Source organism: Jaculus jaculus, chromosome 21 (assembly GCF_020740685.1).
Source record: "Jaculus jaculus isolate mJacJac1 chromosome 21, mJacJac1.mat.Y.cur, whole genome shotgun sequence".
Classification (NCBI taxonomy): domain Eukaryota; kingdom Metazoa; phylum Chordata; class Mammalia; order Rodentia; family Dipodidae; genus Jaculus; species Jaculus jaculus.
Window position 1 is genome coordinate 2,454,339 of NC_059122.1, and position 72,089 is coordinate 2,526,427.

At 43.3% G+C, this 72,089-nt stretch overlaps 1 protein-coding gene and 1 pseudogene across 4 annotated transcripts in view; one reads left to right on the plus strand and one right to left on the minus strand.

The window, feature by feature from the left end:
• Positions 1-2,194: 2,194 nt before the first annotated feature.
• On the plus strand, positions 2,195-49,216 carry LOC101602667 (annotated as a pseudogene).
• A 15,537-nt stretch (positions 49,217-64,753) lies between these two features.
• Sema5a (semaphorin 5A) overlaps positions 64,754-72,089 on the minus strand; it is a 567,085-nt gene continuing 559,749 nt past the window's right edge. For all 4 annotated transcript variants that reach the window (XM_045139346.1, XM_045139343.1, XM_045139344.1 and 1 more), the window contains 2 exons: positions 67,393-67,604; positions 64,754-66,753 (listed from right to left, as the gene is read on the minus strand). In XM_045139346.1, the coding sequence (XP_044995281.1) occupies positions 66,634-66,753; positions 67,393-67,604 (332 nt within the window). In that variant the 3' untranslated portion in view covers positions 64,754-66,633. The remainder of the gene's footprint in view (positions 66,754-67,392; positions 67,605-72,089) is intronic.

Here is a 72,089-nt window from a genome sequence, read left to right on the forward strand (position 1 = left end):
AGTAATTAGGTGGAGTAAAAGTGACTTCTCATCACGACTCTGCCTTGCACTTCCTGGGTGGTTATTAATTGGGAACAGTTTCAAGGCACTTGTTGAGCCCGGACCTGCCTTCTTTGGAAGCCTGTCTTTTGGCCTGTTTTCAGCCAGTTGATGATGACTTTCTGTTTTAGGTATGGAGTTTGAGTTCCTCACGTAACCACTTACCAGGTTACAATTTGTAAACATTTTCTCTCATTTCTCTGTTTGGTCTTTTCACTCTATGATTGCTTCCTACTTTGCTTCTTATTTTGCCTATTTTTTTTTTTCTGGGGATGGGAGGGGGTGGTGTCTTACTTAAAAAAAAAAAACAACAACTCCTTAGGCTGGAGAGATGGCTTAGTGGTTAAGCACTTGCCTGTGAAGCCTAAGGACCCCTGTTCGAGGCTGGATTCCCCAAGACCCACGTTAGCCAGATGCATAAGGGGGCACATGCATCTGGAGTTCATTTGCAGTTGCTGGAAGCCCTGGAGCACCCATTCTCTCCCTCTCTCTCTCTCTCTCTCTCTCTCTCTCTCTCTCTCTCCCCCTCTTTCTCTGTCACTTTCAAATAAATAAATAAAAATAAAAAAATATTTAAAAAAAACTCCTTGCCCATGCCAATGTCCTATAGGATTTTTCATGATTTCTTTTAGTTCATAGTTTTACATTTTTCATTAAAGTCTTTAATCTAGTTTTTTTGTTTGTTTGTTTGTTTTCGAGGTAGGGTCTCACTCTAGCCCAGGCTGACCTGGAATTCACTATAGAGTCTCAGGGTGGCATCGAACTCACGGATTCCTCTTACCTCTGCCTCCCGAGGGCTGGGATTAAAGGCGTGCACCACCACGCCCAAATCCATTTTGTGTTCATTTTTTTTTAATTTATTTATTTGAGAGCGACAGACACAGAGAGAAAGACAGGTAGAGGGAGAGAGAGAGAAAATGGGAGCGCCAGGGCTTCCAGCCACTGCAAACGAACTCCAGACGCGTGTGCCCCCTTGTGCATCTGGCTAACGTGGGACCTGGGGAACCGAGCCTCGAACCGGGGTCCTTAGGCTTCACAGGCAAGCGCTTAACCGCTAAGCCATCTCTCCAGCCCTGTGTTCATTTTTATATGATGGGAATTTGCCTCTAACTTTCTCCTCCCACGCGTGGCTGTCCAGCTCTCCCAGCCCCACTCAATGCACGGTCTTGGAACCCTGTAAGAACTCACGTGACTCTGGGGACATGGCTCACTAGCCCGTCTTTAAGTATGTCAGTGACCTACTTAAAGTTTTGCCGACCGTCACTACGTAATCTTAAAGTCGGGTGACGTGATGTCTCCAACTTTGTTCTTTCTTTGCTCAAGATTGATTATTTGAGGTCTTGTGAATGCATACCCATTTAGATGTTTATTATAGGTATTATAAATAGTATTGTCATTTTCTTTTCAGGTAGTTTATGATTAGAAAGTAGAAATACCTCTGATTTTTGCATGTAACTAGAAATTCATTTGTTATATCTAATAGTTTTTTTAAAAAAAAACTTTATTTCTTTTATTAGAGAGAGAGACAGGGAGAGAATGGGCATGCCAGGGCCTCCGGCCACTGCAAACAAACTCCAGGTGCATGCGCCCCCTTGTGCATCTGGCTTACGTGGGTCCTGGAAAGTCGAACCGGCATCCTTTGGCTTTGTAGGCAAATACCTTAACTGCTAAGCCATCTCTCCAGCCCCCTCTATTAGCTTTTTTTGGTGGAGCTTTTGGGTTTTCTTTGTGTAATATGTCATCTGCCAGCAGTCAGAATCCTTTAACATGTAGATGGCCTTTAGTTATTTCTCATCTGGCTGCTCTAGCAAGAACTTTAAAATTGTCATGGTGAGGGGCTGGAGAGATGGCTTAGCGGTTAAGTGCTTGCCTGTGAAGCCTAAGAACTCTGGTTCGAGGCTCGATTCCCCAAGACCCACGTCAGCCAGATGCACAAGGGGGCGCACGCATCTGGAGTTCGTTTGCTGTGGCTGGAGGCCCTGGCACGCCCATTCTCTCTCTGTCTCTCTCTCTGCCTCTTTCTCCCTCTGTCTGTTGCTCTCAAATAAATAAATAAACAATAAACAAAATTTTTAAAAATTGTCATGGTGAAAATAGGTATCTTTGCCAGGCTCTAGATCACAGAGAGAACAAGTTTAGCTCTTCCTTATCGAATATGGTGTTAGCTAAGGTAACGTCATCTTGTTCTATGTATTGCCTTTATTTTGTTGAGGTACAAGTCTCATATACTTGATTTGGTGGAAGTTTTCTTTTTAATTATAAACAGATGTTAAATTTTATCAAATATTTTCTTTCTTGCTACTTTGAAAAATCCTCTTTTTGTCTTTAACTTTTGAAAATCTAATTACAATATGTCTTACAGTGGACTGATTAGTTGTATCTGCTTGATGGTATTTGGACTTCCCATAACTGTTCTCAACCTTTTTTTTTTTTTTAATCCATCTGGCATTCTGAAGACCCTCATAAGCATCAATAACATGAAAAATCGCTATTTTTCTCCTGTCCCAATATTTCATAAGCTTTCTTCATTTTTTTTTTTTATATTCTTTTTTCTGTCTCCAGCTGTATGCCACCTGCAATGGCTTCAGTCTCACTAGCTCTGTATTTCCATCTATTTGAATACTAATGTTTGGCCATGTTCACACTCCATTTAGCACATCTCAGATGAAGATTTGTTTGATCACTTTAAAATTACATCAGGCCTTCCAAGTTTCTTCGAAAAAGTCCCCGGTTGTTTCTCTGCATTTTCCTTTAAGTTTATTGAGTTTCCTTAAAAGTTATTTAAAATCCTGTGGGAGGGGCTGGAGAGATGGCTTAGCGGTTAAGCGCTCGCCTGTGAAGCCTATGGACCTCGGTTCGAGGCTCGGTTCCCCGGGTCCCACGTTAGCCAGATGCACAAGGGGGCGTAGGCATCTGGAGTTCGTTTGCAGTGGCTGGAAGCCCTGGCGCGCCCATTCTCTCTCTCTTCCTCTATCTGTCTTTCTCTCTGTGTCTGTTGCTCTCAAATAAATAAATAAATAAATAAATACTAAAAAATATATATATAAAATCCTGTGGGAGTTTATGCATATCATATGCCACAGAGGCGGTTGTTGGCACTTTATTTTTTATTTTTTCTACTACTCAGGTGTGAGGCTTCTTTTCCTGTTTAGTTTCTTATATGTTGGGGGAATTGTTGAGGCTCACCCACACAAGATCAGCACACTGGGTGGGGGCGGGGGGGGTGAGGTCGAGATGTGGTGCTGACTCCAGCATTCATAACTGACTTTGTTTATGCATCCTTTCCAGAAGTCCTAAGCAGGCTGATGATTATTTTCCCCAAATGGTGGTAAATTTCAGCAGTCCATGCAACACTACATCTAGGTCTGTTTAGGCACCCATAGGTGGCACACCGACGGTCTCACCGGTAGTGGGCTCCCCCAACCTAAATTAATTTCACATATTGTGCTGGCATTTCAGAAGCCTACAGATGCTTCTAGTGTCCCATGTGGGGCCTGGGGATCAAACTGTGGTACTCAGGCTTCAAAGGCAAGTGCTTTATCTGCTGAGTCATTCCTGCCCCACTCTTTTCTGTTTTTTTTTTTTTTTTTTTTTTTTTTTTTTTTAAGGTAGGGTCTCAACTCTAGCCCAGGCTGACCTGGAATTCACTATGGAGTCTCAGGCTGGCCTCGAACTCACAGCAATCCTCCTACCTCTGCCTCCCCAGTGCTGGGATTAAAGGCGTGCGCCTTCACACCCGGCTTGATATAAAATTTCTATAGGAAGCTTGCATAGTGATTTATTTCTGGAATCAAAACCACACAGTTTCATAACACAGATATCTACAGCACAAAACCTGATGCGGTGCATAAATAAAGAATAAAAGAAAGCCTGGCGTGGTGACGCCTGTCTTTTATCCCAGCACTGGGGAGGCAAAGGTAGGAGGATTGCTGTGAGTTCGAGGCCAGCCTGAGACGACATCGTGAATCCCAGGTCAGCCTGGGCTACAGTGAGACCCTACCTTAAAAAAAAAAAAAAGAAAAGAAAAGAAAAGAAAAGAAAAGCAATGCTACATGGTGGGAAACATAACCAGTTCACTATAGCTGACAATTGGAATGTAAGTTCTATCTTCATTAAAACCTTAAAGTACCCTTAAATTCATTTTCAAACATATTTTATCATAAAGAGAGCAAATGAATAAAAGACTTATTTACATGAAAATTCCCCCCCCCCCAAAAGGAATGAGAGTTATTCCATTCCAAATCATTTGGGCCTCTGCGCAGCAATCATTTACTTTCCTATTTCTTATAGATTATTACAGATATTTCCTGGGTCTGGAGAGATGGCTAAATGGTTAGGTTACTTCTTAACCTGCAAAATCTAATGACCTTGGTTTGATTCCCCAGCCCCCACATAAAGCCAGATGCACAGAGTGTTGCATGCTTCTGAAGTTCATTTGCAGCAGCTGGAAGCCCTGGAGCGCGCGCGCGCTCTCTCTCTCTCCCATCTCTCTACACTTGTAAATAAATAAATAAGAAACAAATATTTGGGCTGGAGAGATGGCTTAGCGGTTAAGTGCTTGCCTGTGAAGCCTAAGGACCCCGGTTCGAGGCTCGGTTCCCCAGGTCCCACGTTAGCCAGATGCACAAGGGGGCGCACGTGTCTGGAGTTCGTTTGCAGAGGCTGGAAGCCCTGGCGCGCCCATTCTCTCTCTCTCCCTCTATCTGTCTTTCTCTCTGTGTCTGTCGCTCTCAAATAAACAAATAAAAAATTTAAAAAAAAATATTTACCATGCTTTTAAAACTCCATCTCCATATCTACAGAGATTCTTATTTCTACCATTTTGGGGAGGCTAACCATTAGCAGATCGAGCTCAGATTTTGCACCACGGGCAAACACTAACATTCACTTGCACTTTTCATGTCTTTCTTCCTTCCTGCCTGTTGGAAGAAGGTGTCACAGATTTAAGCTCAACTCTTCCCCGGGCTCTTGGACTCATCCGCCCCACCACCTCCTCAAGTTCCTTAAACAGCAACATGGTATGCTATTATCCATTATCTTCAAAAATGAAATTTGAATCTCTTAGGATCTATGCCACATGTCCCATCAGAAACTTCCCCACTCACATTTGTCATTCCCTCCCTATCACTCCTCCACTCACGTCTGCCCCTTCCGTCACCAGCACCCCCCAACCCACTCACGTCTGCCCACACAAAGTTCAACTGCTCTATGTGTAAGGCAGCCATGAGTCAATACACTCTCCGTTGCTTTGTCAGAGTACTTCAGACAATCAACTTACAAGGAGCCAATGTTTACTTTAGCTTATAGGGTCAGAGGTTTGGGCCCACGTCTAATTGGCTCTGTGGCTTTACAGGGACCAGGCATCATGTCGTGGTGGGAAATACTTGAAGTACGAAGCAGCCTCATCTCATGCCGGTAGGTCTCCATATGCCCTTCAATGGCAAACCCAATCCACCTACATCGTGTTGAAAGATCTACCAGCCTGGGGAACCAGCCTCCAGCGACTGGGTTTGCAGGGAACATTCCTGATGTAAACTGCGGAATAGGTCAGCACAGTGTTGTGGTGGTTTGATTCAGGTGTCTCCCATAAACTCAGGTGTCCTGAATGCTAGGTTCCCAACTGATGGAGATTTGGCAATTAACACCCCCTGGAGGCGGTGTATTGTTGGGGGCGGGCTTATGGGTGTTCTATAAAGCCAGTTTCCCCTTGCCAGTGTTTGGCACACTCTCCTGTTGCTATGGTCCACCTGATGTGGGCCAGAGGGTATTATCCATTCTCTGCTCATGCCATCGTTTTCCCTGCCATCATGGAGCTTCCCCTTGAGTCTGTAAGCCAAAATTAACCTGTTTTTCCCAGAAGCTGCTCTTGATTGCGTGGTTTCTACCAGCAATGCGAACCTGACTGTAGCACAATGAATGCTTTCTTTTCTTCTCCTCCTCAAGATGACTCCCTTCTCAGTGGCAACCTGTGCTCCCCATTATAGGGAACAGAAACAAAACAGGGGCACTATTCAAATGGGAGTAAGCAATGTCTTTCTGTTTCTCCCGCTACCCTTCATGATATTCAGCTTTTATACAGGTGGGCTAAATGCAAATCAATTTTTTTTTAACTTTTAAGTATTTTGCCAGTTTCCCCTGAAAAATCTCTGTTCATTCATAATGGTACCATAGCTTTACAGAAGGTCTGGGTGAGTGGATTGGGCACTGGGATATTTTTGTTCTCTTTTGCCTGGTTCAATAGGTGACAGAGGAAAACTGGCATTTTGGATTTTGGAATTGTAATGCTTGATTCTTTTCTCATGTTAAGTATTGACTTTTTGCTGATCTACATTTTATTATTTTTGTATTATGTTAGGCTCTGGTTTGACCACTAAACTAAAAAAAAAAAAACAAAAACGATGGAATTCTTTTGAGAAAATTTTATTGACCAACTGAGCCAGGAACGGTGGCAAACAGAGGTAACCCCAAGACTCTGAAAGCACGGGTAGAAACATCATGAATTGGGGGCCAATTGAAGCTTCATAATGAAACCTGATCTCAACAAACAGAATCAACAGAATAAAATCAAGTAAATGCCATTATAAATCAGCATGCACACAAAAATGCGAGGAGAATAAAATCAGTTAAATCTCATTATCAATCAGCATACACACAACAATGCGACGAGACAAGATAACTCAGGTCATGAGAACATATTTCAAGACTATCACAGATATAGCATCAGCATCATTGTTAGCCTATCTTTTGGTGCTAGGTAGACATTGATGACAGCCAATGAGACATGACCCTATGCAGGCCACAGAGTAACCCTTGGTAATTCATTAGTTTGTCTACACAGACACTATTTTGCTCAGGGCTACTGGCTTTAGTTGATCGAGACAAGGTGATTGTCATCTTACTTTAGAGTTAAACAGGGGCTGATCCCAATCTCTCCAATTGGGGTTCTGGGACAGCGCAGGGGAGAGGTATACAGACATAATAAGCATTAGAGCCCTCTCTTCAGTCCTCCATGTAAATAAACCTACAAAATGGGCTCTTTCTTTGCATCTATGTCAGTAGGTGCCTTAAACGAAGGATGACTAGACATCTACGCTGATGAACAGGTTATTTGCTTCACCAGCTGGACTCTGGGTGGCTTGTTGGCACCCATCAACAACAACCTGGGTGGCCAGGTCTACTCATGGGCTGGAAGATAGAGAGCTCCTCTCATCCTGACCCTGTCCCTCCTCTCCAGCTTCTCCTTCTCCAGCAGCTCCCCCCATCCCTAGTTACATAGCTGCCTGATGTTTCCTAAACACTAATTCCACCTCCATCCTTCTCTTTACGCCAACCTGGAATGAGAAGAGGCCTGATTTAATGTCTAATAGTTACAACATGGAAAATTCTAGCTTCTTTGCCAACTTGAAAAAGATATTTTATTTATTTATTTATCTAGAGAGAGAGAGAGAGTATGGGAGTGCTAGAGCCTCCTGAATCTGCAAATGAACTCCACACACATGTGCCCCTATGTATGTCTGTATGTCTGGCTTTATGTGGGTGTTGGGGAATTGAAACCTGATCATCAGGCTTTGCAAGCACGTGCCTTTAACTGCTGAGCCATCTCTCCAGACCCCTTGTCAAGCCTTTAAAAACAAACCAGTAAAATTAAGCACCTTCCTTTTATTTTTTCTTTGAGGTAGGGTCTCCCTCTAGCCCAGGCTGCCCTGGAATTTGGAATTCATTATGTAGCCTCAGGCTGGCCTCGAACTCACGGCGATTCTCCTACTCTGCCTTCTGCAGTGCGCCACCACGCCTATTGACATTAGTTATTTATTATTATTATTATTATTAGTTATTATTATTAGTTATTATTGACATTAGTTAACCTCCAACTGAAGGCCTCCTTTCCAGACGTACTGAGGCACCGCCTGCAGGCTCTATTCTCTTTTCCAAACCCGTAACTCTGTACAGCTCACCTGTCCACAGATCTACATTTCCTCAGGGTCCTGGCTGTTTGCTGGACCCCTTCGGCCCAGGCTGGGACATCCCTCCATGTCCCTCACCTCACATTTCAGTCACCTCCACCTCGCCCTCCAGTGCAATTTTGCCCAGGACTCATGTTCAGGGTTTAGGGGGTATGAGATGCTCAGCTCAGCTTCTCTGGGCAGAGGTAGGGTTCTGGTCTTGCTGGTTTCCATGCTCCTCGAATTCTGAATAAGGTGCATGTTACTCTCTTCCTTAGCACTGAGTTGTTGAAAAGTGTCTGCGATCTCCCCGTCGTCCCCCACCCCAACCTTGTCTGTTTGCTAGACAGTTCTCTAGACAGCAGGCCTGACGTTGGTGGGGTGCTCCACCCACCAGCCCTGGATGGATAGATGGCTTAGCGGTTAAGGCGTATGCCTGTGAAGCCTAAGGACCCCGGTTCGATTCTCCAGATCCCACATAAGCCAGATGCACATGGTGGTGCAAGCATCTGGAGTTCGTTTGCAGTGGCTAGAGGTTCTGGCACACCCATTCTCATTCTCTCTGTCTCTGTTTCTGTCTCTAATAATTAAATAAAAATAAAATCTTAAAAAATAAAAGAGTTACCGCAGCCCTGTGAGAACCAAAAACCATGGAGACAATAGTTTTGATATGGCCTCTGATATGCTCTCTGATCAGCTGTTTCTTCTTACCCCTGGAAGCTGCCAATGCCATCAGCCATGGAGAGAAAGTCTGACAGCTGTCAATCAAACAGCCAAATAATGTCCACCAAATAACTTCAATCATTTGAAAGGAAAAAAGAAATTAAGGCGAGCTTGCAACAAAAATCCAACATGAGGGCTTAGTGGTTAAGCAGTTCAAGGCTCGATTCCCCAGGACCCACGTGAGCCAGATGCACAAGGGGGTGCACATGTCTGGAGTTTGTTTGTAGTGGCTGGAGGCCCTGGCGCGCCCATTCTCTCTTCTCTTTCTCTCTCTCTCTCTATCTGCCTCTTCCTCTCTCTGTCTGTTGCTCTCAATAAACAAATAAAGATAAACAAAAAAATTAGAAAAAAAAATACAAGATGAAATTGGCATTCTTCTCAACGAACTTCATTTAACCAAACCTCAAACTCTAACCCAGTTCCCTTGAGTTGAGTTCAATCATCCTCACCTGTCTCAATTTGCTCCTGGGTTCTCCTAGAACTGGCCGTGATCTTAGGACCCAAACGGGCTCCCGCAGCCCCTCAGTCCACACCACTGACAGTTCTAGTAACTGTGGGTTGTTTTATTTTTTTGTTTTTTTTTTTTGTTTTTGCACACCTGGAAAACTGATAGCAGCTCACCTGATCTCCCTCACCTGGCCCATGAGGCTCCACGTCCCTGGGGACAGTGCCCTGGGAAGGTTTGCCTGTCTCTAGGTGATCACTGAAGGTGGATTTCACCGTCATTCCCTCCTGCCCTAGGAGCTTATTTGCAGGGGCTCTAAGTCTCCAGGTTGGGGAAAGGCTTGTGTGAACACCCGTCTTCCCTGGGAATGGTGTGTCCAAGAGAAGCCGGCAGAAATCCCAGTCGCACAATCTTTACACCCTTCTTCTACCAGGCATTGCAAATGAGAAAAAAAAAAAGAAAAAAACAACTTTCGAGCAGTAGGGCCCTCTAAGCTTTTATTATGAATTATCGGGAGTGTAAGTATATATAACTGCAGAGAAATGTAGGTATTTTAATTCCACTGACCAGTAGGAGGGTTACTGGTCCACATTCTAGAAAAGTGACCGAGCACATGGAAGAGTCCCTTCATGAAACCCTGGTGGCTCCATTTGGCCATGATTTGAGTGTCAGACTATTTCAGATCTGTACTAGAGAGATGGCTCATTGTTATTACAGAGATAAATGTTATCCACCCCTAGAAGAAAAAAATAATAATTTTGTTAATACAGGGGGAAGTGAGGAAATCAAGGGAAAAACTTCAGGTAGGTAGCAGGTAGTGATTTTAATCACAATGGTTTTACTTTCTCCCTCCCCCCCCCCGCCCCTCCTGCCACTGGAGAAAAACAGAGTTCATGCTGTGAAAGTTTATATTGCCCATGATACCATTTAAAACAATACAAATACTGGGCTGGAGGAGTGGCTTAGCGGTTAAGGCGCTTGCCCACAAAGCCAAAGAACTTGGGTTCGATTCTCCAGGACCCACATAAGCCAGATGCACAAGGTGGTGCATGTGTCTGGAGTTCATTTGTAGTGCCCAGAGGCCCTGGTGTGCCCATTCTCTGTCTGTCTGTCTCTCTTTCTCTCTGAGTCTCTCAAATAAAGAAAGAAAGAAAATACAAATACTGGGCTGGAGGAGTGGCTTAGTGGTTAAGGCTCTTGCTTGCAAAGCCAAAGGACCCAGGTTCTGTTCCCCTGGACCCACGTAAGCCAGATGCACAAGGTTGTGCATGTGTTGGGAGTTCATTGGCAGTGGCTGGAGGTCCTGGCATGCCCATATTCATTCATTCATATTCTCTCTCCCTTTTTTTTTCTATCTCAAACAAATAAATAAATAAAAATAAGTTTTTAATTAACAAGTCATAATTTAAAAAATACAAATACTATACGATTGCTTGTATTCCAACATATATTCCAGGTAAGTTGTCAAACTTCCAAGCTTTCTCTTTAATCAGTGGAAAACATGTATGATACATGTTTTCTCCTGTTTTTAGATACTCCGAATATGTAACATTTACCATGCGAAGCAAACATCTTCCTCATTCTCCTTGCCCTGCGACAGCTCGCCTACTTCACCCACTAAAATTCTGGCTTTGTGCACCTTTTCTGTGTACAAGGTTTGTGTTTTGTGTTTCGTATCTCCTGGGATACAAACTTTCCTTGGCCATTCTACATTTCTGCCTCCTTGACCTTCAGACGTGAACCTTGAGAAAGAGGGAGATACATAGAAGTGAAATGGTGAGACGTTCATTTTAGCCTTCTTTGTATAGTTTTCAGAATGGTAAGCCTGTGTGTGTGTGTGTGTGTGTGTGTGTGTGTGTGTGTGTGTGTGTGTATGTGTGTGTGGGGGGGGTGGGTGCATGCGTGCATGAGTGTGTGTGTGTGTGTGTGTGTGTGTGTGTGTGTGTGTGCACAAACTATTCTGGCATGGATTGTGTGATAACAGCCCAATCAGCAGAGATCAAAACATTGGGTTGGGCTAGGAAGATGGCTTAGTGGTTAAGCGCTTGCCTGTGAAGCCTAAGGACCCCAGTTCGAGGCTCAATTCCCCAGGACCCACGTTAGCCAGATGCACAAGGGGGCGCACGCGTCTGGAGTTTGTTTGCAGTGGCTGGAGGCCCTGGCGAGCCCATTCTCTTTCTCTATCTCTCTGCCTCTTTCTCTCTCTGTCTGTTGCTCTCCAATAAATAAATAAATTTTAAAAAAAAAACCACTGGGTTGATGGTTTCACATGTGACACCCTTACATAAGCTTACACTCACATCAACCATTCATATCGATCCCATAAAAGCTGATTACCTAGGTCAGATTGTAGAGGAAATGTTTTAATCACAGTTACTGTCAAAGGCTGATAATTGCCAAAATGGTTAATTCAAATTTTAAAAAATGGCCTCCATTTCAGGCCTCAATTATCAATGTTCACTGATCCTTGGAATTTTCCCATAAGAAGGTAAAATGGAAAAATCATTTAGTCTAGCCATCTGACAATTAATATTCTGAGAATGCTAGTTCTTTCTAGTTTGAATGTGAATGCCCGTTCTCTTATTCCTCTAAAAACAGAACACAGAAAAAAATGGTATTTTTTTTAACAGCTCATTTTCTTTTATCAAGTTCATAGTCACAATGACCAATAAAGTATCTTGACTATTTTATCAATAGCAAATAAGAGAAATATGTGTTATGGTTTGTGTGTGTGTGCGCGCAATTTGAGAGCTTCCATGTATTCAAAGAGACTTTAAAGGGAATGAGCAGACGGTGCATATCTGACATCTGCCTATCTCCGTGTTTCCTTCTATTGTTAACTTTTAAGAAGACCCCATGGAAACATTTGGTTATTTCATCTTAATACAGAGCACCCAGCTCGGTGTGGTGGTGCACGCCTTTAATCCCAGAGCTCGGGAGGCAGAGGTAGGAGGATGGCTGTGAGTTTGAGGCCACCCTGAGACTCCATAGTGAATTCCAGGTCAGCCTGAGCTAGAGTGAGACCTTACCTAGAAAAAACAAAACAAAACAACAACAACAAAAAAACACCCAGATAAGATATACTGAAGAGAAAGGAGCCAAGTTGTTTCCTATCCAGAGAAGAAGAGAAGATACATGACCATATCCCACTATCATAAGACCAAACTCAGCTATGCAAACCACACAAGGCCAGTTCTCTTGGACAAGCAAAACCTGCATATATCTATATCTATATCTATATCTATATCTATATCTATATCTATATCTATATCTATATCTATATCTATATCTATATCTATATTTATATCTATATATCTTACATAAACATATATATATACATATATATATATAAACATATATATATGTTTATGTAAGATTTTAACTTTATCTTCATTGCATCTTATTTGGGAATATGTGAATTCTTTTTGGTACAAAACACAGGAGAATTCTTGTAAGGATAAGTAACCTCAGATCCTGTTAAATTATTTTGCCTCAGGAAAATGAACCATGTTTGAACCTAGGACAATCCCTTGTGCAGTATTCCTGATGAGGGCAGGTCAGGTGACACGTGTCCTGTATCCCACAATCGCAAGGGAGACAGCATCTTTCAGGAAGCATCTCACTGCTCCAGTGAGCTCACCAGAATGGTCCCACTTCTTGCCTGTCCCACTGTGACAATGAGCTACGTTGTCCCAGGACATTTTTTTTTTCACAAGTCACTTTAAAATGCAGCCAATTCACTCTCCCCCTTCAGATACCCAGTTAGAAATCCTTATAACTTCTGAAACCCGCCAGCCATGTTTCGTGTTGACAAGAAAGTCACTTGTTTATATATGCACAGCCCATCCACAAATAGCAGTCCTATTCAGAAAGTAATTTAGCAGCAAAAATTGGGAGGAATTCACTCACATAAAAATAAAAGTAGATGCCTTTTATTCCTTGACTGATTTTCCAAAGTTATTTTTTCTCCCCCTCACATCATCTAACGTTAAATTTGATGAGAGGACCCACCCTCTTTCTCCTTTATTTACCAGAGCGAGTACAGCTAACTTTCCATTTGTGGTACCACAGCCACTGGCAGCTCTTCTAGCGTCTCTTTTGGTTCTGTCTCTGTCTGAGGTACTTCTGTGCCCTGGCAAGCAGCACATCTCAGGGGTCAAAAGCACCAGCTAGGGCTGGAGAGACGGCTGAGCGGTTAAGGCATTTGCCTGCAAAGCCAAAGGATCCCGGTTCAATTCCCCAGGACTCACATTAGCCAGATGCACAAGGGGGCGCACGCATCTGGAGTTCGTTTGCAGCAGCTGGAGGCCCTGGTGCACCCATTCTCTCTCTCTTTCTCTCTCCTCCGCCTCTTTCTCTCTCTCAAATAAAAATAAAATAAATAAGTAAAACCATAATCTTAAAAAAATACCTTTTTTCAAAAAGAGCACCAGCTGATTTACAAGCTGCAACATGGAAATCTGCTTCTAACCAGCTCTACAGCCAAATTGTTAAGAAACACTCAACTAAATTACTGTTGTCGATTGCTACCATGAAGCCGGCACCACTAAAACTAGTGATTAAAATGACACATAGAGATTTATTTTTCTCTTTTTCCTTTGGGTTCCAGTGGAGTAGAAAATTTCATGTGTTCTATTAAATAAGATCCAAAGCATGGAGCTTTCTCACAGTTTGGGTGGGTGTTGGGGAGATGGCACATGCCTAGCAGAAGTCTGTTATCACTCTAATAAGATGCTCTTCTAAGGCCTTGATTAGCTCTTCATTCCATAGATCAGCATATTGACATTTTGTTATTGTTATTTATCCATAATTCTTTATTATTAATTCATCCACAATACCCAAAGAATGCTTGTGCCTCCTTGTGCATCTGGCTAACGTGGGTCCTGGGGAATCAAGCCTTGAACCGGGGTCCTTATGCTTCACAGGCAAGCGCTTAACTGCTAAGCCATCTCTCCAGTCCAGTATATATATATACCAGAAAACTAGCTGTGAGGAGATGGATATGAAATAAACAGTTTTAAAGGTAAAAATAACTGCAAAATGTCAGATTTTTTTTTTAATTTGTTGCTCTAGGTAGGGTCTTACTGTAGTTCAGGCTGACCTGGAATTCACCATGTAGTCTCAGAGTGGCCTGAAACTCATGGCGATCCTCCTACCTCTGCCTCCCAAGTTCTGGGATTAAAGGTGTGCGCCACCACGCCCAGCTTAGAAATTTTGATTTGAGAAATTTTTATGGAATATATGAAAGAGCATAGGAAGAATTCTGTTTTCACATAATGAGTAGTAGTTACTTTTTTCTTAAGGATACAAACTTATAAATGGGGGTTAGAGAGATGGCTGAGCAGTTACAGTGCTTGCCTGTGAAGGCAAAGGAGCCAGGTTTGATTCCCCAGGACCCACGTAAGCCACATGCACAGGGTGGTGCACACATCTGGAGTTCTTTCTCTCTCTCTCAAATAAATAAAAATAAAATATAAAAATCTTATAAATGCGCTAATATTTAACAATAAAAATCGCACAGAATAAGTTCATTTAAAATGAAACAAGAAGCCTGGTGTGGTGGCGCACGCCTTTAATCCCAGCATTTGGGAGGCAGAGGTAGGAGGATCACTGTGAGTTTGAGGCCACCCAGAGATTACATAGTGAATTCCAGGTCAGTCTGGGCTACAATGAGTCCCTACCTTGAAAAAAAAAAAGAAAGAAAGAAACAAGAGAAATAAGATGCATACTATATATTCAGCATACATAAAATATTTTAAATAAAAACAGATTTGTGGGCTGGAGAGATGGCTTAGTGGTTAAGCGCTTGCCTGTGAAGCCTAAGGACCCCGGTTCGAGGCTCGGTTCCCCAGGTCCCACGTTAGCCAGATGCACAGGGGGGCGCACGCGTCTGGAGTTCGTTTGCAGAGGCTGGAAGCCCTGGCGCACCCATTCTCTCTCTCTCCCTCTATCTGTCTTTCTCTCTGTGTCTGTTGCTCTTGAATAAATAAATAAATAAAAATTCAAAAAAACCCAAAAAAAAAACCAGATTTGTGATAACTAGGGATTCAAGAGCAGTCCATTACATAGATGTCTAATGCAAAGAGTCACATATGATAGTATTGAATCAATATAATAGAAAAATAGCCCCAGATTGATTTTTAAATATGATTAATAGTGTTAATCTCCTTTCATGATGATAGTAGATGGTGAAGGCCCTCATATACATAAGTGGTGAGAGGCTGAAATCTTACTTTCAGCCTCTTTGCTCTTCATAACTTCTCTGCTTCCCATTGGGGAGGCTTGCAGCCGTACTGAGGAGCCATTTGGCCTAGAATCCCACTCACCTCCAGTTCCAAGGTGTTGGCGGTTGTGTATCTATTGAATGTACATATTCTTTGTGAAAAGGTCTTTTCCCCTTAACTTGATAAATTCAATAGTAACTCCACAACTTTCCTGTATCTGTATTCGTTTACTTGGGATGATTACAAAGGTTGATTCAAATGGGAAAGCAAAGCGATATTGTGGATGTCCACAGTTGTCAATTGCCCAAGTATGTGTGGTCTGTGACTCAGACTTTGGGTGTGAGTAGATTTCCAATGTACGCACACCCTACCCCCTCTACCTCCGCATCCCCTAGGAAATGTTTTTTAGTAAGTAAGACAGATTTCATTTTCCCATACCCATATCTCGCTTGCTGGTGTTCCCACCAAAAGACCAAAGGCTCAGTAAATGAATTTTCAATGGCACTGGCCTTTGAGCTTTCTATACAATAACTTGGACATCTTTCCATGGAGACCAGTTGTGCCAGTCTGAATTCTAGACCCACAGAATCCACGATCATCATAAATGCTCATTTCACACAGAATTTCATGGGTTTTTTTCCCCATAAACTTACTCACTATCCATAATTTAGCTTCTCATATTTTACCTAACATTGTTTTTTTGGCCTCAAGAGCTTAGGATAATAATATGATTTATTACCAGAATTCTGGTTTCATTAGGGAATTATTTTCTACTGACCTTTTAGTTTGGCATTTTTTTGGCCAAGATGTATTTGCTACTTAAGTTATGTAAATAAATTGTAAGCCTTTTTCATATGCAGGGCTTCTCAGAATAATTTTTCATTAAGATTTATCCTCACGATGTGAGGTGTGGACATTGTTTTCTCTTGCCTCAGTTCCTATATCCTTCCAAGAGCAAGGTTCAGTTTCTAGTTTCCAAAACAAGCTGCATCAACACTCACAGCACGATTTCCTCACAACAGTGATGCTTCATGCGACCTCCACCACCCACATACATAAAACCTATTCTTCAAAACAAGTCAGTCTCCAAAGGCAAGTCCAAAGATGTCCTTTATCAACTGGACATTAAAAAAAAAAAAAGCATGTAGAGGGCTGGAGAGATGGCTTAGTGGTTAAGCGCTTGCCTGTGAAGCCTAAGGACCCTGGTTTGAGGCTCGATTCCTCAGGACCCACATAAGCCAGATGCACAAGGGGGCACACATGTCTAGAGTTCATTTGCAGTGGCTGGAGGCCCTGGCATGCCATTCTCTCTGTCTCTCTCTCTCTTTCTCTCTTCCTTTCTCTCTGTGTCTGTCGCTCTCAAATAAATAAATAAAAATAAAGGCATGGGCTGGAGAGATGGCTTAGCGGTTAAGTGCTTACCTGTGAAGCCTAAGGACCCCGGTTCAAGGCTCAGTTCCCCAGGACCCACGTTAGCCAGATGCACAAGGGGGCGCATGCGTCTGGAGTTCATTTGCAGTGGCTGGAAGCCCTGGCGTGCCCATTCTCTCTCTCTCTCTCTACCTGCCTCTTTCTCCATCACTCTCAAATAAATAAATAAAAATGAACAAAAAAATTAAAATAAAATAAAATAAAGGCATGGACCATGATGGCCCGGCAAAAAAAAAAAAAAAAAAAAGCATGCAGAACGTGAACTCCAGCCTGCATATAAATGCTTTGTAAAAAATGTGCCATTTTAAAGTAGGCTTTCATACAGTCCTGTATAGCCATAACAGGCTGGCTAGTCTTATTTCTATGAAAACATGAATATTTGCTCTCAGGCCCTTTACTCTGGAGCCAGGATTGAAGACACAGTCCTCTACACGTGAGGTCCAGTGCATTCTCCTGGATGCTGCTCCTGGCCTCCTCTTTGCGGTATTTCTCCCTAGCTCTCCAATGCCACACACCAAGAAGTAAGAGCCTCACCTCACTGGTCAGCATGCACTTTCACCAATGACAACCTGAGACAATGTCTGCGTAAATGTTAATGCTGGGGCTTGAATTTTGCTTCCTATATCTTATGCTAAGGCCTGGCTAACTCCTCTCCACAATGCCTTGCCAGAAGTAGAGATAGGGAGCAGAACCTGCTTGGGTACCTGGAGTCCTAACTTGGGCTGGTGAAGCGGGAAAGCCAGGGTGCTCTCAATGTTACACATCTGGCTAATGTAGGATCTGGAGAGTCAAATGTAGATCCTTAGGCTTTGCAGGCATGGGCCTTAACCACTAAGCTATCTCTCTAGCCCAGCACTCTTTATAAAAAATATTTTATTTTTACTTAGTTATGAGAGACAGAGAGAATGGGCACACCAGGACCTCTAGCCACTGCAAATGAACTCCAGACACATGTGCCACCATACACATCTGGCTTACCCCTGGTTCCTGGGGAAATGAACCTGGGTCCTTAGGCTTCACAGGCAAATGCCTTCATGCTAAGCCATCTCTTCAGCCCAATTACTAAATGCCTTTCATACATTCTTTCAAAAATGCAAGGGAATGAGGAAGTCCTGGAGGATAAAATCTTTGATCATGAATACTTTTTTTTTTTTTTGCTGATGTCTGATAGTGCCCTTTCTTTTCTGAATATGATGTTACCTTCAGCATGAGGAAAAGCATGTATTAACCTCTTTTTCTTCCATGTCATTCCAGCCTCTTGACAAATGAGCTAACCTTTCACCAACAACCTATATTTTCATGTGTTTTCTTCTTCCCTTTTACTTTCTCTTCAATTAAAAACCCAGAGACTTGGGCTGGACAGATGGCTTAGCGGTTAAGGCATTTGCCTGCAAAGCCAAAGGACCTTGCTTCGATTCCCCAGGACCCACGTAAGCCAGATATACAAGGGGGCGCATGCTTCGGGTGTTCGTTTGCAGTGGCTGGAGGCCCTGGCGTGCCCATTCTCTTTCTCTCGCTTTCTGCCTCCATCTCTCAAATAAATAAAATGAAATAAAAAAAAACTTAAAAACAATTAAAAAACAGACACTTACAATAATATTGCCTTTTACTATTGCATTTACAGAAAGAGGCATGCTGCTGGTACCTGTTACAGTGATCACATGAGCTCTTCAACCTGGCCACTGAGCAGGGAGCTGTGCGTGACAGCAAGCGATCACACCGCGTGCAGCACACACTTCCTTACACGGAGTGAAGAATTCACACCATTCTCTGCACCACAGCCATATTAACTATGACAGACCTGAAAACATGATGAAGTAATTTCAGTCGTTAAAAAAAAAAAAAAAAAAAACATATTCAGAAAGGGGGGAAAGTGGGATGGAGAGATGGTTTAGCGGTTAAGTGCTTGCCTGTGAAGCCTAAGGACCCTGGTTCGAGGCTCGGTTCCCCCGGACCCACGTTAGCCAGATGCACAAGGGGGCGCACGCGTCTGGAGTTCGTTTGCAGTGGCTGGAGGTACTGACACACCCTTTCTCTCCCTCTCCCTCTCTCTCTTTCCCTCTTTCTCTCTCTGTTGCTCTCAAATAAATAAACAAAAATAAACAAATATTTTTTAAGAAAATGGGGGAAGTATACACCAACTAGAGAGAAAATTAACTCCACAGGCTGGCATTGCCTTGTGCAAGGCCCTTTCTTCAGTTAGCTTGTTTCTCTGCATTCTCTTGTAACGCTGCCTCTTGGATTTGACATGACAAACATTTATAATGAAAGTGGAATAAAGGACTTCACAGGAGCATGTGGAAAAGAGAGTTTATTGCTGAAGATATCTGGTGCCAAAATCCAGCTTAAAAAAAAAAAAAAGAGGGCTGGAGAGATGGCTTAGCGGTTAAGCGCTTGCCTGTGAAGCCTAAGGACCCCGGTTCAAGGCTCGGTTCCCCAGGTCCCACGTTAGCCAGATGCACAAGGGGGCGCACACGTCTGGAGCTCGTTTGCAGAGGCTGGAAGCCCTGGCGCGCCCATTCTCTCTCTTCCTCTATCTGTCTTTCTCTCTATGTCTGTTGCTCTCAAATAAATAAATAAATAAATAAAAAATTAAAAAAAAAAAAAAAAAGGAACCTGCTAAATTGCGCTGGACAGATGGCTTAGCAGTTAAGGTACTTGCCTGCAAAGCCGAAGGACCAGGTAGGATTTCCGAGCACCCACATAAGCCAGGTGAATATAGTGGTGCATGCACCTGGAGTTCATTTGCAGTAGCTAGAGGCTTTGACCACCCCATTCTCTCTCTCCTCTCTCTCTCTCTCTCTCTCTGTCTCTCTCTCTCTCTCTCTCTCTCTCCCAAATAAATGAATCAATATTTAAAAAGTATTTTTAAAAACTAAGTGACGTCAGGAGAAGAGATTGAGAAAAGGAAAGGTGGAGGGAGGGCTAATCAAAACCTAAGACGATATAAATAAATCTTATGGAAACCTACTTTTTTGGACAATGGAATACACAGGAGCCATAGATTGTTACTAGAAAATTTTCAGTGCCAGGGATGGGATACCTTCCAGTGAGTTGTTGGCCAGGGAGGTCCCTGATGCCCCCAAAACATGACAGGCCTTCACCGAGGCCCTTGGTTTTCTACCAGGGATAGATGGTAAGGCCCTATTGCTGAAGACTCCACATACTTGGGCTGCAAGGCCATTGAGAAATCCTGCTGGAGCTGAGCTGAAAACCTCCTCCATGTAGACCAGCTGACAGAAAGCTAGAAAAAGCCACGTCAATGGGAGAGAGAGAAATCACCAGTGAAGACACTCAACAGTGGACACTGCAAGCCTTATATGTGGCCAGCCAGGCCAAATGAGCCAATGGGTGCATTAGTGGCACACCTGTTTGGGCGAAACAAATGACCTACTAATTTGACTGGAGGCCCACTCCATGGGAGGGAATACATCTCTGATCCTGAAAACCTAAAATGGGTAGTCATGAGCCCTTGGGGTTTGACATCTGCTGGTGTCTGGCTAACTGTATATACTGTGCTCACCAAACTGCCCAGTAAGCACTTCTCTTAATGTTCATACCCTTACATTAATACTACTCTCACTTTTTTGTTAGAGAACTTTCTCTTTTCAGATGGCAGTGACCTTGGGATGACTCATAAGACATCACAGTGCTGAGAAGAAGTGACAGAGGAGTGCTCAGCACTGAAATATCTCTGTCACACCTTCCAAGGCTCAGGGTCCATTGCGGAAGAGGTGGCAGGAAGAATGTAAGAGCCAAAGGAAGGGTAGGACTCCTTACAACGTGCTCCTCCAGACATAAAATGGCCTGGATGTCCATGACCTCACAGTGCCTGACACTACCTACACAAGACCCTCATAAGAGGAGGAAAAGATCATGACATCAAAATAAAAGAGAGACTGATTGAGAGGGGGAGGGGATATGATGGAGAGTGGAGTTTCAAAGGGGAAAGTGGGGGGAGGGAGGGCATTACCATAGGATATTGTTTACAATCATGGAAGTTGTTAATTATAAAAAATAAAATATTTTTTAAAAACCTTAAAAAACTGCTAAATCTATTAAAGTATGTGTCTTTCATTTTAGTTTAATTTGGATACAGATATTTAGATATCATTCATTCTGGCACTTTCAAAAAAAAGTTGTTTTAGTTGATTCTCATCCCCCTAATATTCCCAAACCCCAGCCCCATTACCCTGTCCCCACAATATTCACAATATTCTGGCCAGTTTTGCTTACTTGCCACAGTCCTTCCGCGCTTCACTCCCCCTGGTTCCTGCCACTGCTTTGTGCTTACTCTCGCTGTCCATGCCATCTTTGAATTAGATGATCACTTTTACACTTTTTACTTTTTTAATATTTTTATTTTTAGTTTAGAGATAAATCCATATATAAAGAGAGACAGAGAGAGAGAGAAGTGGTGTGCCAGGGCCTCAGCCACTGCAATCAAACTCTACATGCTTCCGTCACCTAGTGGGCACGTGCGACCTTGCACTTGCCTCACCTTTGTGTGTCTGGCTAACGTGGGATCTGGAGAATCAGACATGGGATCTGGAGAGTCAAACATGGGTCCCTAGGCTTCACAGGCAAGCACCTTAACTGCAAAGCCATCTATCCAGCCCAACATTCTTTTAAAAAATATTTTCTATTTGTTTATGAGAGACAGAGAAAGAAAGAAGGAAGGAAGGAAGGAAGGAAGGAAGGAAGGAAGGAAGGAAGGAAGGAAGGAAGGAAGGAAAGAAAAAAAGAAAGATAGAAATAAAGAGGCATAGAGAGAGAGAAAGAAAAAGAAAGAGGCAGAGAGAGAATGGGCACACCAGGACCTCTAGCCACTGCAAACGAACTCCAGACGCATGTGCCACCATACACATCTGGCTTACCCCTGGTTCCTGGGGATATAAACCTGGGTCCTTAGGCTTCACAGGCAAATGCCTTCATGCTAAGCCATCTCTCCAGCCCAAATGTCTTTCATACATTCCTTCAAAAATGCAAGGGAATGAGGAAGTCCTGAAGAATAAAATTCTTGATCATAAGTAAACACTTTTGCTCGTGCAGGCTCCTCACAGTGGCCTCTGAGTGAGAGCTGGCTCTAGAATTCTCAGGAACATTATCATTGTTATCATGTCATCTGTAGGTTAACCTAATCCACAACTGGTTCCCACACATATAAGAAATAATTTTTTCCAGAACATCAAAAGGGTGTTCATTTTTACTTGTCAAAGTACAGTGATGGCAGCAACCCCCCTGAGGAGGGCCCCCAGCAAAATGGGCGCAAGGAAGAGAGAAAAGATGGTAACAACACATGATGTAGCCGTACAAATGATATTCTTTTTTAAAAAATTTTTTGTTCATTTATTTACTTATTTATTTGAGAGCAACAGAGAGAAAAAGAGGCAGACAGAGAGAGAGAGAGAGAATGGGCACACCAGGGCCTCCAGCCACTGCAAACGAACTCCAGACGCGTGCGCCCCCTTGTGCATCTGGCTTATCTGGGGTCCTGGGGAATCGAGCCTCTAATTGGGCTCCTTAGGCTTCACAGGCAAGTCCTTAACTGCTAAGCCATCTCTCCAGCCCACAAATGATATTCTTTTTTTTTTTTTAATTTTTTTTAAAATTTATTTGAGAGCAACAGAGAAAGAAAGAGGCAGATAGATAGAGTGAGAGAGAGAAAATGGGCGCGCCAGGGCCTCCAGCCACTGCAAACGAACTCCAGACGCATGCGCCCCCTTGTGCATCTGGCTAACGTGGGTCCTGGGGAGTCAAGCCTCGAACCGGGGTCTTCAGGTTTCACAGGCAAGCGCTTAACCGCTAAGCCATCTCTCCAGCCCCAAATGATATTCTTAATAAAAAAAAAAAAAAATTTAAGCCGGGTGTGGTGCCGCACGCCTTTAACCCCAGCTCTCAGGAGGCAGAGGTAGGTGGATTGCTGTGAGTTCAAGGCCACCCTGAGACTGCATAGTGAGTTCCAGGTTAGCCTGGACTAGAGTGAGACCCTACCTCGAAAAATCAAAAAAAAATTTTAAGTACAATTATGACCTATTTGTGTTGTGTTGATAAAATATACTTACCCATGTCTATTGCCTTCTACTTAAGAGATCTCTTTTCTTTAAGATGCCAGTTCTATATCTATATCTATATCTATATCTATATCTATATCTATATCTATATCTATATCTATATCTATATCTATATCTATATCTATCTATATCTAATCTATATCTATATCTATCTATATCTATATCTCTATCTCTATCTATCTCTATATATCTATATCTATATCTATATCTATATCTATCTATCTCTATCTCTATCTCTATCTATCTATATCTATATTTATATTCACACATAAATACCAACATATACTACAGCAGCTCCCCTATGAATTTGGGCATGGCTTCAAGAGAAAGGAATTCCAATTTTGCTCCTTAATTTTGACAGAAAACGAGCTTATGTGTTGGCAACAAATATAAGGAGGATGGTACCAAATGCAGGTCATGACGAATGTCACCTAATGTCAGGCATCTCAGGGTCCTTCAACCCCATTTCTACACGGAGCAGAAACGGGGGAACTTAGGGAGCTCAGAGACAGTGCAGGAGGGAGACGCCCCCCATCGACCCGCCCACACAGCGCTACAGTGAACATTTCAGAGGCTCCATCCTGGGACTCCACTGGATTCTGAAGGGCATCTAGAATGCCACCCCGGAGTCTGCCCTCAAAGATCGGCGACCTGGTCACTGTGCCAGTTCTGCCTTTGTTTCCTCAGGAGCGAGAGGAAATGCTTGCTCAGATTTCTTCTCTCAGCATGTTAAATACAAATGCCAGCTACCTTGGGATCTACCAGACAGCTGAGAGTTTATGACTATAAGCCACCTGTGTCTAGGAAAAGAGTTTAAAGTGAGGTGTTTTGCATTGTTGAAGTCAGTGTCTAATCATTGATCATAAATGATCGTTTGAAAGCGAGGACACACAGATACTGAATTTTTCTTCAAAGGTTTACAGAATCCAAGAATCACAGGTATTTTGGGGTTTTTTTTTTTTTTGTTAAAGACATAGCAGGTGGGCTGGAGAGATGGCTTAGTGGTTAAGCGCTTGCCTGTGAAGCCTGAGGACCCTAGTTCGAGGCCCGATTCCCCAGGACCCACGTTAGCCAGTTGCACAAGGGGGCACATGCGCTTGGAGTTTGTTTGCAGTGGCTGGAGGCCCTGGCATGCCCATTCTCTCTCTCCCTCTCTCTCTCTCTCTCTCTCTCTCTCTCTCTGTCTGTCTTTCACTCTCAAATAAATAAATAAAAATATTTTTTTAAAAAGGCATAGCAGGAAAGATATGCTGAAGCAGAGCACCGCCTGAGGTACCAAGTACTTACGAAAAAGGAGACGTGGGTGCAATTCTTGGGTCATTTTGTTTCCCTTTATTCGGTTTTATCAGGAGGAGGCTTTATCATCTATTTAAATTGTATTACCATAGCTTGAAATCCAAGAGAATAACATTGAGGTCACATAAACATAAAGTGAAGAAGTATTTTATCCCATGTTGTCACTTGAAGTATACAAATAACTCGCACTGGTTTTTCTTCAGATGTCTTTTCTTCCTGATGATGATGAGAATTTTCCAAACTCTAATTTGGAATTAAGTATTCTTAAGAGGCTCACACATATCTGATATGGAAATTAAACTTGCGGTTATGCATAAGAGAGCAGGTGTCTGTAATATTCTTCTCCAATTCCGTTACTGATGCAGAAGATGGTAATGAGGCACTTTTGTGCCCGGTGTGCCGCTTCACCCGGTGATTTAAGGATGTGTGGCATCCTTGCCTTTCCCTTGAGGAGTTATAATCTGTAGAGATCGTACACACAGTGGTAACTACCAAACAACACAGTGAGAGGCAGACACGTGGAATGGTGCTTAAAAGCACCCATGGCTCGTTCATAGACATGCAGATCCTCCACAAATCTTGGGGAAAAGAAATGGGTGGAGATATTACATTAAATTTACTGGTAACATTCTAAACTCAAGTCACCCCAGGGCACAGTCAGGAACTAAGAATCACAGGTTTTTACTTTCTCACAGTACATGGTGTGCTTGTAATTCGGGGTGAGGATGGTTATTACACATGTGCAGTGATCAGATTCTATTTTGAGTCAGGAAGTGCAACTGGGACGCCATGGAGTTGAAAACATCGAGAATTTTGGATGTGGGAACGTGCCTGGGAGAAGGCACCAGGCGGTACAAAGGACGCTTGGCTTGCTTCTTCGGGAGCAATACAAGTTCCTGCCAAGGAACAAGGGAGGGGCCATGGAAAGGGAGGGACCATGTGGCCATTCTCAAGTCCAACAGTTCCTTCCATGGAAGCTGAGAGTCCATGACCACATTTAAGAAAGACAGTGACAGAGCTGGAGAGATGGCTTAGCCATTAAGGCATTTGCCTGCAAAGCCAAAGGACCCAGGTTCGATTCCCCAGGACCCACTTTAGCCAGATGCACAAGGGGGCGCACGCGTCTGGAGTTTGTTTGCAGTGGCTGGAGGCCCTGGCGCGCCCATTCTCTCTCTCTCACTTTCTCTGTCAAATCAATAAGTTAACTAAAATAAAATATTAAAAAAAAGAAAAAGAAAGACATTGACAGATCACCAAGGTCCCCAGGGAAGAGCAACTTGGAATAGTGTTGTAGAATTTCCTTGAAACAATAGAGGTCAGCAGTGAGGAGGGAAGGAGGCTGGAAGGAAATAGGACTCAGTGAAGCTAAGAGACAAGACTCAAATAAGACGATTTAAATAAAGTTAAATCAATGAGATGTTAGGCACAGAACGAAAACCTTTAGCTGCGCTGTTTTCTAATCCTGACACTAATGCTCCACCATCATCAATCCATCCCTTCCACCTCCATCTCCAAGTTCCCCATTTCTTTATGTGGAATTATGCCTCAGGCACGCTAGTTCCATCCACATCTCCAGTCAAGGAAAACTGTAAGCCTTTACGGCTAAGCGTGTCACTCTTCCCTAGTGTTGATTCCTCTCTCTGAGGAAGCAACTTCGACTCCCAAGTCAGGAAGCCCTCAGATAGGTTAACCTGGCTGGCTGATATTCATCTTCTAACTTGAAAGTGTGGAAACAATAAGCAAGTCCAAATCAGTGAGGGGGCAACATGAACAGAACTTTACTTCTCTCTGTGTGGCTATCGAGAATCAGCTTGGCCTCGGTTCTGTTTTGTCCTCATTGCTAAACCCACTCACATAAGAGCAATAATTAACAGCCAGATCTGGTGCTAAAGCCATCTAATTATTCCATAACAACTCCACAACAACCCCACTCTCACAGGGAGATACAGCCAGGTCCTGGCTGCTCCTGGTTTTTGACACTTCTAATCAGAAGACTGCATTTCAAGCATTTGTTTTCAGGCCGCAGAGATGGCTCAGTGGTTAAGGCGCTTGCCTGCAAAGCCTAAGGACCCTGAGTCGATTCCCCAGGACCCATGGAACCCAGTTGCACAAGGTGGCACATGAATCTGGAGTTTGTTTGTAGTGGCTACAGGTCTTGGCACGCCAATTCTCTCTGTCTGTCTGTCTGTCTTTCTCTCTCTCCTCTCCGAAGTAAATAAATAAAATATAAAGCATTTGTTTTCTTGCTCAAGCAAATAAGAACCTCCCTTAAATATACTAGGCATGGCATGGCAGTCTCCTCTTCTGCAAAGGGGAGGTTTTGGAACATGCTGTTTTGGTACATCATTGTCAGATAAGGTTGTTAGTGACAGTACTGGACTTGGGATTAGTTGGTTCTTTTTTGTTTTTTATTTATTTATTTTGGTTTTTCGAGGAGGGGTTTTACTCTAGTTCAGGCTGACCTGGAATTCACTATGCAGTCTCACAGTGGCCTTGAACTCATGGTGATCCTCCTACCTCTGCCACCACGCCCAGCTTAGTTGATTCTTTTTTTTAATGAAATCATTATAAGTTGTTCACTTGTCTCTAGCAAATGGCTATAGTGCAAAAGCAAAAGTAAGTGTCTCCCTAGCCAGCAAGGACTCCCAAAACTGTCAAAACATTATAAGAATGTTTAAAAGGTGATTAAGGGCTGGAGAGATGGCTTAGCGGTTAAGCACTTGCCTGTGAAGCCTAAGGACCTTGGTTCGAGGCTCGGTTCCCCAGGTCCCACGTTAGCCAGATGCACAAGGGGGCACACACGTCTGGAGTTCGTTTGCAGAGGCTGGAAGCCCTGGTGCGCCCATTCTCTCTCCCTCTATCTGTTTTTCTCTCTGTGTCTGTCACTCTCAAATAAATAAATAAATAAAAATGAACAAAAAGGTGATTAAAGTGATCAAATCCCTCATAGTCATGAAATCACTCAGACAGTGGGCATTTCTATATCTTCCTTTATGACACAGGCCAAGAAGTATTTTGTCAGAACACAGAACTCCAAAGCTCAACTTGCACAAAGTTGAATGCAAAGTAAGCGGGCTATTGTGCAGAGGAGAGCCAATGAAATGTCTGACCGAGCCGCTTCCAGAAACCCTGGACAGCCTCATGCGCTTGTCCAAGCAAGATAGCAATACAGACATAGAATAGATAATTCAGAATACAGGGAGATAATTGGTTGTGCTCTCCTGGAACCCTCACGCAGAGGCAGAATGACTAGAGACGAATGGGTAAAAGAGAGGCTGATCTTTCCAGGCCACCATTAACTATTTTCCTTATAAAACTGGGACCAGCCGGTCATGGGGGTGCACGCCTTACATCCCAGCACTCGGGAGGCAGAGGAAGGAAGATTGCCCTGAGTTCAAGGCCACCCTGAGACTCCATAGTGAATTCCAGGTCAGCCTGAATTAGAGTGAGACCCTACCTCGAAAAACAAACCAACAAACAAAAACAAACGGGACCATTTCCCTATGCTGTGGGTGGCTCAGCTCGACATCAGGGACATCTGATTGCAGCAGTGTTTTTGAAATATGAGATATTTCCATTCCCATCTGTCAGTGGATCAGATATTTTCATACGAATGTGTAACAACATTATTTGGTGATGAGTTTTATTTTAAAAAAATAAATAAAGAGTAAACTATGAAAACACTGTTAGGTTCATTTCAGAACAATGTTTTAGGTTCTCTTACAGAATCAGCCACTTACCAAATGGAAAAATCATTCCAGAGACTGAATTTGTGGTAGTCTGAGGATCACCTGAAGCTGCCAAAAGTGGTACACACATCCAGTCAGAGTTTATGATTTTGGTGGAGAAACCCATGACTTCATACTACTATGGAATCCATAAACATGTGCTGGTCTTGTTTGGAATATTCTTATAAACATGGCAAAAAAAAATAGATAGCACTTGAGGTCCAGATGTTTAAAGGCTCTTGTCATTATAAACATTCCGAAGGCAAAGATCCAGACGGGAAAATGGAGGGCAGGAGTTGGTAAGCGTTTCTGTTAGACATTCCCTTTGAGAGACTCTTTGTGGAGTAGAAAGGAAAGCTCGTGAAGAAGAGTTAAAGGCAAGCCACTGACTACAGCCAAAGCTTAGGCTGCAATTACTAAAAGATCCTTCCAGCATTTTCTGGTGGATGGAAACAATTGCTTCCTTCTTATGGATAGACCCAGGGATGAGTCAAAGTACATTTTATGTTTTTAAGCAATCACTTGTTTTAAAACAAAACATTAGCAAGCATGCTGCTATAAACACAATAGCAGCATTGTGTTTTTACTAATTAGAAATTTCCAGTTTATCTTAGAGGCGCAGAAGAAATATATTAGTAGGAAACTTATTGATAATTTACTCAAATCTTTCTTCTTTGATCAGAAAATTCTCTGTTGTTTTAAAGTGCAGTGAGGAAAAAGAATATTGAAGCGAATAATTTTCACATCTCATGGCCTAAAAATGCTACCCTTAGCTTTTCATAACTGGATACTATGCCTGATCTCAGGAACTCAGGAATGTAAATATTTTCTGCTTCAGAGTTGACCACTGGCAGCCCCAGGCCATGGATTCTTTCTCAAAGATAGAGGCGGGGGGGGGGGGGGGGAGAAGAAAGAGAGGGAGGCTACGAATACCTATGTATATATACATAGGACATATATGGATATTCCATTTATAGTTATATTGTTCTTTTATGTGTATGCTCTTTATATATATTTTTCTCTAAATATAAAATTACAAGATTTGGGCTGGAGAGATAGCTTAGCGGTTAAGTGCTTGCCTGTGAAGCCTAAGGACCCCGGTTCGAGGCTCGGTTCCCCAGGTCCCACGTTAGCCAGATGCACAAGGGGGCGCACGCGTCTGGAGTTCGTTTGCAGAGGCTGGAAGCTCTGGCGCGCCCATTCTCTCTCTGTCTTTCTCTGTTGCTCTCAAATAAATAAATAAATAAATAAATAAAATAAAATTACAAGATTTGAGCTTCCCCATATATGTCACAGAGACTATGCCTCCCTCACTAGTGAGGACTCACCAGTGCCCAAATCTGCTTTAATGTACTAAAGGACCAGGAATTGTCCATTATGTGTTATATTTTTTTCTCAATTAAAAAGAATATCCCATTTACCTGGGGCTGACTTCACTCTCCGTTGGAGAATGTGCTTCTCTTTTTCAGAGGGGCGCAGAACCTGAGGAGAGAATCAGCCCATCGCACCTCACCAGGGCCCCAACCGAAACTAAGCGAAATTGGGGAAATGAGCAAAAGTGCTGCTTTTTTGCAGAGAGGAGAGAGCAGGGAGGAGGCTAACAATGGTACCAACATGACTGTATACACACTGTGTACACAACTAATTTAAAAAAAACAAAAAAGAAAATCTCAAATGGCAATGGGAACATTGAAACAAATGCAGATCTTAAACCGAAGTTCTCTGAGGAATTGTAAAGGCAGGCTGTCAATATAAGTTGGGTAACAAAGATCTCCTAACAAGCAGACAGCTTTGTGACTAACCTCTGTCCAAGACCCTCAGAACAAAAGCCTGTTCCTGAACACGTTCCTTCTACACAGCGGTGGTCATGCTTTTTTTTTTTAAAAAAAAATCGTTTATTTTTATTTATTTGAGAGTGACAGATGGACAGAGAGAGAAAGAGGCAGGTTGGTAGAGAGAGAAGGGGCATCCTAGAGCCTCCAGCCACTGCAAACAAACTCCAGACGCATGCGCCCCCTTGTACATCTGGCTTACATGGGTCCTGGGGAATCGAGTCTTGAACCGGGGTCCTTAGGCTTCACAGGCAAGCGCTTAGCTGCTAAGCCATCTCTCCAGCCCCTGTAATACTTTTTATCAGCTGGCAATATACACTTAACTTATCATGATTCTTTAATAACAATAATTTGCCCAATTCTATAATTTCTCTATAAGTAATCAAAATTCAACATTTTAATTTCAGTTTCACAATCTATTGCAGGCAAGATTATAAGAATTGTCCTGCATACTGCCTATTGCCAAATAGAAAACTCAAGCAATGGTCATGACGGTACCTAGTGTTATTAAAGTACTTCTTAATCAAGAATATTCGAATTACTACTGACCTTTAACACAAAGCAGACTGAAAAGGGTTAGGGACAGGAACACTATGATGTTATCATATATCAAATCCACTGATTATGTGATTCAGTTTACTCTTAGTAATGCTTTCTCTGTGGTGGTTATTTACGGTAAATATTTTGTGATAATATTAAAAATAAAATCCCCATGGAGATAGAAACATCTGACACTGTATCTATTATTATAAAATGGCAGAAAGCACAAAATGTTAAGCCTTATTAAAATGAGGAATGAACTAAAGATATATTATAGCAAATCACATGTTTCAAAGGAAAACACATCATGAAATATTTATGCTCACACTGTTCAAATTCACACTTATGTAAATGAAACCTTAATACTAAAGACAATATCATTGGATGAAACTTTGGATAAAACATAATCAAAAGGAGTGATTCTTCTTTATAATTTTTATTCGTTTTAGAGAGAGAGAGAGAATGGGCACGTCAGGGCCTCCCGCCACAGCAAACAAACTGCAGACACATGTGCCTCCTTGTGCATCTGGCTTATGTGGGCCCTGGGGAGTCAAACCCAAGCAAGTGCCTTAACCACTAAGCCATCCCTCCAGCCCCAAATGAGATTCTGAATAAGAATTTCCTGACTGTAGAAAAGATGGTGGTTCTGTGACCATAACTGCCAGTTTAAGGACATCTACTGGATGAATTCACGGCTACTCGCCACTGGGACATCACTTCCCCCGCCCCAAAGGTAGGGTTTCACTCTAGCCCAGGGTGACCTGGAATTCACTGTGTAGTCTCAGGGTGGCCTCGAACTCACGGCATTTCTCCTATCTCTGCCTCCTAAGCGCTGGGATTAAAGGCGTGCACCACCACACCAGGCTTGGGACATCACTCTTTAACACCAGCAAACCTATGAGAAGTCAAGTCACCCTTTAGAAAGCCCAGAGATGGGCTGGAGAGATGGCTTAGCGGTTAAGCACTTGCCTGTGAAGCCTAAGGATCCCGGTGGGAGGCTCGATTCCCTGGGACCCATGTTAGCCAGATACACAAGGGGCGCACGTGTCTGGAGTTCGTTTGCAGTGGCTGGAGGCCCTGGCGCGCCCATTCTCTCTCTCTCTCTCTCTCTCTCTCTCTCTCTCTTTCTCTCTCTCTCTCCCTCTTTCTCTCTCTGTCTGTTACTCTCAAATACATAAATAAAAATAAACAACAACAAAAAGAATGCCCAGAGATTCACAGCATCACAGTCAAGAACTTCGCTTGTGAAGCGAGTAAATCAATATCAAACACACACCAGGGACCATGATCACCTGAGTATCCCTCCCTGCCAGCCACTGCCCAAAGTCCCCCACGGTCTTAAGCACCCCGTCTCAGAACCCCTAAGAGCCCCAGCTTTGTGTGAAGCGGAGTTCTCTTTCACTCGACATAAATGACATTCAACTCTATTTGGTGCTGGTCTCCTTGTTTGATGATCCAATACAAAATTCTGGTGATTGTTTTAGTATTTTGTAACGATCAAAATCCTATATAGCAATCAAGGTACAGAAGAATATAGACTATGTCCCCAAATTAGTAGACAGGTGAGACCCATCTAACCTTCAGAATTTAACCAAGAGAAAAATGTTGGCTCTTTTAAAACACACACACACACACACACACAATTTCATCAGAGAAGATTTAGAATCAATTGGTCTCATTTTTTTCTTAGGGAAATAAGAAGGCTTATGTTCCCCTGAACAGGCCTACCTTTGGAGGAATACTTGGATTAAAGCCCTTTTATTTTTATTTTTTTAATTTTATTGTTATTTATTTATTTGAGAGAGGAAAAGAGGCAGAGAGAGAGAGAGAGAGAGAGAGAAAGAGAGAGAGAGAATGGGTGTGCCAGGGCCTCCAGCCACTGCAAACAAACTCCAGATGCATGTGCCCCCTTGTGCATCTGGCTTACATGGGTCCTGGGGAATCTAACCTGCATCCTTTGCTTTGCAGGCAAATGCCTTAACCACTAAGCCATCTCTCCAGCCCCATAAAGCCCCTTTAAATATCCTTTCTTTCCTGCATCTATATGCTCATCAGGAATTATGAGTTTATTTTCTCTTATATCTTTACCTGAATTTATGTGAGAGAAAATAATAGCACTTATGTAGGCCACATGGATTTTACATAATATGACAGCTTACATTATAGATTTTTTACTCTCCCAGAGCAATAACTTCTTGGATTGCATGAGAACACAGGACCCTGCCCCACCAGGTACAAATGACAGATGCAGAAGTTATTAAAACTCCTGCAGAAAGAAAATCCCAGCATTAAAGGGAAGGGACTAAACAAGAGTCCAGTGGAAGACCATCTGCTAACTGGTTGCATATACTCTGACCTTGGCCCATTTTTTTTTTTTTTCTCTTTGCAAATGTTTCTCTCCTTCAGGGGAATGTGACAATGACAAAAGTAAAAGAAATGTACTCATGTCAGGAAGTGCATAGAAAAATTTGATCTTCCCGTGCAGTGAGAAACGTCAGTCAGCCAGGCGAGGCTCACCCTACGATGCAGGGTCACCCTGGCAAGGGCACCTAACATAGCCATGAATGGAACACGTTTCCATGTTACCGGAATTCAAGTTCAGCGTTAATAGTGGCTGCCTTTCCCGGATGTATAAATGAGTCATAACAACTGATTACATTACATAACAACCATTCTGTTGCCTTTTGTATATAGGCATAATTTAAGAGGCAGTAAATGCACTTAATAATTCGAAATGTTTCTTTAATAGCCTAGTTAACATTCTGTTGCTAATGGCCTGCTTTTAAATTGCACTACTCCTTGGAGAATATACTTAATGCCGGTCTTTCCTTCAGTCTCTTAATATAACAGTTTGTTTAGCCACAAGTAGAGAATTATTTCTAACAGACAAGAACAAAAAAAAAAAAAAAGATCCTGTGTATAATTTTCCTTCAGGTTAACTTTCTTTGAGACCCTAGTTCATCTTCTCTACCAATGCTTTTCGAAGGATCACAACTGTGCTTCCAGAGGCCACCTGTGCTCTCCCCGAGGTCACCTGTGTTCCTCCAGACGTCACCTGCTCTCCTTAACAGGTCACCTGCATTCTCCCCTGGTGGCCTCTTTATCTGGAAGTCATTTGTTCTTTTGTAGGTCACCTTCCTCCTCCGTGGGTTATTTCCTTGTCAGAGTGTCTTCTTGACCCGGGAGCTCTCAGTTTCGCTCAGACTGGCCGGCCTGCGTTCCACAGGGAATTTCGTGTCTGTACCCTCCCATCCTCCCCCCCCCCCCACAGGACTCCATTTGAATGCTCGAGTAGAGAGACAGATTCAGGCTGATGATGAAGTTTCACGATGTTCACTCTTCAGGAGTCTATAATATTCCCCACAGAGAGCCAGCCGTGAAAATGACAGCCGTTGGCTGCTGGGCAACAGACAGTGAACAGGATAAAGCAAGCTACATTCTCACCAAGCCTGAAACATTTGATGCCGCTTTTACGCAAGGTTTTCTTTCATTCTCTTAAAAGCTAGAGACACCCGTCATTCTTATTTCCATGAGGAATATTTGGGATTCTGGTAACTTAAAGTTGCTTTGGCATTTTTTAAACATAAGTTGAAGGGTTTTATTTTATTTATTTATTTATTGCCTTGCTTTTTTTTTTTTTTTTTTACAAAAAGTCCGGCTTAGTCGTTGTGGACTACTTTCCATTTCTCTCTCCTGCCAATGTTCTCCTGGTGGTCACTTGAATATGGAGCTAAATATAATTACTTAACTCATAACTCACTCCCTGAACCCTAAGTCCCGTGTGGATCACACAGTCACGTCACAACGAACCCTTAGTCACATGTGACCCCACGGAACTTGTGCCTCGGTTCTCCAAATTCTCCATGTAGAATTCCCTGTGGAGCTTCTGCCCACAGACTCCTTGCTCCTTCACCTGGTTTATCATGTGTGTTCTGGAAGTTTCCCTCTCCCATGGTCCCGAGGAGCACGCTGCAGGCTGCATCCTGTGGAGTTGCCTCCAGGGCTCTGTTGGCTGACATACCTCAAGTGACTTCTGGAGAGGGGATGGCTACCCACAAGGACATCTTCTAGGACAAGTTTCCTGTGAGAAGGAAACTGCTCAGGGGACACTAGAAGTTTATTACAGTAACCTTCTTCTTGTGGGTTTCTTAGATTATTTCACCCTCCCAACCCAGGATCATATGATCCAGGTTAAAATTTCATCCTATCGTGTAAATAAGGAAACCAAACCTTAAAGATGTTAAGTAAATTTGTCAAAATTATAGAATTAGCAAGAGAAATAAAAGAGAGAAGGTGGAAGAGTGTATATGACATGAAAGTTGAAGAATGGAGGAGAGGGCTGGAGAGATGGCTTAGCGGTTAAGTGCTTGCCTGTGAAGCCTAAGGACCCTGGTTCGAGGCTCGGTTTCCCAGGTCCCACGTTAGCCAGATGCACAAGGGGGCGCACGCATCTGGAGTTTTTTTGCTGTGGCTGGAAGCCCTGGCGTGCCCATTCTCCCTCTGTCTCTCTCCCTCTCTCTCTCTCTGTCACTCTCAAATAAATAAATAAAAATAAACAAAAAATATTTTCAAAAAAGAATGGAGGAGAATTGGAGGAGAGGGGTGGAAAGTGGTGGGGGAGGAGGAGGAATAATAAATAATAATAAAATAATAAAAATAATAAAGATGCATGGACATGCCATAATAAAACCCATTGCTTGTGTGATAACATAAAAAAAAAAAAAGTAATACAAGATGGAAGGCAGAAAAGAAGGGGAAGAGAGAGGCCAGCAGAGAGGCCGGGGCATCCTCCGGCCACCTTGACGCACTCTTGGTCTTCCCGTGAGTCGGTGTGAATCGCTGGCTTTTACTAAGCATCCAAGGAGCTCCAGGAAGAACAAGGCTTGTCCCATCGTTATGTAAAATGCATCCAGATATTGCGAGTGTGCCCGGCTTTACTTTGCTCCTTTGCCAAGCGTATCCATGCGCCAGGACCGTTTGCGAGGGGTTCTCAGTTAACTGACAGGGGCATACAGTAAGTTCATTTGTAGCATGGTGGGCAGTTCTCTCCTGGTATGGTCAAGGCCCTCTTCCTTTGTCCACAGTCATATCCATGGGCTTTGATTTTGAAAAGAGGATGAGAAAGCAGGACTTTTAGTGAGGAAGGGACCAAGGCAGGAAGGAGAGACCTTTGAGAGGACAGAGAGAACTTGCTTACTCATCAGCATGAGGTGTTTGCTTTGTTTGTAGGGGACACGCTGGGCACCCTCTCAGGACTTTCAACATTCATCTGGGTGGGTGGCAGGACTTTGAGGGAAGCTTGGTAAAAATCTGGAGACTCACCGCCAAGAACATTGGGCTGTTACTCTAAACAAAGTAAGCATCCTCCTAGCAAAGGGGCAATGTGGTTAATATGTAAATATAAATCATTGAGTGATGTGTGAACCTGTCATTCAGAATGACTCTTTTTGTAGGAATATACAAACACTCTTAAAACAAGGAGTCAGGGTTGGAGATATGGCTTAGCGATTAAGTTACTTGCCTGAGAAACCTAAGGAGACAGGTTCAATTCTCCAGGTCCCACGTAAGCCAGGCGCACAAGGTGGCCCATGCGTCTGGGGTTCATTTGCAGTGGCTGGAGGCCCTGGCGCGCCCATTCCTTCTCTCGTTCTCTCCTTTCCTTCTCTCGGTCTCTCCCACTCTCTGTCGCTAATAAATAAATAGAAATAAAATGTTTTTAAAAAAGCAAGGGGTTAAATACTATGTAATGCTCTTCCTATTAAAGGTAACCTGGGCTGAGAATTAGTCTTTCAGATCTGCATATGCTGAAATTTCAGATATTTAACAATAGCATGTTTGCATATAACCTACGTGCATCTTCCCATGCCCTTGAAAACACCTCTGGGTTCCTTTAATATCTAATGCAATGTGCATGTGATATAAATAGTTTTATTTATAATGCACTGCTCAGATAATAATGACCTCAAAAGTCTGTGCTTGGACTGGAGAGATGGCTTAGTGGTCAAGGCACTTGCCTGTGAAGCCTAACAACTCATGTTCAAATCTCCAGGTCCCACATAGCCAGACACAGTGAGGCAAGCATGCAATGTTGCACATGCGCCACCAGGGGGCGCACACATCCCGAGTTTGTTCACAATGGCTGAAGGCCCTGGCACCCCCATTCTCTCTCTGTCTCTCTCCCTCAAAATAAGAAAAGAATGTACATGTGCAGTACAGACACATTTTTCCAAATGTTGACAATCTACAGAAACAGGGATTTAGTCCATGGATGGTCCAATATTCAGATGTGAAAGCCACAGGTAAGGAGGCCCTGACTGTGCATCCTGATGTGATGTTGCCCTCTGAACAGGGCTGGTAATGGCACACTTAAGATGGCTTATGCCATCCGTACAGATGAGTCTCTTCTCCTGGTTCTCTGTCTCTTCTTAGCAACCCTCACAGAGCCAGCAGGATTCTGGCAAAGAGTTTTGAAATAAAAGATATCCTCCCAGACCCAGTGAAGATGTTTGGAAGCAGGTGGAGTGGAAAAATAAATTGGAATAACCTTTGCAATGGGCAATTTAACAATTGGATGATTAAGATAGGTCCACAACTTTCACCCAGTAAAGCCATTTGCAGGGCACATTGTAAGATGTGTTTACAAGCACAGTCGTGAGAAGTCTTGCTAGTAGAAAGGACACGTCGAAACCTCTTGACTTCCCCCACATCAGGACTGTGCATGTTTAACACACAAGCAACACTTAATGTGAGAAGAATTCCTCCCATCTCAGTGTGTGGGAGGTACTCCTGTGTAATATATACAGAGGGGAAAAAAACAAATTAAGCAGTATGTCATTCCTTGTGATAAAAGTCACCGTGTGTTCTTTAATAAAACAGTTATCTCGGGATGACAGATTCATGCACGACTCGCTGCATTTTATGCACGTGTCATCCACGCTGACAGCTCTGGGATTTAGCACTCCTTTATTTCAAATCCTAACTTAGGCCGGCTCTAAGTGGCTTAGGATGGTCCTCACTGGGAGCTTCCGGTCACCACTGGCAGGTCCAGCCTGTTTCAGCCAGATGTGCAACTCTGCCATAGGATGCAGGGGGGATTGGCAGATTCAGAGGGCTCGGGAGTCTTTACGATGCCTAGGTTGGCCCCTAGAATTCTAGCTTTCACCTGTCATGTGTGAGAGGCACAACCTCTGGTAACTTGGAGCCACCCTTCTTTGGGAGTCTGCCATGATCTAACTTTCCTAACTAACACAAATATTTCGGTTAATTTCAAAATGTAGAGACGCAACAGCAAATCAATTTGAAAAAATTATATCTAAACATATATATGCATATATATATGTATATGTATCAGTGACAGTCTATATAAATAAAGCGTATAAGCATATAAATAAAGTGTATAGCCATAATAAAATATGTTAAACTGAGCTGGAGAGATGGCTTAGCAGTTAAGCGCTCTCCTGTGAAGCCTAAGGACCTGGGTTCGAGGCTCGGTTCCCCAGGACCCACGTTAGCCAGATGCACAAGGGGGCGCATGCGTCTGGAGTTCGTTTGCAGAGGCTGGAAGCCCTGGCGCGCCCATTCTCTCTCTCTCCCTCTATCTGTCTTTCTCTCTGTGTCTGTCACTCTCAAATAAATAAATAAAATATTTTAAAAAAAACTGCCTGCTGTTGATTTAAAAAAAAATATGTTAAACTATATAAGCATGTTGATGTGTTGGGACTAGCCACATGAGGCAATTAATGAGGTCTGGCTCGCTCTGGCTTTGGAGTTCTCAGATTCATTCTTCTTTCAGATGAAATATTCTTTCCCATGAAGCCTCACATCAATTTATCTTCTCAACCTCCCCTTGCCAGTGTTTGGCACATTCTCCTATTGCTGTTGTCCACCTGATGTTGGCCAGAAGGTGATGTCCACCCTCTTGCTCATGCCGTCTTTTTCCTCCTGCCATCGTGGAACTTCCCCTCAAGTCTGTAAAACCGAATTGAACCTAGAATGTGAAGGCGTTTTGCATCTTACCTAAAGACTCTTAAGTTTAGCTTTCAGCTCATCACTTCTCCCTGGCAGCATGGTGGGCTGGAGCTGAGAGCGGGCATCTCTTTCAGCATGTCACTTGTCCACACGACGTTCAGCTGCTCTCGCTACCCACAGTCTGGGAGGGCATCATGGAACCCTGAGGAGAACTTGCCAGGTTTTGTCTGGGCAAGGCTAGATGATGCCATGCACGCTGCATGGTTACGACTGAAACCCTCGGAAACAATATTTCTCCAATTCGTAAAGGAGACAAAAGGGGAAACCATTGTGCCTTGGGTCAATACCCTGGTTTCTGGCCATCAAGCTTCTAGCATGCATAGCTGGCCTCACAGCTAAGCAGGCCAGACCTCTCAAAGCCATAGCCAGACCCACCTGGAGGCTGCTTGTGTGAGCTTGTGCTCTGACTTAGGTCCACCTATCCAAATCAAGCATACAGACCGCCCTCTCACTTGCACCTTGATCTACGCTGAACAGGCCACTCACCACGGACACCCCAAGAGCTACACTCTTAGCAAACAAGAGGACCATCTAGAAATGGGCAAACACACTAATGCAAAATAAATACAAGACGCCAAACCAAGAGATGCCCACCAAGGATGCCTGGGCCCGTAATGGAAGCCTCCAGTGAAAATGTAGAGGAAACTTCAAACATGGAATCCCCAGATGCAATTACAAGTATGTTAAACAAACTTAATTGAGGCCATGAATATAAGACTCAATGAAATGGAAGAGAATCAACAAAAAGAAGCCAAAAAAAAATGCAAAAGATGGCTGAAGGGAATGGAAAAGTCAATAAAAATAATTCAAGGGAGACTTCCGGTTAAGATGGCGGCGTAGGTACCACGCCAAAGCAGCCTGTGGGGAAAAAGACCAAAAAAAACTCAGCAAAATACACACTTTTACTAAAAACTGAGGTGTATAGGAAATTGAAGCGGCAGTGGAGAAGTAGAAGAGTTATAGAGCATCCAGAGTCCGCACAGGCGGGAAAAGCGGCTCCGGCTGTGGTGCAGCAGAAAGCCACCAGACTCGGCTCGAGCCGCAGGAGAAGCCAGGTGCGGGATTTTCCCCTCGCACCACGCTCTCCGCAACTCAGGAAACGTGAGGGGAGAGCGGCAGCGAGCAGCGGAGGAGCAGACCGCGAGGGAGAAGCACACGTGGAGCAGCGAGACAACCAGAGCAGCCGCGGCTCCCTCCCCTCCCCCACCGCCTGAGCCCAGCTCCAGCAAACACAGCAGCGGCCTGGGACCCGGCCACGTCAACTTGGGCTGACAGCGGGACCCAAGCAGGAGCAGAGTTCGGCAGCAATATCAGCGGCCCCAGCAGCAGCAGACCCAGGAGCGGCAGCAGCGGCAGATCCCGCAGCAGCAGCTTCAGGGGGAGCAGCGGCAGTGGACACAGCAGCAGCAGCTTCAGCAGCAGTGGTGGCTCCAGCAGTGGCAGCTACAGCAGCAGCAGAGGCAGCAGCAGCGGCTCAGTTTGCCCCGTAGGAAAAGCAAGTGCCCAGCTCCAGAAATCAGAACAGCAGCCCGACGACCCAGGCAGCAACTTGACTGAGACCAAAATCACCCAAGGTAACTGGGATTGCACCAGGGAAGGGTCCCACTTGGCCACAAGCTGACTTGGATCCCTCAACAGACCAGAAATCTAAACCTCTTTGTTGATAGAGGATCTGGTCATTATAATAACTACTCTTGCATACATACTCGGGGCTGTTTTTGATTGAATGTGTACAGTGTTTAGTTAAATTTTAGAATCTACCTGTATTTTATTCCACTCAGCCTGCTTGAATACTCCTATAGCAGGGAAACTCTACCCCTAAGAACATCTTTGTAGATACTCTGAGAGTCTTAAGAGCCACACCTAATACCTTAAGGTCCTACCCTGAAAATATATTACATCAAATCAATTGATACAGCTAAGAATACACAGCTAGCTAGAAAATCCAAGCATTAACTTAATCCAAGATGCAAAAATATATACATTATAACACAAGAAACACTAAAAAGCAAGACGATATAAATCCACCTAAAAGTATTAATGCATCAGAAATGTCCTCCAGTGAGAAAGAGTTAGAGGAAATGCCTGAGAAAGAGTTCAAAAGAATGATTATAAATATGTTCAAAGAGGTCAAAGAACACATGAAAACAATCAAAGAAGAAATCAAAGAGGAAATCAAAGGAATCAAAGAAGAGGCAGGACACCAATTTAATGAAATAAAGAAGGCAATACAAGACATAAATAGGGAAATAGAAATAATAAAGAAAAACCAGTCAGAATTACTAGCAATGAAGAACACAGTTAATGAAATAAAAAACTCTGTAGAAAATCTCACCAGTAGGATGGATGAGGGAGAGGACAGAATATCTAAGCTAGAAGACCAGGTGGCAGACCTAATGCAGTCCAACAAAGAGAAAGACAAACTTATAGAAAAGTATGAGTGGGAATTTCAAGATATTCGGGACACTAAGAAAAGATCCAATATAAGAATTCAGGGCATAGTAGAAGGAGAAGAACTCCACTCCAGAGGCATAGTAGGCATCTTCAACAAAATCATAGAGGAAAATTTCCCCCAAATTGGGAAAGAGGTGCCAATACAGATACAGGAAGCCTTTAGAACCCCAGCCAGACAAAACCCAGAAAGAACCTCTCCTCGCCATATTATAATCAAACTTCCAAACACACACACCAAGAAAAAATATTGAAAGCAGTTAAAGAAAAAATCAAGTTACCTACAAAAGCAAGCCCATCAGGATTACAGCAGATTATTCAACACAAACTTTCAAAGCCAGAAGGGCTTGGAGTGATATATTCCAAGTTCTGAAAGATAACAACTGTCAACCAAGGTTACTTTATCCTGCAAAGTTATCCATTCAAATAGATGGAGAAATAAAGACATTCCATGACAAAAGCAGGTTAAAGGAGTATTTGAAGACAAAACCAGCTCTACAGAAAATACTTGATAGAATCCTCCATGCTGAACAAAAGGAAAAGCACACATATAAGGAACCTAGAAAAAACAAATTATACTCAAATACCAGTTAACAGAAGAGAGCACAGGTAGAACCAGAAACACACACACACACAAAAAATGGCAAACATAAATACACACCTTTCAATAATATCTCTTAATATCAACGGTCTCAATGCCCCAACGAAAAGATATAGATTTGCAGACTGGGTTAAAAAGCAGGATCCTACAATTTGTTGTCTCCAAGAAACTCACCTTTCTACAAAGGATAGACATTATCTTAGGGTGAAAGGTTGGAAGACGGTGTTTCAAGCAAATGGGCCTAGAAAACAAGCAGGGTTGCTATCCTAATATCAGACAGGGTAGACTTTAGTCCGATGTTAGTCAAGAAAGATAAGGAAGGTCACTTTATATTGATTAAGGGCACACTCCAACAGGAGGACATTACAATCCTAAACATATATGCACCTAACATGGGGGCTCCCAAATTCGTCAAACAAACACTATTAGAACTAAGGTCACAGATAACACCAAACACAGTGGTGGTGGGTGACTTTAACACCCCACTCTCATCAATTGACAGGTCATCCAGGGAAAGAATAAATAGAGAGGCATCTGGACTAAATGAGGTCATAGAAGGAATGGACCTAACAGATATATACAGGACATTTCATCCAAAGGCTGCAGAATATACATTCTTTTCAGCAGTACATGGAGCATTCTCTAAAATAGACCATATATTAGGACACAAAGCAAATCTTAACAAATTCAGGAAAATTGAAATAATTCCTTGCATTCTATCTGACCACAATGGAATTAAACTACAAATCAGTAGCAAGAAAGGCTATAGAGCATACACAAAATCATGGAAACTAAACAATACACTACTAAATGATGAGTGGGTCAATGAAGAAATCAAAAAGGAACTCAAAAAATTTATAGAGTCAAATGATAATGAGAACACAACATACCAAAATCTCTGGGACACAATGAAGGCAGTTCTAAGAGGTAAATTTATAGCCTTAAGTGCCTATATTAAGAAATTAGAAAGGTCGCAAGTAAACGACCTAATGCTTCGCCTTAAAGCCTTGGAAAAAGAAGAACAAGGCAAACCAAAAATCAGTAGACGGGAAGAAATAATAAAGATTAGGGCAGAAATTAATGAAATAGAAACAAAAGGAACAATCCAAAGAATTAATGAAACAAAGAGTTGGTTCTTTGAAAGGATAAACAAGATTGATAAACCCTTAGCAAATCTGACCAAAAGAAAGAGAGAAGAGACACAAATTAATAAAATCAGAGACGAACAAGGTAACATCACAACAGATTCCAGAGAAATTCAAAAAATCATAGGGACATACTATAAAAGCATATACTCCACAAAGTATGAAAATCTGAAAGAAATGGATGATTTCCTTGATTTATATGACCTACCTAAATTAAATCAAAATGAGATTAATCACTTAAATAGACCTATAACAAACATGGAGATCCGAACAGTTATCAATAATCTCCCAACTAAAAAAAGCCCAGGCCCGGATGGATTCACTGCTGAATTTTACCAGACTTTTAAGGAAGAGCTAACACCATTGCTTCTTAAGCATTTCCAGGAAATAGAAAAAGAAGGAAGTCTACCAAACTCCTTCTATGAGGCCAGCATCACCCTGATACCAAAACCAGGCAAAGATAGAACAAAAAAAGAAAATTACAGACCAATCTCCCTCATGAACATAGATGCAAAAATTCTCAACAAAATATTGGCAAACAGAATACAAGAGTATATCAAAAAGATCATTCACCCTGACCAAGTAGGCTTTATCCCAGAGATGCAAGGATGGTTCAACATACGCAAATCTATAAATGTAATACATTACATAAACGGGTTGAAGAACAAAAATCACATGATCATCTCATTAGATGCAGAGAAAGCATTTGACAAAATCCAACATCCCTTCATGATAAAAGTCCTACAGAGACTGGGAATAGAAGGAACATATCTTAATATAATAAAGGCTATTTATGACAAGCCTACAGCCAACATATTACTAAATGGGGAAAAACTGGAAGCTTTTCCACTAAAATCAGGAACAAGACAAGGGTGTCCACTGTCCCCACTTCTATTTAATATAGTTTTGGAAGTCTTAGCCATAGCAATAAGGCAAGAGACACACATAAAAGGGATACAAATTGGAAAGGAAGAAATCAAGTTATCATTATTTGCAGATGACATGATTCTATACATAAAGGACCCTAAAGACTCTACTAGCAAGCTGTTAGAGCTGATCAAAACCTACAGCAATGTAGCAGGATACAAAATAAATACACAGAAATCAGTAGCCTTCATATATGCTAACAACAAACACACAGAGGATGAAATCAGAGAATCACTCCCATTCACAATTGCATCAAAAAAAAATAAAATACCTTGGAATAAACCTAACCAAGGAAGTAAAGAATCTATACCATGAGAACTTTAAAACACTCAAGCAAGAAATTGCAGAAGACACTAGAGGGTGGAGAAACATCCCTTGTTCCTGGATTGGAAGAATCAATATCGTGAAAATGGCAATCTTACCTAAAGCAATCTACACATTTAATGCAATCCCTATCAAAATTCCAAAGGCATTCTTCATGAAGTAGAAAAAACAATCCAAAAATTCATTTGGAATCACAAAAAACCTCGAATATCTAAAATAATACTGAGCAACAAAAAAGAGGCTGGTGGTATCACCATACCTGATTTTAACCTATACTACAGAGCCATAGTAACAAAAACAGCATGGTACTGGCACAAAAACAGACATGTAGATCAGTGGAACAGAATAGAGGACCCAGATGTAAGCCCAAGTAGCTATAGCCACCTGATATTCGATAAAAATGCCAAAAATACTCATTGGAGAAGAGACAGCCTCTTCAGCAAATGGTGTTTTGAAAACTGGATAAATATCTGCAGAAGGATGAAAATAGATTCTTCTCTCTCGCCATGCACAAGAATTAAGTCCAAATGGATTAAAGACCTTAACATCAGACCGGAAACTCTGAAACTGCTAGAGGAAAAAGTAGGGGAAACCCTTCAACATATTGGTCTTGGCAAAGACTTTCTGAATACAACCCCAATTGCTCAGGCAATAAAACCACAGATTAACCACTGGGACCTAATGAAATTACAAAGATTTTGCACCGCAAAGGACACAGTGAAAAAAGCAAAGAGGCAACCTACAGAATGGGAAAAAATCTTCGCCAGCTATATATCTGATAGAGGATTAATATCTAGGATATACAAAGAACTCAAAAAGTTAAATAATAAGGAATCAAACAAGCCAATCAAAAAATGGGCTATGGAGCTAAATAGAGAGTTCTCAAAGGAAGAAATATGAATGGCATATAAGCATCTAAAAAAATGTTCTACGTCACTAGTCATCAGGGAAATGCAGATTAAAACTACATTGAGATTCCATCTCACTCCTGTCAGATTGGCCACCATCATGAAAACAAATGATCATAAATGTTGGCGGGGATGTGGGAAAAAAGGAACCCTTCTGCACTGCTGGTGGGAATGCAATCTGGTCCAGCCATTGTGGAAAACAGTGTGGAGGTTCCTAAAACAGCTAAAGATTGATCTACCATATGACCCAGCTATAGCACTCCTAGGCATATATCCAAAGGACTCATCTCATTTCCTTAGAAGTACATGCTCAACCATGTTTATTGCTGCTCAATTTATAATAGCTTGGAAATGGAACCAGCCTAGATGTCCCTCAACAGATGAGTGGATGATGAAGATGTGGCACATTTATACAATGGAGTTCTACTCAGCGGTAAAGAAAAATGAAGTTATGAAATTTGCAGAAAAATGGATGGACCTGGAAAGTATTATACTAAGTCAGGTAACCCAGGCCCAGAAAGCCAAGCGCCACATGTTCTCTCTCATATGTGGATCCTAGCTACAGATGACTGGGCTTCTGTGTGAGAATGAAAATACTTAGTAGCAGAGGCCAGTAAGTTGAAAAGGAGACATAAAGGGTGGAGAAAGGAAGGGAGGAGGGTACTTAATAGGTTGATATTGTATATATGTAATTACAATGATTGTAATGGGGAGGTAATATGATGGAGAATGGAATTTCAAATGGGAAAGTGTGGGGGTAGGGAGGGAGGGAATTACCATGGGTTATATTTTATAATCATGGAAAATGTTAATAAAAATTAAAAAAAAAAATAATTCAAGGGCTGGAGAGATGGCTTTAGTGGTTAAGGTGTTTGCCTGCAAAGCCTAAGAACCCATGTTCAACTCTCCAGATCCCATGTTAGCCAGGCCCACAAAGGTGAGACAAGCGCAAGGTCTCATATGCCCACTAGGTGGCGCAAACATCTGGCGTTCGATTGCAGAGGTCCTGGCGTTCCAATTCTCTCTTTTTCTCTCTCTCATTTTCTCTAAAATATACATATATATGAATGAAATGGAAGAGGACCAACAAAGAGTTCTCAATAGATATCTCAATAAAATTGAAGATAATCAAAAATAAGTTGGGACACTATGCAAAGAGACATTGCCTCTCTCCCATAACTGACGGCCACCACCACAATACATGACCCACAATCCCCATGGGGATGACTTGCATCCCCAACGAGGAGGGTCCCTTTGGGAAAGGGGCAGGGAGGAGGGAAAGGATGGTACCAACATGTGTTGTTTACATACTAAGTATGCCCAGAACTAATAAAAATAAATTTTAAAACATCTTAGCAGAAAGATATATGAAATATAGAATCAACAACGCAAAAGCGAACTTAATGGTCCATGGAATAAACTCAATGAGGGCATGTTCAAATGCAGAAACAAAGTCTAAGAGACAACAAGAAAGTCAAAACAGGAAACGAAAATGCAATTCAATAAAAAGATGGAGACACTGAAGAAAAATGAAATGGAAACTACCAAGGAAAGAAAAGTGAAATGACTTTTCCAAAAGGCTCCCAAGAAAGCCTCACTACGTAGAGGACAGAAAGTCAGAACCCAAGGAGAAGACAAAGGAAATATTCCAGTTGTCCAAAAATAATGACGAGATTTTTCTTTTTCAAGTATGAACAGAATATGAAGGAAATGGAGGACATCTGAAAAAGACCAAATATCCTAATTATGGGCATACAAGAAGGGGAAGAACGGCAGGCCAAAGGCATAGAGAGAAACGTCAACAAAAGTATTGAGGGCAATTTTCCTATTCTCACACGAGAGAGAGAGAGAGAGAGAGAAAGGGAAGGAGGCCCATCCAGGTATAGGAGATACACAGAACATCAAATAGACAAGGGCAGACAGAACTTCTCCACATCATATTATAGTTAAAACCCTAACTACTGAAACCCAAACGCTAGCAAGAGAAAAACAGCTTGTGGGCTGGGAAGGTGGCTCAGCGGTTAAGGCATTTGCCTGCAAAGCCAAAGGATCCAGGTTCGATTCCCCAGGACCCAGGTAAGCCAGATGCACAAGGTGGAGCATGCGTCTGGAGTCCGGTGCAGTGGCTGGAGGTCCTGGAGCGCCCATTCTCTTTCCCTGTCTCTATCTGCCTCTTTCTCTGCCTGTTGCTCTCAAATAAATGAAGAAAAATATTTTTTTAAAAAGAATACCGTCTCCCCTACTTGCTTTCCAGCATTCTAATTCAATAGTTTATTAAAATCGAAATTGAATAGATGCCATATATTTATGACTTTTTTTTAACAGTTGCTATTATTTTGGTGCATTTTCACATAGAGAGTTAATGCCTTCTCCCATAAAACTGACATGGCATCATTTTATCTGGACAAAAAAAACCTGACATTACCTGAGGCAGCCAAGCAGAGACAGTGACAGCTGCATAGCCTCGAGTCAGTGGAAATGGAGGACTGACGAGCTTCCACCACGTATCGGTAATATTTCTAGAACCCCAAATTACAGCTTACATAGTTCAAAGGTTTTACTCCGCATAAACACATAAAATTATCTTCTCAGGAAACACTGGACACTTATCTTCAATACGTAAGACCCAAGAACCCTACAGCGAGGCTCATAGAAGCTTCACATTAAAAATCCTTCACACGCCACAACCTTAGAAAAACGTAATCTAGGGGAAAAAAGCATACACGGTATCAGTTCAAAGCTTTCTTATGGTTTGGAGCCATTTCAGCCTCTTTTACTCTTTTTTTTTAATATTTAAAAAAATTTATTTATTTATTTATTTGAGAGTGACAGACGCAGAGAGAAAGACAGATAGAGGGAGAGAGAGAGAATGGACGCGCCAGGGCTTCCAGCCTCTGCAAACGAACTCCAGACGCGTGCGCCCCCTTGTGCACCTGGCTAACGTGGGACCTGGGGAACCGAGCCTCGAACCGGGGTCCTTACGCTTCACAGGCAAGCGCTTAACCGCTAAGCCATCTCTCCAGCCCCCTCTTTTACTCTTGAAGTTACTAGCCTCAAGCCCATGATCCTCTTTCCCCTGCTTCCCAAGTGCTGGGGTCATAGGCACGGAGGAATTTTTCCAACTTAAATGAATTTTTCCCATTGGCATAGTGAAATGTCACAAGAATACAAGCTAAATTTAATGATGCAATTTTAATAAATTAAATCATGCATACACTCACACGCTCACCACAGCCTTTACAATCCCCCAGAAAAGTTTTCAGAAACTCTTTCCTCTTCCACTTTCAGCACCAGGCAAGCCCAAAGCTGTCACTCTCATTTCGTCCTTTTCATACCCATGGTTTCCCAAGACGTCATTTCTTCTAAGCGCGTCCGGTTTGCTTGACTTTGTACAACGACCTTGGATTCGTCTAGGCTGCTATGTGCAGTTTATCCCTCTTTATTGCTATGCCATTTTCCATTTTATGGGTGTACCATAATCTGTTTCAATTCAGTAATTGTTGGATATTGGGACCCTTCCCAGTTTGTCTCTACTGTGAATTTTACCATATGCGTTTTGCACACCAATCTCTGCGTGAGCATATGTTCTCATTTCGCTTTGAGTAAATATTTAAGAAGGATTGCTGTGTCACGTAATAGACATACGTTTGGGCATCTCTTGCCAGACGTGCGATGTTCTAGAACAGATCATTTTGTCAACTCGATGAGCAACAAACTCAACTTCTGTCACAGATGTGTATTCTTATTGATAAAAATGATAACAAAGTTGGGGTTGGTGCCATAGAGGAATTGCCACCTAAATGAAAATATTGACATCGAGCTTTTAGCGTCTTCCAAATACTAAAAATAAACTTTTGCTACAGCAGAGATCAGATGCTAAATTTGCCTTTCCGGGTGGTTTTGCCAGCAGTTGCTGAGTCATCCATTGAGTAATTCTGGCGAACTTAAAGAAAGCAATGCCATTGGTGGAAAATAAGCTCCACAGAGGCTGAACTGGGGGGCTGGAGAGATAGCTTAGCAGTTAAGGCGCTTGCCTGCAAAGCCAAAGGACCCAGGTTCGATTCCCCAGGACCCACTTAAGCCAGATGCACAAGGTGGTGCATCCGTCTGGAGTTTGCTTGCAGTGGCTGGAGGCCCGAGGTGCCCATTCTCTCTGTCTGTCTCTCTCTCTCTTTCTCTCTATCTGCCTCTCAAATCAATATATTATTTTTAAAAATAAAGCTGAATTGGGAATACCCTTGGAAGAGATGAAAATGAAATGAAGCATCTAACACGAATTTACTATAAGGCACAAGGCAGGTATCTGGGATGAACATGAAATTGCTCGCATTTTATTTTTGAGGAAGAATTTAACCTTGAATCCAGATCCCAATGACATCAAAAGCTTGCTATGTGTCAAAGGAAGAACTGGAAAAAGAGCAGCTAATGGTGAAAAAGTCAACTCCATGGCTTAAAATTACTGGATTTGCTTTCCTCTTTAAATGGTGGGACAACTTGAACCATTTAAATCAGTTTGTTGACCATAAAAAAATACATAGGATACAAGTGTGTAAGTGAGTGATTACTGAACAGTTTCTTTATCTAGTAAGAATGGGTTTGGTTTTTTTTTTTTTTTTTTTTTTTTTTTTACCCCTTTGTTTGTTTGAGATTGGGTTCCCTCTTATTACACAGATAGTTTTCAAGCAGAATTTGTGTGGGCGAGCAAAGAAAGCAACTGCCTTACAATTTTGTACTAACTTCTCTGTGTGCTCTGCTGTTTGTAAAACATTTATGAGAGGCTATTGTAAAACGGAAACAGCAAATAAAACAAATCCAGCACTAGAAAACTAACGTGGATGACACACTCTTAAAAAAAAAAAAAAAAACCAAGGAAAACAATTTCCATTTTGACATTTTTTTAGAACACTCTGCCATTTTCCTGGCGCTTTATATATCATTAAATTTTTTCATAGCCTAGGAAAATGAGCGAAGGAAACTGTTTATGCAACTGCTTCAAAACAGTCCTCATTCTCCAACTGAACTGGCAGAACACGGCCATAGAACTGGTTCAGTGGTAGGGTGATTGCCCAGCAGGCATGAGGCCATTGGTTGTTAAGTGCCCCTAGTGGCCCCCCACACCCCCAAAGAAGGAAAACAGGCAGAGAAGGCTCAGAGGAAAGTAAGGGGCACCCAGTCAGTGCCCATCAGCCTTCATACCTGATTGATTGCAGGAGTCCCTTCATGACCAAACAACAACAAAATATCTTTGGATTCTCCAATCTCTTCTACACTGTGAGAGTATTTGCATATAACCTCACACATCCTCCCTTCCTGTCCTCTCTAGAGTACTTACAATGCCCAGTACAGTGTAAATAGTTGTTATCTTGTGCTGTTTAAGAGATAGGGACAAGGAGCTGGGCGTGGTGGCGCACGCCTTTAATCCCAGCGCTCGGGAGGCAGAGGTAGGAGGATCGCCGTGAGTTCGAGGCCACCCTGAGACTCCATAGTGAATTCCAGGTCAGCCTGGGCTAGAGTGAGACCCTATCTCGAAACAAAAAAAAAAGAGAGAGACAGGAACAAGGAAAAGTGTATACGTGGAGTATATAGATACAAAACTTTAAAAATATTTTCAGTCAACGTTGATTAAACTCTTAGATGCAGAGGGCCAACTGTACGTCCCACTTCCTGTTGTTCTAAGTTGATTTTGTGCTTTAACTATACTGAGAATCATTTTGCTACATAAAGTTAACCGCGACTTTTGGTAATGATAATTGGCGGGCTTTTATTTTATTTTATGTTTTTGTATTTTTTATTTCTTTGAGCGCTATAGACAATGAGAGTAAGAGAGAGAGAGCCCTGGGGACAAAGTCACCCCTAGTGGAGAACCACTATTCCGTAGTCAGAGCTTATTTTAGAGGAGAAAGTTTATAACAAATAGCTTCAGGTTCTGCTATACTTAAAATTATATCTTGGCGGAGAACTTTGTAAAACTTACTGCATGTCTGCCACATTTGAAACCTTAAGGCAACTTTACTGCTGCATAAGGAGTAAGATGGAATTTTCTTAGAAGGTTATAAAAACGTATGTTTGGGGCTGGAGAGATGGCTTAGTGGTTAAGCGCTTGCCTGTGAAGCCTAAGGACCCCGGTTCGAGGCTCGGTTCCCCAGGTCCCACGTTAGCCAGATGCACAAGGGGGCGCACGCGTCTGGAGTTCGTTTGCAGTGGCTGGAGGCCCTGGTGCGCCCATTCTCTCTCTCTCTTTCTCTCTCTGTCTGTCACTCTCAAATAAATAAAAATAGACAAAAAAAAATTTAAAAAACAAAACAAAACAAAAAAAAAGTATGTTTGGATCTGTAAGGAAGTGTTAAAACTTGTTTTCTAGTGTGGCTAATTCAAACTTGATCATCACCAACAAGGTGCAGTTCTCTGCGCTTCAAACCCTCACCTACACTTAGTGCCATTGTTTATTTTTCACCGCAAGGGTGGGAATATCATGGTATTTTGAGGGAGCTTAAATTTACATCTCCAAATGATTATTATTTTTTTGTTTTTTTGAGGTAGGGTCTCACTGTAGCCCAGGCTGACCTGGAATTCACTATGGAGTCTCAGGGTGGCCTCGAACTCACGGCGATCCTCCTACCTCTGCCTCCCGAGTGCTGGGATTAAAGGTGTGCACCACCACGCCCGGCTCTCCAAAAGATTATTTTAATGCATTGGAAACTTTTGCAAATAATGTGTGTTTTCTCTCTCTACAAGCCTCACTATTCAACCCATGTATCATGTCAACTTTCCTAGCTGTTCAAGATTCTTTTTGGGAATTTGTCCTGGTCATCAGTTTTATTGTCTTGACCATTTCATTTCAAGATTTAGACTGAAAGATTTTTTTGTTTATTTTTATTTAGTTATCTGAGAGCAACAGACAGAGAAAGAGGGAGAGAGAGAGGGAGAGAGAGAATGGGTACGCCAGGGTCTCCAGCCACTGCAAATGAACTCCAGACACGTGCACCCCCTTGTGCATCTGGCTAACGTGGGTCCTGGGAAGTCAAGCCTCGAACCAGGGTCCTTTGGCTTCACAGGCAAGTGCTTAACTGCGAAGCCATCTCTCCAGCCCAAGATTTGCACTTTTTTAAAGGTGGAGTACAGAGTATCTTATGTTATCATACAATAATTTCCCACATGTATTTCTGTTCTCAATTCTTCCACATATATAATGTGGAGTCATTTTCTATGGGCAACTTTCTTCCAGTAATTAACTGCAATCTAGTTTCTTCATGAACTGGATGGTGAGGAAAGATTGTTCTCCTTCATGACGTGCATGTGACTGTATCCCAGCCCTGATCCTGTGGAGACATGAAATTCCTTCCCAGTCCCCCAAGCACAGACAGGTGGTCTATGCTCACTGAGACACTACCTCATTCCACTTCTACATAGAGAATTAGAAACCTCATTTTCAGTGAGTTCTGATAAAATATCCAGTTTAATGCATTGGACATAGCACTTTCCTAGTGACATAAGAACAATGTTCCCAAAGGAATATATTCCCTCCTCAAAACACACCTAATCATTCAAAGGAACACCTGATGCAATATAGCTGATAAAAACATAGCAGAAAGGGGGGCTGGAGAGATGGCTTAGCGGTTAAACGCTTGCCTATGAAGCCTAAGGACCCCAGTTCAAGGCTCGATTCCCCAGGACCCACGTTAGCCAGATGCACAAGGGGGCACACACGTCTGGAGTTCGTCTGCAGTGGCTGGAGGCCCTGGCATGCCCATTCTCTCTCTCTCTCTCTCTCTCTCTCTCTCTCCCCGTGTGTGTGTTTTGTGTGTGTCTGCCTCTCTCGCTCTCTCAAATAAATAAATAAATTTAAAACAATATAGCAGAAAAAAAACTGGAAAATTGCTTTCTAATCCATCGTGAATCATGAACTATATAAGATTGCTTGATTTCCTCTTGTCTCCCCACCCTAACCTCCCCCACTTATAAGCTTTCTTTTTGTCCTAAGATGTCAAGATTTTGTAAATAGCAATGCCCACAGCTGGTACAGAATGGTTATAGGTCTGAAGACTTGCCCCAGGTCTTCCCTGTAAATCACTGCCTTCCACGTACCTAATCCTTTTCCTTCCACTGACCCTATTAAATTTGGCAAGGTGGGCGAGTTGCCACCTCAGGGTGCTCGAAACAGGACCAAAGGCATTTCCACTGTGCTTGGTAAAAATTTCACAGTCTCATAAAAGATAACCTTCCAAAGCCCCAAAATGTCGTTACAAGTTTCTGCAAACAGGGGTTACGGTTACCTGGTTCCCATTTTCCTTTTATTACTCTGTTGAAACCTATTTCCTAAAAAGCTTTCGAAGATATCCTGGCTAAATTGTGGAGCGACCAGTGAAAGGTGTGAAGGCGCACGGGAACTCAGCCCTTCACTAATCGCTGAGCACCGGCCCCGTATCCTGACCTTCGCTGAGCCCAGCGACAGAGGCTCTGCTTAAACCAAAGCTCCTGGCTCCCAATCGAGGGGTCTCAGGGTCTCGAACACACACCCGTTCCTCCTCTTTCCTTCCTCTCGCTCTCTAATGACAGGCCCGTGTCTCCTGGGTCCTGCACTGGTGGCCTCTGGGTCCGTGAGTAAATGACCTCTTTCCTGCACTGGGTGAGTGGCCTTAGAGGCCCTGCTCGGGGTAAAATCACTCAGGAACAATCTGGATCTCCCACGGCACATCCAGCCCTGCCCCACCGTGTGTGGAACCGTGCCCCACAGGAAGGGATTGTCACCGTGAAGGACAACCTCACAAGGCCAGACAGGAGTGAGGACTGCTTTGTTTGTGACCCAAGCCCTCCGTGTGGCTCTCTGACTCACCTCACCTCTCTCCGCAGACGTCCAGTTGGTTCTTCTTACTACCAGGCTGTCTACAGACACTTCAGGATCCCAGGTTCCTAATGCTTGTTTCTTGGACTGAAATCAGCAGCTACTGAGGGTGAGCCTCTGTCTTTCAGCACATGCTCAGTCCCTGCCTTTAGCAGAGGTTGATCCACTGTCCCCGCCTCTGGAGTGGTCAGGTCCTATAGCATCGGCCCCTCCTGGACACAGCCAGAGCTGGGAACAGGTGAACAGCTCTTCCCACCTGGACTCATGACTTTCTCATTGCTACAAACAGCTGACCAGGGCTGGAGAGATGGCTTAGCGGTTGAGCGCTTGCCTGTGAAGCTTAAGGATCCCGGTTCGAGGCTCGACTCCCCAGGACCCGCGTTAACCAGATGCACAAGGAGGCACACGTGTCTGGAGTTCGTTTGCAGTGGCTGGAGGCCCTGGTATGCCCATTTCTTTCTCTCTCTCTCTGCCTCTGCCTCTCTCTGTCTGTCACTCTCAAATAAATAAATAAAATAAACACCAAAAGAGGTAAAAAAAATCTGACCAGAAGCAACCTAAGAAAAGAAAAGATTTTTTTTTTTTAATTTTTGGCTTGCATTTCCAAGGGCTATTCCACCGTGATGAGTCACGTTGCAGTTAGAAGGCACAGGATGAACAAGAAGTGGGGTCAGGCTATGAAACCTCAAGTCCTGCCCCTCGTGACACACTTCAACCGACAACGCTCCACTTCATAAAGTTTCCACAGCCTTCCAAAACAAGGCCACCATCTTGGGACCATGTGCTCAAATACGTGAGCCTGTTGAGGACAATTTACTTTTGAAACCACCATACGACCAAATGCTACCTCCCCATGTCGCACACACCTGAGGTCACTCAGCAGAGGTTAAGGACATTAATCAGTTAGTCAGCATTCCTAATCTGTACCTCATTTTAGATACGATTTCAGCTTCTCAAGAATGTGCCTTTCCTGGTGGTATCACCAGACCTGATTTTAACCTATACTACAGAGCCATAGTAACAAAAACAGCATGGCACTGGCACAAAAACAGACATGTAGATCAGTGGAACAGAATAGAGGACCCAGATGTAAGTCCAGGTAGCTATAGCCACCTGATATTCGATAAAAATGCCAAAAATACTCATTGGAGAAAAGACAGCATCTTCAGCAAATGGTGTTGGGGAAACTGGATATATATCTGTAGAAGGATGAAAATAGATTCTTCTCTCTCTCCATGTACAAGAATTAAGTTCAAATGGATTAAAGACCTCAACATCAGATCTGAAACTCTGAAACTGCTAGAGGAAAAAGTAGGGGAAACCCTTCAACATATTGGTCTTGGCAAAGACTTTCTAAATACAACCCCAACTGCTCAGGCAATAAAACCACAGATTAGGGCTGGAGAGATGGCTTAGCGGTTAAGCGCTTGCCTGTGAAGCCTAAGGACCCCGGTTCGAGGCTCAGTTCCCCAGGTCCCACGTTAGCCAGATGCACAAGGGGGCGCACGCGTCTGGAGTTCGTTTGCAGTGGCTGGTAGCCCTGGCGCGCCCATTCTCTCTCTCTCTCTCTCTCTCTCTCTCTCTCTCTCTCTCTGCCTCCTTCTCTGTCTGTTGCTCTCAAATAAATAAATAAAAAATAAAAATAAACCAAAAAAAATTTAAAAAAAAGACCTTTAAAAAAAATAAAATAAAATAAAACCACAGATTAATCACTGGGACCTCATGAAATTACAAAGATTTTGCACTACAAAGGACACAGTGAAAAAAGCAAAGAGGCAACCTACAGAATGGGGAAAAATCTTTGCCAGCTATATATCTGATAGAGGATTAATATCTAGGATACACAAAGAACTCAAAAAGTTAAATAATAAGGAATCAAACAAGCCAATCAAAAAATGGGCTATGGAGCTAAATAGAGCATTCTCAAAGGAAGAAATACGTATGGCATATGAGCATCTAAAAAAATGTTCTACGTCACTAGTCATCAGGGAAATGCAGATTAAAACTACATTGAGATTCCATCTCACTCCTGTCAGATTGGCTACCATCATGAAAACAAATGATCAGAAATGCTGGCGGGGATGTGGAAAAAGAGGAACCCTTCTACACTGCTGGTGGGAATGCAATCTGGTCCAGCCATTGTGGAAATCAGTGTGGAGGTTCCTAAAACAGCTAAAGATTGGTCTACCATATGACCCAGCTATAGCACTCCTAGGCATATATCCTAAGGACTCCTCTCATTTCCTTAGAAGTACGTGCTCAACCATGTTTATTGCTGCTCAATTTATAATAGCTGGGAAATGGAACCAGCCTAGATGTCCCTCAACTGATGAGTGGATAATGAAGATGTGGCACATTTATACAATGGAGTTCTACTCAGTGGTAAAGAAAAATGAAGTTATGAAATTTGCAGAAAAATGGATGGACCTGGAAAGGATTATACTAAGTGAGGTAACCCAGGCCAAGAAAGCCAAGCGCCACATGTTCTCTCTCATATGTGGATCCTAGCTACAGATGACTGGGCTTCTGCATGAGAAGGAAAACACTTAGTAGCAGAGGCCAGTAAGTTAAAAAGGAGACATAAAGGGAAGAGAAAGGAAGGGAGGAAGGTACTTAATAGGTTGCTATTGTATATATGTAACTACAATGATTGAGATGGGGAGGTAATATGATGGAGAATGGAATTTCAAAGGGGAAAGTGCAGAGGGTGAGGGAGGGTATTACCATGGGGTATTTTTTATAATCATGGAAAATGTTAATAAAAATTGTGAAAAGAAAAAAAATTAAAAATAAAATTACAGATTTAAAAAAAGAATGTGCCTTTCTATGAGATTATTCCTGCTCAGCTGTTCAGAAGGGGGTTAATATGCTTGTGTCCAGCGAGACCTTTGGATGCTGTCACTCGATCGAATCTGACAAGGAGCTTCCACTTTGTGAAGGCAATAAAATGATGAATGAGAAGAGGAAGAGAAAATAACTCAGCTTGGGGATCACATACGAAGTGCAAGAATCCTATCTTGACAATGTATTGGTTTAACTTAGGAAAATTCTTCTGTCTGCCACGTGGATCCTCACAATCCTGTTGTTCCCAGTGATTGTCTTGTTCTGCCAGAGGTTGACCCCCAGCACGTCTGTCCCACCAGCTACACAAGTGTAAGTGGTTGTCATGAACCCAGAGGAGCTAAGCATGTTGACATATCCTGTCCAGTGTACCACCTGCAAACATCATGTGACCTGGTCACTCCTGAGACAGTAATGGGATATAGAGATGGATTAGACAAGGTGTGATTGTGTAATTAAGGGCACCTCAAGTTCACCTCTTTGCCTCCTCCTCCCACAGAGATGTTTTGGGTGATACCCCACCCAGCTGCCACGTACACCCCCACCCTCCATGTCCATGGATGGGAACCAATTCACAGCCAGGGCACAGAGGGGCCCTGTTCTCACCTAGATAGACTTCCCTCCATCTGTAACTGCTGCTCCTGCACCTGTCTGGAATCGTCACCACTCGCTGCTTCCACATGGGAAAGCCAAGGTCTTGCCAAGGGTAAGATCCATGTTCAGAAGCTCTTGGTGTCTCCACAGAGGACAAAGGACTCTGGCCCTAACAGAAGTGGAAAAGCATTTGCCCCAACACATCCATGCCTCACTCACTCAAGACTCGTAGATCTCATGCTAAGTATTCCTTATAAAAAATATTTTATTTTGTTTATATTTATTTGACAGAGAGAAAGAGGGAGGGAGAGAGAGAGAGAGAGGACACGCCAGGGCCTCCAGCCACTGCAAACAAACTCCCTTGTGCATCTGGCTTATGTGGGTTCTGGGGAATCGAACCTGGGTCCTTTGGCTTTGCAGGCAAGCACCTTAACCACTAAGCCATCCCTCCCCATGGTAAGTATTCTTTAAACATTTGGGTGGATACCCTTATCCTACCAGGGCTCCTAGTGCCAGGAAAGCATAAACTCAACCAAATACCATCTCTGTCTGCTTCCCTGTCCTTTCCTATCTCCTATCTATGGCTTTGGGTATTTCTGATTAAGATTAAACTTCCAACTTGTCTCCAGTTGGGCTCCGTGATGTCTACCCTCTGCTCATGCCATCATTTTCCCTGCTATCATGGAGCCTCCCCCTCGAGTCTGTAAGCCCAAATAACCACCCCCCCAACATGCTGCTCTTGGTCAGGTGATTTCTACCAGCAATGCGAACCTGACTGCAACAGAAAGAAAACTAGAATGTTGGTGTTTTCACTTCACATCCCTTTTAAGGGAAACACAGCCTGGGAAACATTGCCATGGTGACCCTCCAAAATGCCTGTCATGGATACCTGGCTGAGGCATGACCACACTCACTACCGAGCTGAAAATTACAATCCAACTGTCTCCTGGTTCTCATGCTGACTAGTTTTCCAAAAAGGAATAGGATTTCTTCCAGCTAGAGATCAGCCACATTCCTAGTGTTTTGCATGGGAAAACAAAAAGACTTTAAAACGGTCATCTCTGAACTTCATTTCCTTTGTCATATGTTTAGCAGCTACGGTCTTAAAATTTCTGTGACCTCCGTATCTGTAAAGTCCAAAACAGTGTTTAACCTGGTCTGATCTTGCTGCTTTCCATTTTGGCTCCTATTGGCATTGTTGTGGTGGGGTGGGACCTTCAAGTACTTGCAAGGGAAATGTATGCCAAAAGATGAGGAGAAGGAGAGAAGCAATTTCTGATATCTGTTTCTATTAGATTTTATATCCAAGATCATATCCACTTAGAAACAATGGCCTCAGAAAAGATCACTGCTTCAGATACAACTTTAAGGATAATTTCCTCCTACATTAAAAGTCTGGAGCTATGAAACGTGTGCACTCAGTCCCTCCTGCTGTTCTCAAACTGTGCCAGGAGAGACAGTTTAAATGAAAAATTACATGATGAATTTCAAAATACTCCAGAGTTATTTCAAGTCATATTTCAACTTTACTTTTCACGGGGCAAATTAAGAAAATCCGGAGAGGACTTGGACACATGAGCTATGCGTAGCACCATCTAGATTTTAGAATATCTATTATGAAGATTACAAATGTTCAGGAAAAAAAAAAAAAACCCTGTTAAGACAATTGACACACCTTCACTCTACTTACTCTCTAATCTAATAGCTATATAGAATCCCTTCATGGAGTGCTTTAAAGCTTTTAATAGTTTATTATTCATAACATTCTTCACTGGTTCAAGATTATGCATAATTTTGTATTATTATGTTAATTTTTGGACTGTATATTAATTGAACATTCTGAGTATTTTGATCCTATATGTATGTGTGTATATGTATATATATATGCCATTCATGTTTATGTATACATATGCACATATATGAGATATACAAAATACACATATTTATAAATGTATTGAATAAATATAAATCTGTTGAAATATTGAATATTGAAATATGGTTCTCGTTCAATTTGTTGGTTTTCCTGGGTCAAACATCTAGCTGTGTAGTGCTGACAGGTTTTCAGCAGTTTCATTCAGGAAAACAAAACAACCAAACAACCCGTGTTTTATGTGAGGAAGAATGGACCATAGTAAGCTGGAGAAAGGGCCAGTATACCAATCCATACATTACAGGAATTGCACCCACTCCTTGTAAAGACAGAATCTGATTGGCTTTCCTTGTCACACAGTTCCTATTTTCCATAGAAGTATGTATGAGTTCTTGATTACATCATCACAAAGGTGGGTTGTTCTGCTTGTCTATTACTCAAGAAGCCTAAGGATGTGAAGGTCAAAAAGGGTGCGTTGTGGGGGTTCACCCAGTAGGCCAGCCACAGCCCTGTTCTGGAGAATCTCACTCCAAGGGAGCCTTAGTTTGTCCTGGGAGACAGTGTATGGTGAGGCTCTGCAAAGAAACATTCCACTAAATTGTTTCCTAAATGGTAGGATTTATTTTTAATTCTCACATACAATCAAATGAGACAAACTATTTACACAAAACATAGGTACAAAAAATATAATACAATTTTATCTGTACACAATTAGGGTTCTCTTAGTTTGTCCCCTCAAAATGGTGGCAGAGTGATGAGGGGGGGTGTTCCACAAGCGAAGGGGGGGTGCACTCTTGGGAGTTCTCAGGACTGTTGTTTGAGTTCATTGTAGAAAAGGATGGAGGCATAGGAAAACCAATGTACCAAGAGCACTAAGAGAGCCTGACAGCTCCCTTCATCCCGTCCACGTGTTTGCTTTCTCACAAAGGAAAAGGAGCCGGTGTGAGTGGGTTTCAGCGGATTGGCTGGGAAATGCTCTGTGTGCCCCTTTTCTGAACAACTGGGTCAGTGCCAGGCAGCATGAGCTCTCTGCTCCCTGCCTGGACTGACAAAATTCCTGTCTTAACCTGATTTCTGAAAACAAGGTATCTGCCAGGTGTCACTGAGCAGCGATTTGAGACAGACTTAGATAGCTCACAGGGAGAACTTACAGCCAGTGGATTGGGGAGCAGAAAACAAACCAAAAACAAAGCAAAACAAAAAAAGGGATGTCCAATGAAAATTACAATTGTACATGTCCAAAGAGATGAGTTCAAAGGACATACCCAGTGGCCCTGTTAGAAAATACCCACCAGTCCACGGGTATACCAACACAGCAACCAACCTGCCATGTTTTCGGGTGAGTGGGGGGTAGAGGGCAGCTGCAGAATCACTCACCCTTGAGCCAGCCCTGGAGTGATTAATATCTTTGCCTTTTAAGTTCCACCTTGAAGATCAGCAAGTGTGGGCACGTGTACCAAGGGGTTGAAGTTGGCCTTGGCGAAATTTCAAAGAAAGAAAGCGGAAACGATCTCAGGCAGTTTATTTTGCATCACGAACCAGGCAACAGCCAATGGCCAGAGAGAAGGAAGCAAAGCAGGTCAGAAGTCAGACTCGGGGTTACAGCGCACGAATCCCATTCCACCCTGGACTAGGCTGGCGGATTTTCTTGGTGCATAACGGGAGCTTCAGCGGCGAGTCCAATGCAAAGGCTTCTCATAGGCTTTCTTTCAAAGTGCAGAATTACAAGTTTGATTTCAGTTAACAGTCATGGTTTAACAGATAAGAAAACGAAAACAGTTCACATTTTAAATCCAAACTAAGAGTAACAAATTCTCATACCCACGTGGATCAGTTTTGAGTCATCAACCAACGCCAGATGATCTTTCGCGGCTGGTTCTCACTCTGCACCTTTTTTTTTTGTATCTGTCAGCTGTTAGCAGCTGTGTCTATTAGCTCCCAGGGACCTGTGGAATGGCCCAAAGGGGCAAGAAACACAAGCCCTCTGATTTCCACGGGCACCGCATTAGGCTTTCCTACCATGCAGCAGATGCAAACATGCTTTCAGGAAGATGTGCAGACTCAAGTTAAGTCAGCTTCTGGGAGGCTGGGGCAGGGCTCAGTACTGAAGACATCACTGCATTTGTTTGGAAGCCCCAGATCCAGCAGAAAAGCAAACAAACGTGTAAGACAAAGTCTACCCTTTCCACGTCATCCTTAAATTCTAAAGCATTTACGAGTGGTTCCCAATCACCCCTTTGCACTCTGACGGAAGCTATCAATAGCCATGTATAATGCTAACTCATATATTTCTGAAAATATTTTTATTTATTTGAGGATTTCAGAGACAGAGAGAGGGAGAAGAAAAAGGAGGAGGAGGAAGAGGAGAGAAGAGGTGAGGAGAAGGGAAGGGGAGGGGAGAGGAAGCGAGGAGAGAGAATGGATGGCAGGGTCTTTTGCTGCTGCAAATAAATTCCAGATGTGTGTGATGTGCATGGCTTTACGTGGGTACTGGGGAAATTGAGCCCGGGCAGTCAGGTCTTGCCAGGAGGTGCCTTTAACTGCTGAGCCATCTCTCCAGCCCATTAACTCCCATGTGAAACAAGGCACTAGCAACTTTGTATAAGAAAATAAACCACCTTCTCTTGCAGAGGACAGCTACCAGGGATCTTTAAATTTTTTTTTAGTTATTTTTATTTGAGACAAAGAGAGAGGGGGAGAGAATGGGCATGCCAGGGCCTCCAGCCACTGCAAACAAACTCCAGACACATTTGTCACCTTGGCTTACATGGGTACTGGGGAATGGAACCTGGGTCCTTAAGCTTTGTAGCCAAGTACCTTAACCACTTAGCCATCTCCTCAGCCCTGTAGACCCCTTTTTAATGTCAAGATGAAAGAACAGTTTCCTTTCCTTAGCATCTAAGTTTTTCTCTCTGCTTGTATTTATCTAACATTTGAAACATTTGGCATTAAACTGTCAGAAAGCTGAGAGAGAGGGGAAGAAAACAAAAAACATTGCCGGCTTACTGGCCTCAGATTTCTGCCTAATTATGAAAAGTTGGAAATTTTCTTGTCTTACATTTTAGTTTAAGGAATGCCATGGAGTGGTTTTTGACCTCTGCCTTTCTCCTTCCAGGCCCGATATCTTGGATTAGCGACCTCCCCAATGTCTACCCAAGTCAAACATGTGTGCTTGGCTCCCAGCTGAGACAGATAATGGATAATGAGCTTAAAAGCCAGAACAGGATGTCTCAAAGGGATCACATTTTGGAGCTGGGCTTTTCTAGTAGGGATCGCCCCAATTCATGCAAAGCTCCAAAATTGGTTTTGACGCTTTTCTATGTGCTTTGCGGTGTGAACCGTGTTTCAAGAGACCAGGAGGGATGATTCCGTAATGTGCTGTGACACTGTGATACTGTGACCTGTGTAGAGGAAGAAACAGCCTTTGATATACCTGCTAAAATGTGAATCCCGCAAAGAAGTTACCTTTTAAAATTATTGCCACTCGTTCACATTACATCTCATTCACTGAGTTTCAGTTGCCAAAAGGGAAAGAGAAACAAAACATCAAAGTGACATGTTTCCTTTGTTTTTGCGAGAAACACGCAGAAAACCTAATGGCCTCAGCTCAGTATTGTAGAATTCTGACATCAGACTTAAGCCCATCTTAATTGGCGATCACGGTAGGAAAGAAAGGCAGGAAGAATAAGCTCAGCAGTGGTCTCTGGGCTCTGGGCATTTAATCAGCCGTAGAAAAATTGCATGCACCATTCTTTCTGGTGCATTTAAGTCAACAAGAGCATGAATTCATGTTTATCCATTTCAACTCATTTCCCCAAGAAGCAGGGCGCTCACAAAGGCTCTTAGCATCTCATTACATAGATAATATCAAGTATTCACGGATAATGATAGATCATGAAATATTGGCACTGTCATTTCAACACAAATCTCCAAGTGTGCCATGAAGAAGGTGTCAGGATGAACGGATGTGCAGGACAAGGTTAACGCTCCTGTGAACTCCAGCTTGAATAATATTAAGAAAAAAATGGAATGGAATTTCAAAGGGGAAAGTGTGTGGGGGGGTATTACCATGGGATATTTTTTATAATCATGGAAATTGTTAATAAAAATAGTGAAAAGATAAAAAATAAAATAAAATCTAAAAAAAAAAGATAAGCGTTTGCATATGAGTCGATGGAAGGTTAGTGTTCTCACACGTTCATGGAGCTGTGGGACTTAAGACACGGTGCCGTCACGTGCAAAACGGTGGGTGGAGATGCAGGTTCCCGTGTCACCCACGCCTAGCGTTTCTGGGAAGATGCTCCCAGACAATCTTGGAGACAGTGTTGACGAACTTCAAGAAGTTACTCCAGAGCGTGATTCAAAATAAAAACAAAAGCCTCATGTACATGTCAAGGGCACTAAGAAAGTTCATGGTCCTGGGGAACAGGGGAAGAGGGAAGCAGTTGGCTGAAATGTTAGCGTAATTTATGGTTTATTCCGAAAAGTAAGAAAAATACAATAAAGCATATACAAGTCTCAATAGCTGTATTTAGACCAAAAGAAAAAAGGTTGTGAGTATAAACCTGATGTGTCTTTTTAAAAAATATATTTATTTGTGAGGGGGAGGAAGAATGGGTGTGTATGGGAATTCCAGGGCCTCTGGCTGCAGCAGCAAATGAACTTCAGGCTCACGTGTCACTTTGTGCATCTGATTTCACATGGATACTGGGGAGTCGAACCCAGATCATCAGACTTTGTAAGCGAGTGCCTTTAACCACTGAGCAATTTCCTTAGCCCTGGTGCGTCTTTAGAGAAACATTTCTTGGGTTGCCCAGTTATACCATAGGGAATAGGGACAGGGGAACCTATTGGCTGGGACATTGTGCATAACGTTGAAGGCAAGACTGATCAGTTCTACCAAAGATTCGGGAGGAAACTTTCAGAGACACAAGCATTGGCTCTGAAGATGTCCATCCCCTTTGTAGAAAACCAAGGAAATAATGGCACCCTTGGGTGACATTCCTCCACTCTGGGCAGTTGAACCTTGGCAGAGTCCAAGTGTCTGACCACAGAGTTATGCCTGTGGGTCAGTTCCCTGCCTGGGCAGGACACCAGCTATCTGATCATTTCCCATATCTGCTTCTTGATTTTTCAGTATCCCCCGAGTCAGGGGGGCTGGTCCAGTGCTCCATCTAGACCACGTGGACTGGCCCTTCCTAGGGACAGAGGTGTCTCCATTCACAACTCTTCACTGGGATTTCTCTTTACTTCCTTAAGACTCTCTGTCCACCCCAGCATTGATGCCACTTCTAAGCAGAAGCTACTTTCATGGGATTAATGGTGTCCTGACAGGACCAAGCTTGCTCAGATGCCAAGTGTAAGTCTCTAGAGACGGAGGCATAAAAATAGGCCATGTGAAAAAAAGGAAGTTTTCAAGGAAAAGCCTGAGTCTGGTGACAGTTGCTTTTGGGTGACGTGGAGTCATCCAGTGTGCCAGAGTGCCTACAAACTCACTACGTGAGTGCGATTCAGAGGTGATGACGTCTTCAGTGCCATGAAAGTCCTTGGACTGTTCTGGAATGCCTAGGTAGTGCAGTGTACAGAAAGTTCTCTTTTCTTTAGAAAGTCAGTGCAGAACAAGGATCCTAAACACTGGGACCAGCTCTCAGACAATGTGAGTACAGCCACTAAAGCGAGTTTCCTGATGAAGATTAAGGTCAGTCTTCATCACACCCTCTTCAGGGCCTTGTGATTCAGGTGTGGCCAGATAAACTTAAACCATGTTCAGAAAAGAAACTAATTAATGTCATTATGATGATAGGTTTGGGCAGCTTAAAAATAGGAATCTCGACGTGTGCTACTTATAAAAAAGATCTGGAGGGAAAGAGAAGGAAGGGAGGGATGAGAAGAAAATATTCAAGAACGAGAGATTTCTTTTAAAAGGGGAAAGACAGAAAACCTAGTGTTAATGCAGGAGGGATTTTATTCATTTTTCTTAAAAGAAAGTGATGAGTTTAGGCATCCGATTAAAAATCTACCTTGACCACAATGAATAAACCATGTGCCAAATTCTGTGTAGCGAGTGTGGGTTTTGAGAAAGTGTGTACAACAGAAAATGTATGCACAACGTACAAAGAACACCTGAAATTCTGTGTGTGTAATTCATTCACAACCTCACACACAATGTACGAGGAACGTCTGAAATGCTGTGTACACGGTTCACTCGCAACCCAACATATCTCCCAGAGGCCATATCTGAAAAATTATTTAGATGGGAATATTTTGAACTCAACAACATTCATGATAATCATAGGACTTTCCATCTTTATATATATATAAAAACTTCTTTATACCTGGTAAGGAAAAACACAGGCTTCTAAATCTCAGCTATCCCCTAAGTATTCTGTCCATCTGGTACAGACACGAAGGGTCATTTTCGATGATAGCCTTTCCCACAATGCCCTTTATATAAGCCTCAATTTTGTCTTTGCCTTTAAATCTATTCAGTCAGTGCTCATATGCCAAGTTCCAGTTGTTAATGAGCCATTTATCTTTTTCCCTCCTAGGGACCTCAGGGATGGTCCTGAGAGACTCCGAAATGCTCAGCGACCCAGGCTGAGAAGGAAGGGTTCACGAGAGAGTCCTAACTTGCAGTGTTTGTCACTTCTCGAGGTGCATCGCGACTGTCCTTGCCCTGGAGCAGTGAGCAGTGGATCCGGGTGGGGACACGTGCCGAGACAGATGTGATGAGGTGACGGGCCATGCTGCTGGGGTGTAACTTCGGTGTAGATTGGGGAGGTCTACAGGGCTTACTGGCACATTCATGCTCCAGGGAGCGGGGCGCACACGGGGGACATTGCCATACATCAGGTGCTTTTATGAAATATCAGTTATCCCAACTCTTTTCATGACACAAAAATAAAACAAAAATGTAGCTTTCAACTATAGCTGGGTATTGTTTCCAAACTTTCCATAATTGTCAATTATTGAAGATTTTTCCCCTGTAGGGAAGGAGGAGGTGTGGAGACTACCTGGCTCTAAAGCCCACCCCGTGTCCCGGCCGGGAAGGATGTTCTCAGGCCCCCAGCATGGAAGGAGCTCTGGGAATGCCATGAAATCCCAAGGCAGGATGGGCTCCAGTTTCATAGCAAGCTGAGGACACTGTCACACGTCACTGTGTCTGCCCCTGTTCCGTACAGTCACTTCATAAGTGACACTTGTCAGGGCTCCCTGACCATAGCAGAGGGTCTCTGGACAGCTGTAGGTCAGGGAGAAGCCCTGGGCTTCCCTGGGCAAGAATCATTTCAAGTCCAAACAAGTTGTTTCTGAGAAGCCACAATGTGCTCTTTGCCAGGGAGTTGGAGATCTGGTGAATAACTGTTAGGTCTTATCCATTTTCTTCATTATATGAAATTCTGTGGCCCTTGTGTAGGCAAGGGATCTCTCAGCTAAAGTGGCTGTTTCCTCAAATTAAAACATCATGAAAATTTATGCTCAAATGGATGAAGACATTGATGTTTCAAATGACACTTTTCAATGTGGGTGGCATGTTTATAAAACAAAACAATAGATGGCTAGAGAAATTGTATGACCACTGTAAAAAAAAAAAAATCATACCATAGCTCACTGAACAATGATCCAATGATGTTTGTTGCAGACCATATTGTCACAGCACCACATTTTGGTGTTTGTTACTTTTGCGAGTATGCATTTTTGGTAACGATTGGGACAGTCTTGGCTCGAAATGCACTTGAAATTGACCCAGTGTTCACCTTGGAAGCCTCAGGAACAAGGAGCGCAGGTTTTGAGGAATGCAGTTCACGAGAAGACAAATGCACAAGAGTGTTAATATTCATCGTAGTTGTTAAGATCTGTAAAATAGGCATTGGAGTAGGTCTTCCCGGTGAGATGTGGGTTGAAATACTTGTTTCTTTCCTCTAGGATCAGGTTGTTTTTGTTAAAGGCCTGTAAAATATATTGGAAAGCGTGTAAGGAGCATCTCAAGATACCATCGTGAGGCGATGGCTGGGTAGGATTTGAGCTGCGTTATTTTATGACAGTGTTTTTCACTTATTGACTCCCTGGGGCTTTTGTCTCGTGGGAGACTTGACTCACATCTAGAGTCTGGGGGTGCTAAGAGAAGCGGGGGGGCTTCGAAAACAAATCCGAGTGCACGGAAAACCGCTGAGACTCAAGTGCACGTTCACAGACACTATCTGCGAATGCTACCTCAGGCCATCAAGCACATACTGAAGTATCGTCGAGACTGCCAGGGATGGCTACATTCATCAGAGACCTTTCCAGCACTTATTGGAGCAAGTGCCTCTGAGTTCAGCGCCTTAATTTCTTTTCGCCCCGCCCACCGTGGCCATCTGTGACACAGACGCCCTGCCTTGTTCATTAAAGTCACCCGCAACGTCAAAGAGGCTAAAGCAGGACAGTTAGAGGGTAAATACTGAGAGGACCCAGCCCATATCCGCAGACCCCAGGGCCCCTCTGGCCTTTTCCCAAGTTCATCTCTTAGTGGCACGATCCGCCGAGCCTTCCGGGGTCACCTGTCTTCTTGGCCCACCTGGCTGTGGGTTGCCACTGCTGGTCCCTTACCTTGATGGCCTCAACCGAGTCGTACTTGTCCAGTTTGTTGATGTGGTTAGTGATGCTGGTGTTGAGAGGGGCCGGGGAGACGGGGTGGATGACGGTGGCATCGTGGGATTGCTGCTGGTAACGCTGGTAGTAGGTGTAGATCAGCAGGGTGAGGAGGCAGCCTAGGATGCAGCTGCTGAGCCCCACGGCGATCATGTGGAACACGTTGAACTCTGGGGGGGGGGGGGGAGGCAGGGACAAAGAGATGCCACACTGGAGAAGCGGGCACACTACCTCACTTCTCCAAGCACCTCAGGGCAAGGGAAGACAGAAGCGGAAACCCGACTCCCTTTCCCAGATTAAAGAAATCATCGCAGTTCTTTCTATGCTGGCCAGGGAGAGGCGTCCCCACAGTGAGCCTTTGAGACCACGGTGACATGCGAGCTGCAGTGTGTCTATGCAACACTGACTTATGTCCCCCAGGGGGCCAAGCGTCCCTCCACCCAGCAGGGCCAGGACCGTGAATAGAGTGGGAATGCACTTCCGTCTTCCAATGCCGGCATCCCTCCAAGCCAGCTTGGTGTAGCTCTCTCGTGTTATTTCGCTTTTAATGTATTTTCCGCTTACGTGAATTCTGATGATACCTATCATACTTTTTTACTACATAGATCGTATAATACTAGAAAGTCAAAGGCTCTGAAGGAAATATAAGTCTTCTGAGTTATTTTTCTGAATTATGAGTATAAGCTATTCAAAAAGTGAGCTTCCGATGATGCATTTCTTTCTCTCTCTCTTTTTTTTTTCGATGACATATTTATTGAGCACAGGAATTGTCTGAGTGACAAGAGGTGGTGGGTTGGGAACACACTGCTGTGAAAGTACCAGGCTCTCTTCTGGGCAGGGTTGGAGCTGTCTTTAACCAGAGTCGTGTGAAAGGGGCACAACCTTCCTTTCTTATACCCCATGCCAAGTGAATAACTAGATGCAGGTTACAGCCTTCATGCCCCCACTGCAGAGAGAACGCCTTGATGACTGCCAGCCGCTGCCCAGGTGACGCCTTCATGCATCCCCAGGGGTCACCTGATGAACTGCCATGATCTGCCAACCCTAGAGCCAGGGGGGCTATGGGGGAGTCTGGTGGGCACCAGCATGGTCACTGAGTGACCTCTCTGACCTCTCGGCAAGCCCTTCAGGGGTCTTGTGGGAAGAAGACTTGCTTGTTTTCCCACCCTGGGGTGGTGGAGGAGCAGAGCTGCCTTTCCTGACACTAACTAGCCAAAAGGATCTCCGACGCCAGTTGCAGGGCAGCTTTGAGACTCGCTCACTATTAATCACCAAAGGCCAGTAGATACCGAGAACCCAGACCTCTGCTGGAGTCCCTCTTGTGTGACCTGAACCATGGAGTGGCCAAGAGGCCCCATGGAAAGTTGAGCCAGAGGACAGGAAATGTGAAACCAGGGTCTGGTGGGCAAAGACAAGTCCCTTGGACTAACCCTAACCCCAACCAGCCACCACCATGTACTGCAGTTTATGTGCTTAATGGTAAGAGCGCAGTAGAACTTTCTAGTATTATCACAGAGTGGGTGGAGGTGGAGGGCTCCCAGCCTGTGGCGATGAGACAAAGACAAAAGCCTTTCCACCAACAACCACTAGAATTCACTGTAGAATTCACTGCAATATGGAGGCTGGACTTAAGCAGGCACTGATCTCCCACAAGCTCTCATTTCACTGTATTTTAGCTGTTAGCACTCCCCAGGGTCCGTGCGACATGTTGATAAAAAACTACGTCCTGCTTCCCTGGTAAGTCATCCTCATGACTGCGTCTGGAGGATGTATGACGGTCCCGTGTGCAGACAGTCATTAGTCACATGACTCCATCCTGCTCGTGCCTGGGGGAGCTGGGGCCAGCTGATGTCTCTGACTATATAGTCTTTGTGTCTCGTGCAACTAAAAATAACTGAGTTGAAAAATCTCAGCAGGAGCACATTTTCTGCAGAGGGAAAAGAGTGCCCATTAAATCTCTTTGGAATTTATTGAAGCTTTCCTGTGCATGTAAGTCCCACCCCCTTCTCTCTCTCTCTTGTGTTTTGGTCAGTATTGCTGGAATAGGAGAAACCCACTATTCATTTACTTTTTGGTTACTTTTTTTTTTCATGATTTACTTTTGTGTGTGAAAAATTTGATGATTTTTCAACTGAGACAAAACATTTGATGTAGTCTCCTTAAGCATTCCAACTTGTCCTTGCTAGGCAATTGCGTGTTATTAACCCATTAGCTGCATTCTAAGATCCATTTCACCTGCTTCTGTTGGAAGGTCAATGTCAGTATAAGCATCTAAAACAATCAGTTCAGATTTAACCCCATTCAGATGGTGTGATGATGGTTTCTGAGTTCTAGCCACCAGCATCTCCAGAGTGGATGTGGATGATGTGAAAGGCCCTTCAAGGACTTCCAGAGACCTAGACAGTCTCGGCTGAGGTTACAAAGGATTGAACAACCTCTGGAAGCAAGCATGAGTGGCCAGCCAGTTCCAGTGAGGTGCCATCTGTATGACCCTCTGTCTGTCTTGACCTCCCTGGAGATGAGACACAACTCATGAGCCATACTGTTAACTCCCCGTCTGCTGGAGAGACGGCTCCGCAGTTAAAGGTTCTCATCTGCCGAGCCTGCTGGGATGGAGTTCGATTCCCCAGTCTCCACGTAAAGCCAGATGCACGAGGTGGTGCGTGTGTCTGCCCTTGGCCGCAGCAGGGGTTACTGGGATGCTTGTTCATGTTCTCTCTCCTCCTTTCTCTCTCAGATAAAGAAATAAAGATTTTTTTTTTTTAAATCATGTAAAACCCTTGAGAACCTGTGTTCTTCATTCATTTGGCAGCAAACCATGACTTGGGCAGACTAACTCCCTTGCCCACATCTCGTGGTGGCATCATGGAAAGACTGGCTTAGCGTGGTTACAAACCTTTGGCATTGTGCAGTGCCAGCATGAACCTTGTCTTCTGGAATCTAAAAGCACTGGATCCCAGTGACCTCCTGGTCTCCAAGTCCTACACACAGAGAACTGCGGACAGCGGTTCTGACATGAGCCCTTCGTGAGGACCAGCTGGAAGAGTCCAGTCTGGTCCATCACGACGGTCCGCAAGGAACTGCAGTAATCACTGCGGGTTTTACTTCTGTGTGAATTGGTGTGCGTTTATCTCTTCGCCGGAGCCCATGTTCTAGTAACTGCCAGACAGCAAACTCAGCAGATGTTGCCTAAGTTAAGTGCTATGGCCTCTTACGTTTGCTTCTGAGGGCTTGGGAATGCTCAGGTCTTCATTGTAAGCTCAACACCTCTGATTAAGGTGATGATTAAGAGGGGGTGTTTGGAAAGAATTCTGAAGGAATACATGGACTACTTAGATGGCTGGCCAGGAGGATGGAATGGGATTGAAAGTCGACCTTTAACCAAAGTACTTAATGTTGGCAAGGACATTCCTAAAACATGCCTGGGAGGGTACTGCGAAGATGGCTCAGTGGCTAAGGCACTTGTCTGCAAAGCCTAGCCACACAGGTTCAATTCCCCAGTATCCACATAAAGCCAGATGCACAAACGGTGAATATTTTTGGAGTTCATTTGCAGTGGTTGAAGGCCCTTGCTTACTCTCTCTCCTTGTAAAAGAAGTAAATAATTTTTTTAATAAAACATGCCTTGGGGGGCTGGAGAGATGGCTTAGTGGTTCAGTGCTTGCCTGTGAAGCCTAAGGATGCTGGTTCGAGGCTCAATTCCCCAGGACCCACGTTAGCCAGATGCACAACGGGGTGCAAGCATCTGGAGTCCGTTTGCAGTAGCTGGAGGCCCTGGCACGCCCATTCTCTCTCTCTCTCTCTCTCTCTCTCTGCCTCTTTCTCTCTCTCTTTCTCTGTCACTCTCAAATAAATAAATAAAAGTGAACAAAAAAAATTTTAAGCATGCCGTGGAAAGTTTAGGTTCCGTGACACCATAATACCATAAGCAGAGACCAGTGCCTTCTGGGATGTCTGGCTTATGCTTGCTATATGGTCAGAACACACCGTCACACGTGTGGAGGTGAAGGTCTTGGTGTAGACATTGGCTCACAGGGTCAAAGGCAGACATGGGCTCTGGATTGGCCACTGAGCAACCACCTCTTTCACACAGACATATCCTAAAGCAGATAAATAACTTTACAGGTATATGGAAGCCCCACACTGAAAAGCCCAAATTTACCATGGATTGAAACCAAAAAATGCTTTTTGTTTTTCTTTTGCCCAAGTTGCTAAGAGTTGGAAAAACTCCCTGGAGACAAACTGATGGTTAGCACATACGTAAAGCTGAGAAATGTTAACAGTCCAGGAGTTTCCACACCACGCCATTCTTGCCCAATGACAGAAATAGAAAATATTCAGGGAAGAGAAAAGGTTGGAAGATCCCGGAATTCCAATAAGAGGTTAATTTAAAAAGGGAGAACTGGGCTGGAGAGATGGCTTAGCGGTTAAGGCGTTTGCCTGCAAAGTCAAAGGATCCCGGTTCAAGGCTCGATTCCCCAGAACCCATGTAAGCCTGATGCACAAGGGGGCGCATGTGTCTGGAGTTCGTTGGCAGTGGCTAGAGGCCTTGGCGTGCCGTTCTCTCTCTCAAGTAAATAAATAAATAAGGGCTGGCTTAGTGGTTAAGAGCTTGCCTGCGAAGCCTAAGGACCCCGGTTCAAGGCTCGATTCCC